Source organism: Porites lutea, chromosome 6 (assembly GCF_958299795.1).
Source record: "Porites lutea chromosome 6, jaPorLute2.1, whole genome shotgun sequence".
Taxonomy (NCBI): Eukaryota; Metazoa; Cnidaria; class Anthozoa; order Scleractinia; family Poritidae; genus Porites; species Porites lutea.
In genome coordinates, this window is record NC_133206.1 from 28318825 (window position 1) to 28387623 (window position 68799).

Here is a 68799-nt window from a genome sequence, read left to right on the forward strand (position 1 = left end):
AAAACCTGGAGATTTATCGACTGCGTCAAGGAGACCTAAAACCAGGTGTGCATCACAATGTAGTTTTTGTTTCTGTTTATTAATATTCATCGTTTCCCGTCGTTTTGACAACGTGGGCGAAACGCATCTAGATGCGACAAACTGGTAACGATAACCTTATTTTGCATTTGTCTTCTAAATATGGTTGTGAGGTCCGTGTCTCGGTCAACCAGTCGATCAAATAATTTTGACACGTATGTCTTAGAACTGTGGATTTTTACAGAATTGGCGCCAGAAAATCAATAGACCAATTCCAATGTATTAAAAGACCATTTCTTTTGTTTTATTCCCCTAGCCCCGCAGCCAAGTATGAATTTTAATATATGGAAAATAACTATTTTACAAGGCAAAAATATAATGAAAAAATGCAAGGAAAGTGTATTCCATCGGCTTTTGAATCTGTTTACCGTGAGATTTTTGTGCCTTATCGTGAGACCGTGAGATTGCCCTCAAAACCGTGAGACTTTAGAGCTCTGCAGAGATGTTAGAAGGTTTCCTTTGTGTCGCGTCAGTGTGTGCGTTTCTTTATCACTGTTGAACTCTTAGGCTACGTCCACTCGGCAGCAGACGAATTTTCGACCGGTTGAAAAATTTGCTACGCCACTTCGTTAACTCGGGACCGTTCAATATTTTCGCTCTGTTCTCACGGAACTTTGAACGGCTGGGCGTCCAATCCGGGGTGTCTCCCATATGAAAGGGGCGGCGATACTCGTCGGAAATTTTGAATTAAACCCCTAAAGGAGACCAATCTGGGCGTGGTCCAACCTTTTTTTGACCCCTAAAAGCGATCATTTTAAACTTTGATTACATGAATCGAGTAAATAAAACGAATTGAAAATATACAATTTCTTAATATTTCTTCGAGTGCACCCTAAAAGAGAACTTTACGGCTAAATATAATGGTGTTTTACCCAGAACACCCTAAGCGAGACCAAAATCTGAAATTTACACCCCTAAGCGAGACGACGAGCATCCCCGCCCCTTTCATATGGAAGTCCCCCCCCCCGGGGCGTCTAAATTTTCGTACAGTTAAGGTGGTTTCGTGGGAACGGAACACCTAAACCTTTCACAACTGAAAACTGCACACAATGTTCATTCTTATAAATAATAATAAAAATAAATACTTAATTATCCACTCCCCTTAGCGGGCTTTTCAGGGATAATGAAACAATGGTAGTCTTTACACTAGAGCATAAATAAGCTAAGAAATATTTCAAGACAAGTAAATTTTAAATACTTCAAGTAAAATAAAGCTTCACACACAACCTGCAAAACCGATTCTTTTTTACTTCAGGTTATTTTCTCACGCAACAAAATTAAGATTGATTGACATGTCTCGCCTTCCTCAAAGCTCAAGAAACCGCAAAACCGCAAGTCAGCTAAGTCGGTCATAAGGATGGTTTTCAAGTCGCTTGAAACTTTCTTGAATCGTTTCAACTTTCCGAGATGCAAAGTAAAGTTACTTGAGATCTTACTTAGGCCTTCACACACGAATTTTTGGTTAAGTAAAACTTAGCTGCTCTTAAGTCTTACTTAACAGCCTAGTGTAAAGACAGCCAATAATTCAATTAGAACATAACGTGTTTAAGAATCCCAACTGGTAGGGGGCAAACCAGTTGGCTATTTACAAGCGTGGCCGAGGATTCGAACTCGGGACTACAGGGAACAAATCCAGCTTGTGGTCAGGGCGGGACTTTAACTCGGGTCCTCAGGATTACACGTCCAGCGCTCTAACTGCTCGTCCACGCTGCCTCCACTATTCTTTGGATAGTCAAAGCACAATTCTGCCTTCTCATCCAACTAGGTGTAGCAAAGTCCCAGCAAAGACTAGATCAAGTCGCGCTAGCTTTTACCCGAGTTAAGTCACTGGCAATATTCTTACTTAGGCATTTTTAATATCTACTGGTAGCTATTGGAGAAGGGGACCGGAAAATACTTATCAATAACCTATTGATTTACAAGGGATGCCATGGAACCGAGATTTTAGTGAAGGCTGCCATGTCAAGTTGAGTGGACGAGCCTTGTGCTTTGTATTCCCCCCCCCCCCCCCCCCTCTTAGTATTAGGTACGGGTTGCTAGTTCCCCACACCTCCACTGGTTTGTATTTGTATTTTATTTACTCCATTCTATAGATAGAGTGGTTTTCGTTTGAGTGTCGTAAAACCAAAACCAAAGTAATTACTCTGGCCAATCACATAGGACACAGACAATACATTGAACCAATCAAAACTCGAAGTAATTACATGTGGCTGACGCAAAGCGCGGGAAAATGCATGCGAGCGCGTCACAATTGGCTTTGGTTTTACTTCTGATTGGATGAAAAGGTGGCGCGAATCTTTTAAGCCAATCGCATCGTGTAGAAAGTGCAAAACCAATTACTTTTCGACACTCAAATGAAAACCGCTCTAATACATCAGTTGTATAATATTAATCAGTAGAAGGTTGTTTAAACTAGGCGTACATAAGGTTAGCAAGAAAATTTAGAATGGAGACGGGCACATTATAGTAAAACTAATAATAGCCCTTTAACAAGATTGACTTAATTCTATTATAGCTTTGTTAAAACCTCCACTGGTCACCAGGGTGAGCTCAGTCAATACGTTGCTCACCAAAGTTCGTTCGTTCCCATGTCTCTCTCCTAAAAGAGTACCCTGGGAACGAGGTTGGCTAAACAGGGGCTGACGAAGGATTTTTTCAAAGAGGGGGTTGTAAGTATGAGAGTTCAAGGCAAACGTCCCAGGGCCAAAGGAATGGGGTAGGGAGAGGGGGAGGGTAATGTTTGAATATGTAGATTTTCGTCATTTTGATTTCAGAGCTATAAATTTGTCAAATTTGGGACACTATTATTAAGGACTAAGAGTACAGTGCAACAACGTTAGTTGTCTTTTTTTTTTACCCGCCTATTTATGAATCAAACAGACTAGCTTGAACGAGCCTTCTTGGATGAACCTTTACAATGGCCTGCTGCAGGAGCCCATCAAATTTGATGGGCTCCTGCCTGCTGGCATATCTCGTCTTCCTCGAATCTCTCTGAGTAGTACATGGCGATTACTGCGAGATTTCAGAATCGCTCTTCAGGCATTTTTGACCTAGAGCAGGTCTTGATTCATTTCATCAGTCAAAACGATCGCTCAGCTTCTGCGCTTGTGATCGGTATGGTGCAGGCGGTTACCAGAAGACGATGGATGTTTGGGAAAGCATCTTCATCGCCAGCACCAAGTGTTAGTGAAAGGTTGTTTGGAAGCTCCCTATCTGTTGACCGCCAGAGTGTTTTCTATCTACGACTTACCGACCTCATTTCCAAGGGATTTGGGACATGGAATGTCTTCATGCTGGGTTAATTTTTGCTGGGTATGTCCCGCTGGTTTATTGTAGTCTATTCTGTGGCCAGATATAGACCCCATCTTAGTCACTTTTGGAGAAATGTAATTTTCCTGATGCCAACTTAGTAACTTTTTGTTTATGCGTCTACCTTATAAAGTCTTTTAACCAGGTCATCCTGAAAAGAATTGACACATTGGTTAAACTTAAAAAAAAAATGAAGTAAAAATCTTCCCATTTTTAAATCCTTCCCTACCTGAATTTTCTAGTAAATCCAGCCGTGAAAATGCGACCCCATCCAGCGCCACATCCCCATTGGCCTATTACTAGGAAGGCCCCCCTCCCGGGGGTCCCACTGAGGTGGAAGTAAATATTCAAGAGTGAGATTCTGGATTTTTGGCACGATGTTCGATGTCATTTGGAACGACTTGTTCCAATTCTGTGGCTTTACTGTTCATACAATATCGGATAGCTTTTCGTTCGGCTCCGTCACATCTCAAACTGATGTTCCATAACCGATGGTCGATGACGTTATTGGTTTAAAGTACGCGGCTTAGAACTGGTATCTTTCCTTTGTTTTATACCCGAGTTAATATGTTTATATCGTTGTCACGGTGATTATCTATCTGTTTACTATTCTTATGTTAATAACATCTGTAAAACAACATCACCTCCAAAGAATCGTTGAGGCGTGAATTAGAATGAAAGATTTAAGTGTGGCGTCATTAAAATGAAAGAGTTCTCTTTTCTATTACATGCGGTATAGCCGCGGTACGCCATCAACTGAAGACCTAATTCAAGAAAACTCGGATTTCTCGTTTTAAGAGCCACTATAAAATCGATTGTTTTCAAAGTATTAAATTTAAAAGATGTTATTCACTGTCGAAAGATTTAGAGGTGGCTTGCCAAACCTTCTAGCAGAAAGCTCGAACGTTGTTAATTATATTTAAAAAAAAATACCGGCTTGACTACGCGCAACTATTGTGGCGAGAGAAATTATTTTGTTATACAAATTTTTAGGTGTAAGAAGAATAAAAAACAACCGCGCTTGTTTCAGAGAAAAATATATTTATTCAAGCAATTTAAAAAGATTTTATTTTTATCTTTTTGAATTACCATGAGGTAAAATTGTTAATCCATTGATAATAAGGTTTATGGACCCATTCTTTTCTCGTGCATGGTAAATAGTTTGTTGTCATTAGCAACGGCCCATTTGTAGAGCGTAAATTTATGATGTTGCGGCGTTCATTTAAAATCAAATCACGGTTGTGAGCCGGCAGGAAGAAACAAATTTGTCAGGTAGGGACAAGAAAATCAGATATTTGCGATTTTATCCGGTAATTATGGGTTGTGGAACATCGAGATCTGTCGAGACAGCAGTTATTACCTCAAACGAAGGTCATGATAAGCCGAGCATTCGAGAGACAGAAACGAATGAAAATGTTAGTGCTAAACCGAACTCGCTTGACAACAACAATGACGGGCCGGTAACAGAAGTTCTCGCGGAGCAGCCTTTAACAGAAGCTAGCAGCCATCATCGGGAACATGGGTTTTCCGTCGGAGATCGAGTTCACGTGTCGGGATATGTGGGAACAGTTAAGTTTATTGGTGAATTGAGCGATCTAGGCGACGGTGAATGGATCGGAATTGAGCTTGACCGAAGTCACCCTCAGGGACATGATGGCTACTTTCAAGGTGTTCAGCGTTTTGTTTGTAAGCCAAGGCATGGCTTGTTTGTTCGTCCCTCATCAGTTTTTCATCACACAGATATTAATGCTATCACTGAGACATCGAGTGTTTCGCCTCAGACGATTACTTTTATTCAAACGAGCATGCGCCGGTTTCTCGCCAGAATTCGGCTTAAGAAATTTCAACAACGTACAGGAGTGGAAAAGAAGATCGACGCGCACGTGCTGTCGACACCAGAGGTGGAGACGGAAAGCGTTGAGAGGCTTAGCCAGTATTTGACTCATCCCTGGTCAGGAGAAAGACACAAGGCGTATGCAATTTTTCGCTGGTTGAGCTTTAATGTCGCTTATGACGTCGAAGGGTTCTTTGGTAGAACTGAGAAGAAACTGTGTGATGCGAGCAGCGTTTTGAAGCATAGAACTTGCGTATGTGCAGGTTATGCAAACCTCTTTGAAGGTCTTGCTAAAGCGGTGGGACTACAGGCTTATATCATTGAAGGTTATGCCAAAGGTTATGGTTTTGAGCCCGGTCAGCAGTTTAAAAACACAAATCATGCGTGGAACGCAATTGAAGTCAATCGTGAATGGTTCATCTGCGAGCCTACATGGGGGGCTGGTTACTTGGGGAATGATTTGATATTTCATCGGAGCCCCAACGTTGCCATGTTCCTAATGGATCCAGAATACGCTATCTGTAGTCATTATCCAGCGGATGAACAATGGCAGTTCCTTGACCAGCCAATCAGCAAAGTGGAATTCGAAAAGTTGGTCGTGCCTTCTGGAAGGATTCATGAGGTGGGAGTCGAGCTGTTAAGCCACAAAGAAAGCATTTACACCGTCGAGGATGCGGATAACATAGACATGTTGTTTTACTCGCCTTCTTTGAAAATACTGCGAGGTGGTCTAAAAGATTCCTCGGGGAAAGAGCTCGAAGGACGAAAGTGGACGCAAGTAATTCCTTGTGGGGTGAACAAAGTTAAACTAAGAGCGCAGTTTCCCACCCCCGGCAAGTTCAAGTTGTGTCTGTACGTAAGGGACGCAGATTCAAATAATACGTGGCAACATGGAATAGAATATCTTATCAACGCTGGTAAAGGGGTGGAAAAACGTCGAGGGGGATTTCCTCGGATAGGAAACGAATTCTACGAAATGGGATTTTACCTTGATCATCCGTTCGAGAACGTCGTCTCGGAAGATGGAAAAGCGTGCATCTCTATAGAGAATTACAACTCGCAGATTTCAGGCGTCAGTGGCCATTTAGAACTTGAAGGAAAAGACAAGAAACTTAAGAAAGAGTTTAACGGCTTTACGTTTTGTTGGACAGAAAAGACGAACAAAGGTTATCAGGTTAAAGTTCACTGCCCTGTTCCCGGCGAATACACTTTGAACATATTCGCAAAGCACACTGAGGAGGGACGTCCTAACACTTATGTTTGTGGCTACTATATCACTGCACTCGCTGGCGTACGACCAGTTCCAGGCTTTCCTCGACTATCCGATCGCTTTGACGCTTGGGGTTTGGAGCTTATTGAGCCCAGAGAGAACATCCATGTCCAAGATGGACGCGCCTCTGTCAAAATAAAGACCCCGGATGAAATTATCCTCAGTGGCCACTTGATGAAAGGAAGTCAATATCTAGACAACAGTTTGTGCTTTACTACGACGTCAGACGGCGTCAGTACAGTTCTGGTACACGCGCCAGAAACCGGCGAATTTCAGCTCAACATTTTTGGTAGAAAACCCGACGGCAAAGATAGCGAGTACCTGAGTTCGTTAGTCATCAAAGCAGAACAAGCAGCTAGCTTGAACCCAGGCTTCCCTTACCTCAAGGATGAGTTCAAAGAGTGGGGACTGGAACTGGTCGATCACTTCGAGAACATTTTGTCCCTCGAGAGTCACGTGACCGTAACACTTTCACACCCCAGTAACATTTCTGTCCAGTTATTCCTATTTGATGCGCACAACAAGCAGATTGGGTATTCTCTTCCATCACAGACCGCTGACAACAAGACCACGATAAGTTGTGACCTGCCAAAGCCTGGAAGTTTTAAACTGAACATTTTTGGTACAAATTTATCACTCGACAGTACTAAACAAACCTATCTCGGTTCATACAAAGTTCTATACCAACCTAAATGAGATTTATTCCAATGTAGGACAAATTTGAAAGACTGCATAGATTATGTAAGACTTTCTTAGTTTTTGTCAGCGTGTGCGTTCCCTGATCACTGATAAACTCTCAATAATCTCTTTAAAACTGCGCACACTGTCCATTCCTCGGATAGTCAGTGCATAATAGCCATAGTCAGTGCATAATAGCCCATAATAGACGTTTGTATCATGGTATGAGGCAAATTCGTGCCCCCACCGTACAAATGTCTGCAACGCGACTTTTGGAGCAGGATCTTTGCTCTTGTTTGACGTATCACCTTTAAACCTGATGACGTAACCGATTTTGAGGCCCTCTTTCCAGTAGTGTCAATAGATGTTCGCTTATTGCTCTTTATCACAAGTTGGAAAAACCGTGGAAGGGTCTTTTCTGCCTTCTCAGCCAACTAGGTAATAGGAAAAACCTAGCATACACCAGATCAATTCGCGCTAGCTTTTAACTGCGTTTAGTCACTGAAAGTACATATAGTTCCTAGGGCCTTTTTTATATCTATTGACACTGAGCTTTTAGGGGAGGGTAGGAAAATACTTGGACCAATCAATTTACAAGGATATTCATACCCTGGAAACGAGATTTAAGTGAAGGCTGCCATGTGAAGTTGCCGAGCGTTGTGCTTTGTATTTTTCCCGCCCTAAGCATTAGTAACGGGTTGCTAATTCCCGTGCTTCCACTGGTTACCAGGGTTACCATTTTCCCGGTTTAGCTGAGTGTAGCTTGCAAACTTGTGCAGCTACCTTTTGGATCGGGAATAAGATAGATATCCATGAGGATGAAATTGGCAATGTCCTATCCTGTGAACAGTTAGAATAAGGTAAAAGGAGGAGCCCATATGATCTCTGAGCGAGCTCATTCTCTGTTCCTAACTAAGGGGGCCTGTTAACCAACCTCGGTTCCTTGGTTCTGTCCTACTCAGAGAACCCTGGGAACGAGATTGCCATTTCACAAGCCACAAAGCCCTGAGTAGCCTGCTTAAAAGGCGCTTTATGAGCCAAGCGAGGGGAACGCGATATTTTGCGCGATGCGCGAAACGAGTGCGAAGCGCGAACGTAAAAACCCGCGTCCGCCTCGCTTGCCTCATAAAGCGCATGTTATACAGGCAAAGGCCCGAGTGAAGGCTTCCTTAATGTTCAAGTTTGAAGTAAAATTTCACACAAAGCGATAGTTACGGAATACTATTCTTTACTATTAGATCTCTTTTCACAAAATTTGCATAACTTACATTCCTGCAGCGTTTGCAGAATCATTATATATTAACTCAAAGAGTTTTACTCTATCTCTGGCAAGTTACGAATTGACAAAACGCGCGATTTTAAAACCGATTTATGTACACCTTCTAATTTATATTGCGCAATATATTTTGTGACAGTGTATAAGCCAGTTGAGATACCATCCACAAAAAGAAATTAAAGGAGCTGTGTCACGAATATAGAAATTCAAACAGTAACATCTGCCACCAAACTGAGTGCTTCAACACATTAAACGAAGGTATAAATAACACACCAAATACAATAGGAAGCACGGATGGACGAAGCTTGAAGAAGCTTGAAACGGATTGCAATTGTGGTTTTTGAAAACTTGTCAGCCTAACAAGTTCTCAAAGTTCAGTTTTGTTGTTTGTAATGTTTGATAAAATGGTTGAGAGACATTATTTGTTTGACACGAAGTCCAGATATTGTCATTGACAATTACAGTGCTACTACTCGAACCGTAGCCTGAGAAAACAGCCGACATATCGCGACGCCACCAGCGGTTTCTCCTTGAAATGACGTCCGAGAAACGAGCGCAGAAATTCCATACTGATGACGTGTCACTACCCAGATCTGGGTAGTGCTTCTGATTGGCCGTGCCGCGTGGGAAATTTATTTCAACCAATCAGAAGCACTCCCCAGATCTTTCTGCGCTCGTTTCTCAGACGTCATTTCAAGGGGAAACCTTTGGTGGCTTCGCGAAATGTCGGCTGTTTTCTCTGGTCGAACCGGGGCACTTTGAAGAAGAGTATCCAATCACAACGTTTTTTGGAGACAAAAGATTTTCAAGTTTTTTTGCAAACGGACCAATAAAATTCAATGTTCCACAATGCAACCGTTGAAAACTTTAAAACCGTTTGAACTTACTTGACCTCTCAGGAAACAGCCCTCAAATTCAAGAATGTTATTGGTCCGTTTGCAAAGAAAAAAATTAGATTCTTTTGTTTTTCAAAAACCGTTGTGATTGGATAATAGAGAGCTTAAGCAGCGACGTTTTTGAGCGAAGCACGTCAACCGGAAGCGAGCCTTTTTCTCTTCTAATAAGCCTTGACGCTACTGTATTTGTATTGCCAAGTGGCTTAATTCTTGTAGCGACGATCTGCCCAAAAATTTGTTCAAAATCACGGCTCAAGAGTGCAAAAAGTCCATTTCCGGTTGACGTGCGTCGCTCAAAAAACGTCGCTGCTTAAGCTCCCTATTCTTCATCCTAGTGTCCCGGTTCGAGTAGTCGCACTGTAATTTCTCAAGTTCCATAGCGAATAAGAACGCGTGATTGGCATCAAAAGCAAAATGAACTAGGCAGCCGTGACACCGCCCCCTTAAAGGTGTTTACAGGCAGATTTATCTTCCGTGGTGATATTAGAGTAACGCGTTAAATCCGAATGTCTCTTTGAATTAGCTAGTAACAGATAGAATAACTACAAAGGAAGAGCTTTTTCTTGGCCTTTTTCGAGTTCTTCCCATACAAATCTAACTTATATCTTCCTTTCTTTGGGAGCTGGCAGTAGATCACGTCTCTTTCTTCGATTCTCTCTGTTCTCATGCACCCCTTGTCTTGGCTTTCCTCGTTTTCGTTCAAGAGATGGACAAAAATCTTAATAGCGTTGGGGTTTAACAACGTGATTGCGACCGACCCATCATACACGGTAATGTTCTGTCGGTGGCTTTCCAGCCGAAGGCCCCACGCTCGAAACTCATCGGAGACCCGAGGGAATCCCGGATTTTCCTCGTACCCGCACGTGGCCAAAGCGCTGAACGAGCAAAGGAAGTGACCTTTGCCTCCGGGCCCTTCTCGCCCGAAAATGTTAAGCTTATATAAACCGACCGCTGGTAAATGGACACTGATTTTGCTGACAGCTCCTTCCCTTTCAGTGAAACAGAGCTCATGAGGTAGAGGATTGTCGTTTTGATGCAATGTTGCTTGAACTAAAACGCTCCCTGGTGTCTTGAGTCTCAAACAGGCTCGTCCATTTTCCGACAAAATGTTCTCGTGTGGATCGATCAATTCCACTCCCCATTTCTTGAAAAGCTCGGAGATTTGAGGAAAACCAGGATTATCGCTCACACCCTTTAAAGCTTTTATAGTGTAGGTGCACAGAAACTCCGACTTTTCGTCAGTTGTTTTTCGTCCAAAAACATTCAGTGTGAACAGTCCGGCTTCTGGGGCGTGCACATGTATCGTGGATTTCTCTTCAAGTTTTTCCACTGAACACATTCCGGGAACGTCATCTCCTCGTAAACTTAGATGTGCGGAGAGTGTGATTTCTTCGGGGGTTTTCAGCGCGATAGAACAGCGTCCAGATTCTGCTAAAATGTTTTCTTGGTGACTCACAAGTGTTAAGCCCCAAGTTTTGAATCGATCTGATATAACAGGGAACCCAGCAGCTTGTCCGGCTCCCTTGTACGCCGTTACAAAATATGTACACAAGTATTCGTTGGGTTTCCTGTGGTCATGGTACTTGGCATAAATAGACAGTCTGTGTTCTCCTTTACTAGGCAAGTGGACTTTCAGGAGGAAACCGTTGTCGGTTTTTTCACTGCGGTATAGTCTATGATCGTTTGTTTCGCCGGAGGTCGGGCTGGATGTCTTTACCAACTTCCCTGTTAGTGAGCCAAACCGCTTTTTGTTGCATTTCAAATAAACACAGCACTTTCCATTCATAGTTTCGATGTTCTTCAAAGGTTTATGTAGTTGAAATCCCAGGGAATAAAAGTTCCGACCTACCGAGGGAAAGCCACCTCGTACCTCTCCAACACCCCCCGTGGAATAAATGCAGTATCTGACCCCATGTTCCCACTTGCGGTCGACAAGAACCAAGACATCCAAGAAAAACTCACCGGCAGAAGGAAACTGAGCAGTTAGTTTGACTTTGTCGTTTTGACGGGCGGGTTCAAAACGAACCATGTTTCTGGCCGTTGGCTTTTCTTTTCCTCCGGCGTAGCTTTTCAGCACACCTTTGAAAATCGTGCTATCGGTGGCATAAAATGTCATTTCAATTTGTTCGCTCTCGGAAGCAGTGTACATGCTTTCTTTATGACTGCAGAGGGAAACGTTCATTATACAGAGGTGTCCAGAAGGTACCGCTAATCGCTCAAAAGCTTCCTTCGTGATCGGTTGATCCAAAAACTGCCATCTTTCATCAACGGGGAACCGACTTGTGATGGCCACTGAAGGCAGGATCATAAACTGGTGTACGTTGGGATCCCTGTGGAACATCATGTCGTCTCCGATTCGTCCTGCTCCCCATGTCGGATCACAGATGAACCACTTTCCACCGCTTACTCTTATCACATTCCACGAATGATTCGGTTGTGGAATTTTCTGTCGCATATGATAGCCGTATCCTTTAGCAAACCCTCTGACTTTCTTGGTAGGGACGTTGGACGCCTTACACAGTTCCTCGAAAAGAGTTGCATAACCCTCGCTCGACGTGACGCGTTCTCGAAGCACGCTTTCGGAGTCAGTGCCACGCATTGCCGCACGCTCAAAGTACCCTTCAACGTCGAAGTACACGTTGACGGTTATCCACCTATATAAAGCGAAAGCCCTGTTTCGCAGTCCTTCAAATGGTTCCGTGAGATAATGGCTAAGTTTAGCAACTGTTTCTGTTTCGCTCTTTGGTATGCTTCTCACGTGCGCGTCAATAGCCTTATCAATATCGGTGCGAAGCTGCAGTTTTCGCCTACGAATCCCTGATAGTACACGGCGCAATCTCGCCTGAATAAAAACGACTGTTGCGGGTGAAAGAGTACGTGATGCTTGGCCCGCATCATCCCGTTTCGGGTGAGGAAATACCATAGTAGGTCTCGCGAAAACACCGCGTTTTCTCCCACAAAGAAAATACTGGATCCCTTCGTAAGATCCGTCATTCCCTTGCTCCAGTTCTTGGTCCATTTCTATTCCAATCCACTCCCCCTCACCAAGTTCAGTCGTACCTACAAACTTTACAATACCGACGTAGCCACGCATATGAACACGATCGCCAAGAGCAAATTCTTTCTGCTGCTGTATAGGCGCATTCGAAGTGTCGTCTTCTAACTTTGTAAGATGAACGTTTTCGTCGCTTTCGTCTTTTGAGATAAACTCCTTGCTGCTGGTCTCCAGCTCTCCTCCATCATCCTCTTCGATATGAACTTGTTTAACGATATCAGCTTCTTTGAGATCCGCATTAACTTGCAGCGTCTTCGAAGTCCCGCATCCCATTTCGACGCCACATGTAAACACTACCCAGTTGCCTCATTACCTTCCTCTTGTCAAGATTGTTAACGGAATTATCCCCTTCGAAAGCAGAAGTCAAGGAGTAGAATGATTCTAACGTCTTTTCTTCGCTAGGAAGTTAAAACGTTCAACGCCATTTTCTGTTATGTTAAACATGCTAAACATAGCAACTTCGGGTGGTTCAAAAGAGAAAATTGAAAAAATTTAGATATGAATTATTAATCAGTTGTTAAATAGCCTATGATTTTCTCCTCAAGTCCCAAAGCATAATAAGTTTGGTCAATACATTGACGTTTAACTCTGAGTGCTATGAAGACTTTTAACTTTGTATTTTTAACGAAAAAAGTTCATATTCGTCACAAAAATGCGTTCTGTTGCCAGGCGATATAAATTATTTTTAACCGGTCGGAGATGGTTTAGTATTACAAAAATGCACCTGGCGGCTCTAAAATGCTAATTTTGCGGAAAGTTTACTATAACGAAAAATGACAAATGGCAGTATTTATCTTTTCACAGTTCTAAACACCTTATTGTCACGGGAAATAAATAACAATATGTCTGGATTTAGCGGAGAAAAAGGGTGTCCGAATAAAACAGACCAAATTACCGACCATTCAGAAAATTTATTAAAAAATCTCCCAAGCAACAGTTTCAGAACTTGCAAACATAAATACCTAATTTCTTTATACACGTTACATATTTCATACAGGATTTGCTAGTTGTACAGCTGAGACAACCTTATTGAAGTTATTTAAATAATACTCATTAAAAACCCCCAGAAAAAAACGTCAAGACAGGAGTATAATATTACCCATCTCTGGACGAAAAATTGTATCGAAGAATTATTTTTAATTTTTAAACTTAACTGCGAAGTAACAGACGCCAACAGCGAAGCAACATACGATGGATATCAAAATCATCCTTCAAATAACTACAGCTCATGCCGTGAGTCCTGAAATTAATGTCCTGTGATAGATAATTCCATTTATCTGCTTCCTCGCGTTTGTGAGGAAAGACCTAGAACGTCTCACCAATGGATTATTTTTTTTGCGCTCTTTACACCACTGGATACGCTGTAATTTCGTTTTTTAAAATACAGTATCTTTGAAAAAGGTTTATATCAGTATTCAGTCTTAAAAAAAAAACTTAAAAGTTGCCAAAACGACTTTTGTTCCTCCCGGCGGGATGATCTATAACTCGCTCAAATCCCCGAAAGCTAACTTTCCATGGGTGACACATTCGCAACACCACACGAATGAGGCTAAGAAACCTTATTCCAGATGTAACATTTTCTTCTTTTAAATTACTAAATAGCCTTCTTTGCTTCGATTGCACTTGCAAAATAGAGCGTGTTGTGTCCCAAACCAATCCTGTGGAGTTGAACTCTTACGTAAGAGCTTTCTTTGTTTCCATAAATTTGCACAGATGCTGGCCACGTGAGTGAAAACGCAACTTGAAAAGAAATTTTACCTTAAACTAGGCATCGAGGGCCAATTATCATAAAGACAAAACAAGGAAAAATTTGACGCCATTTTGGAAAGAGGCGTATCGCTTTCGACGTAAAAAGTACTTCCAAAAGACGGCGTCTTCTCGGTACAATGCATTTTGGTGACGTATTCGAGACGAACGACTAAGAGACTCGCTCGGACCAAGTGATTCGAAACGTTTGAGAGGGAAAAAAAAATAGTACAACGTGCGCAGAGCTTGCGGTTTTGTCTGGTGAGCGCAAAAATAAGCGGCGAAGCCGAGAAAGCGCTCCATTCTCCTCACGGCCTCGTCGCTCGCTCGCACCTCTCAACCCCATTACCCCTTCCAAACAAAACCGCCAGATATGCAGGCTGAGTATGAATAAGAGAAAGTTTGTTACCTCAGCACTGTTGGTCGACCACCTCCCCAACCTCCCTCCTCTCTGCAATACTATCACAAAAATTGAAGATAACGTTTACTTTGAAGTTAAAGTTTATCAGACGCCGTGTGTAAGAAGCGAAGGAGGTGTAACGCCATATCGGTTCATGGGTGTCACGCAAAATAGAAATTAAGCGCTCTGTTAGGATCACAGTCCGCAGCAAGAGTCACGCGCAAGAGTTCCCTTCTCGGTACAGCGTCTCCCAGGACACCCCTTAGAGTTTCAATACACCGTTCGACCTGGCTGTTCCCACGCGGCATGACGTCATCATCATCGTCACCAGTACTATCATAGTCATCATCATCCTCGTCATCATCATCATGTAACAGATCCTCCAAGTCTTCTAACGTCGTCAACTTGGAACAAAATCGACAAATAATGTTTCAATATTTGGATTCGCGTCGTTCAAATAGAAATAGAAATCTAAGAAACGGTTCGGTGTCAAACGAGGAATACTTACTGCAAAGGCTTGCCGTACCTCTTCTGAAATTGGGTCAACCTGCGGCCTACAAAAGACGCCAAGTAAAATTTCCATACATATCACCAGCAACAACAAATAGTGCGACCCTCTCTACTGAAGGAGATATCTTTCCTAAGATCTTACTTCTAAAACACTTCTTTGTTAACCCTCGAGGATATTATGCAGAAAAAGAAACAAATAGATACGTATTGATACGAAACTTCAAAACATGTACTAGATCAGTATGGCATTAAGTCATCTTTTTAAAGGAACAATTCTCTTTGCTTGATCAGTCCAATCTATGTCCACGAAGGTGGTAAGTTCAACTAGAATTAAGACACATACTATGACATTAATTATTTCTTAGATCTAACTTACATGTTTTGCTTCACATTATCTGTGATTTCTTTCTTTAAATTGGACGGAAGCTCTTGAAACATGTCTAAGTCCATGACCTCAGGATGTGCAGCAATATAACGTAAACATTCTTCCTAAAAATAGAAACAGGAACAATGAACCACATCTTCAGTGTGTAAATGTACCTCCGGATTAAAAATTAAAGCGTTTAATTTAAGTAACGGTCCAGATAAAAGGTGCTACCGTAAAATTCCGAAAATAAGCCCCACGGCTTACATTTTTCAAAGGCCCTGTTTGAGGGGCTTATTTTTGGAGGGGCTTATATTCGGAGGGGCTTAACTACGGAGAGAAATTTGCGTTTCAAAATCGATTGGGCTGGCCTTATAGTTGGAAGTAAATCTACCGTTTTTGCTTTGTTTTACTTTGTATTTGAGGGCAATTTTCCAAGTACAAGCCCCCGCGGGGTTTGGGGGCTTATATTTGGAGGAGCTTATACATGGAGGGGCTTATTTTCGGTAACTTAACTATTAGGGAGCTTAAGCAGCAACGTGCAGCAACGTTTTTGAGAAACGTACGTCAACCGAAAGTGAGCTTTTTTTCTCTTTTAATATGCCTTGATGCTACGAAATTTGTATTGCTAGGTGTCTTTACTCTGATAGAGACGATCTGCTACAAAATTTGTTTACGGCCCAAGATTGCAAAAAGTCCACTTCCGGTTGACTTGCGTTATAGAGTGTTTTCACATGACGTCACAGCGGCCATATTGGTGTCCCAAAACAGTGAAATGGCGGCCATGTTGGTGTCCCAAACCAATCCGTGGGAGTTGAACTCTTTTCTTATGCAAACGCTTTCCTGTGTTCCATAAATTTGTATAGATGCAGGCCACGTAAGTGAAAACGCTCTATTGTCTGTACTATACTTCTGTTTGGTCTAAACAACAAGATTTATGAAAACGTCGCAAAACAGCATGTATATTAATCCCTAGTTTTCCAACCAACTCTCCTGTCTAATTAACACAGAATTCCTATGTCAGTAACATAGGAAACTGTAAACTTTTCTTTTCTATTGTTTGCAGCTCTTATGATTGGTCGAAATCTTTAAACACAAGGAACGCCCTTTCAAAATAGAGTTCAAAAATGTACATTCTATTTTGTAAACTGCCTTTCTGTAGGTTTATGCATTCTCTGAGCAAAAGTGGAAACATTGTATGTGGGGAAAGCTTATTGCCCAATAATAATAATAATAATAATAATAATAATAATAATAACAATAATAATAATAATAATAATAATAATAATAATAATAATAATAATAATAATAGTGCCTTCCTCCTTACCCAGATCATTACTTAAAAGTGATTTTCTACCCACTGAAGAAGGCCCTGTTTGATTGTACTTTCTTTTGTCCTGACATTGATTCAATAAACTCATGCGGCGTGCGCTTTGCCAATAACAACAACGGTTTTCAATGCTTGTCAACCAAAGTACGATAGATACCTTCAAACGGGGCACAGTAAACTGTTCCGCCAAACCCATGTAGAGCAGCACTGTGTCTTCATCGACATCACACAACAAAATCTGTTCGCAAATCTCCTTCAAAGAATCCACCTGTAACAGAATATAACACCTGAAGGTCTTTAACAAAGAACAAGAAACTGCTTTCCCTAAATTATATCACACAGCTAGGGTGTCACTGTCGTGTCAATTGAACGATCACTAGTCCTAAGTAATACCAATTTCAGCACTGAAGGCGAGCACACACTATTAACTCCGCGGTATGGCCAGTACCTCACGCATGCGCACAGCCATATCACGCTGGCAGTGGCAGCCATGGACAGCTGTTTCGTCCTTATTAGGGTTCATCTGTACGGTGGCGCTGACGCTTAAAGGAGTGTTTTTGCACTCGCCTCGCCTGGCCATGTCGCGGAGTTGATAGTGTGTGCTTCATTTCTGAAATTGGTATTACTATTGTAAGCCCCGAAATCATTTCTCTTAACTTCTTAGTCTTGTAAAACTGACCTTTAAAAACCAACCGCGTTCTATACCGGTGATAAGTAAAAACCTTCTGTGGCTAATTCAGTCGTTTGTTGATGGATACCACTTAGTTGTCGTGAAAGATGTTATTCACCCGTTTGTCTCGAGGTAATCACTTCGTTGTTGATCGCGATGTTTCGGGTTTCGACCTTTCAGGTCTTCATTGGTGTCCATTTACTGAGTGAATAACGAACCCCGAGGGGATGGGGGTACTGAACAAAGTTTTATACCAGGAGGCTCCGCTCCGAAGTCTAATCCCATACCCTTTTATATGCCATTCTGGACAGAAAAGGTACCCAAATGGCACCCCCTTCCACAAACCTTGTTTAGAACTTTGGATCCCTTTCAACCGCTGTAAATGCACTTTCTTTAAGTTCAAATATGAATAAATCACGAAACTATTAAATTTTCGCGACTTTTTCCAACTACAAAATCCTTCTGTAGCCCTTTTAGGTCATTTTACAGAAGGAAATAACAGATTTCCCTAACCTTTCGTAAACTTCAACTATTGACACGTATGGTCACGGTATATAACTAGCCTGCGAGCAAGCTCTCCTATTTGGGCGAGCAAAGCGAGCCTCGCGAGAACGCGCGAGTGAGGGGACGCTCGCTCGTGCGTTCTCGCGAGACTCGCTTTACTCGCTTCGCTGGCTTGCTCGCAGGCTATATATAACGACATCAGTGGGTCATCATACCTCATACTTGTCACTCAGTGCTAGCATTTCAGGGACATCATCCGTACTGAGAGTGCGCTTATCAAGCGTACCGCTGTACAGGTATCCAAGAAACTTGTGGAATAAACACGGGCTCGTGTCAGGGACTAATATACGTCTGAAATTTAGAATTTTAACACTGCGGGTTACATAATCAAATGACTCGTAAATGTATTGAATGGAGAAAGCGGATTTTTACTAACACGATTCAAGGAACAGCTTTCGTTTTCATGCCGACTTGTTAGCATTTAAAGCTGTGAGCGTTAAGTTGGTTACCACAGCGAGAAGAAAAAAAATAGCGACTAAACTTGTAGTGAAAATCGCCAATTGGCGAGGCGTGCGTTCGGCCGCATATGTGGCAAGCTGTCATATGGTAGTGTTTTTATTGGCTCGTAATTATGATCTTTCCGTAGGCTACAGAAAGATCATGAAACATTAGCAAAAGATATTTACGTTCCATTTTCTCTATAATTTCCTCTTCCACCCTGGCTGTGGGAGTATGCGTTCATTTGAGACGCCTGGCCAACGTTTATAATTTTAGGTTGCTAAAACGGGCGACTTTGAAAACAGAAAATGAGTTTGAAACACTGCTTGTGCGTGTAAACGTAACCTGACGATGTCCAGTAACCCAAGTACACAAGAAGACATGCACTCATAAGGCCGAAGTCTACTTTCAAAGCCAGTACGGAGCCAAATTGAAGTTGGCCCAGACGTTATATTTCTAAAACAAGTGCGCGTGTTCATAGGGATTTCCAAACAAGAGAAAAACAAAGCAAATCACTATCGAGAGAGATGTTTGGAAATCGGATCTTAATGCACGTAACATTTTTGCGAACGTTTCCTTTGAATTTCGTCAAGAACTATTGTTTATTCATCAATATTCGAAGGGGAGAGACGGCAAATGGTTGCTGGAAATATCGGTAAGTCGTAACTGTTCATCAATAAGATGGCTAAAACGGGTGCAATTCCACTATCGGTTCCAGTGCTACACCAATACATTTACTACAAAAACTCTCAAATTCTGCGTAACTCTCTAAAATTTGCATTTTTGACCATATCTGGGTTTAAGTAGGACCCCATATTTGGGCAGTGACGTCATGGTCTTGTTTTTACAACTCATGGTTCGAAATTGACCACTCCAGAAAATACCTTAACATACCATAATGCTCTTTGTTTGTCACCCCAAAACTTTGCATTGACTATTTTCCAATTCCCCATAATACACTCTGTCTGCCCCCCAAATTTTGCATAACTTATTGTCTTAAAATGCTCTTGGGAAAATGCAATACTCCCAGGAACATTTAAAAACAATGGTTTATGCAAAATTTGGGGGGCAAACAGAGTGTATTATGGGGAATTGGAAAATAGAGAATGAGTGTTTTCAGTTTCTCTTGGGGCCATATCAACTCCCAAGAGAAACAAGACAATGCTTATGCAAAATGTTGGGGTGACAAACAAAGAGTATTATGGTATGTTATGGTATTTTCTGGAGTGGTCAATTGGGTGATCCAGTGTGCAGCTGTTCGTTGTCTGTTCAAGAGGACCTAACAGGTGAGCAAGCTTTAATACGATTTCTAGTTTTAAAGGGCTATTAGTGCTCTGGTTTGCTTTATAAATTGCGTTTAAAGCAGCAGCTGATAAAGGAATAGGGTTTTACGCTCCAATTTTTGTCAGAACCAGCTTGTTCTTCACAGCTCGATTTATTACATTGAGGTAGCTTGTTCGCCTCTCGACTCAGAACCAGAGTTTTCAGTGTCCTCTTTTCCTTGGTAAATTGAAATATATGCGGTAGCTAATCAAGGAATAGGGTTATATTCTCAAAACCTTTATCAGAACCAGCGTGTTCTTCGCAGTTCGATTTACGTTGAACCAGTCCTTACCTCCCGTGAAGAATGCAACGCATTTGAGGACCTTTTGTTTTTTAGAATTTATTTCTGCCTTTCGACCAATTTATTTTTGATTTATTTTTGCCTTTCTGTCAACCAGCATGTTCTTTTGGCTGCTCGATTTACATTGAGACAGCCCTAAACTCCCGTGAGGAATGCAATGAATTTGCGGACATTCCGATTTAAAGACTATCCTTAAGAATCATTATGCCTTTAGAGAGACTCTTCGTCCCGTGCCACTCGCTCATTAGATCTTTGTATTTTATTCAAGTCTATATTATTATACCTCAGATACATTCCGCCCCTTTCTTTCCCTTTTCACATATTTTGCTTTACACCAATTTTTTCATATTACCACGCGGCTTAATCCCTGATGATCCATTGATAGGCGAAAGCTCGGAATTTAATTTTAATTTTTAATTTCAGCAGTCAAAGGCCTCACTTGAACTATATTTTACTTTCTAACATTTATAGTTTTGAATTTCCATAAAACACAAGTCGGTGATCCTAACCAACACAGCTTCAAGCCATGTTGTTATTGCTTAATAGAAGTGAAAGCCTAGAATGTGCCGAAGTTGTTAGTCGAGTGCCATCCTTTTCTACAGCGGAATCCACTGTAAACCTCTAAAATTATGTAACAAATCGCGAAGATCTGGATAGGCACATTCCACAAAAGGCAAACGAATTCGCCCCGTTGCCGCAAGGTACCCCTTGTTGTAAAATGTAAGCACAACAGAGAGTCACATCCCATAACCAGGCATATGCATCTCAGGTTTGATATAATTATTGCTTGAAACTAAATCGTCCAAGGAATTCCTCACCTTTCAATAGACTCTTTCATTCCACTGAGCAGTGCTCTTCTAAACCAGTCACAACGTGTTGCTACAATAACACGGTGCGCGGGAATCTCCGCTCGGCTGTTCTGCTTACTGAAGTGTTTACATTCTGCGCAAGTAGAACAATGAACTAGGTCTGTTGTGTCGAAGGTGAAGCTCATATCAGCATAATCTCCAGAAAGCAACAGTTGTAAGACCGACTGTGCGAGTGGGCTCTTATCGCCCGGCGGACAAGTGACTACGGACTCCACACGTGCTGTGCTTTTCTAGAAGAATAAAGGAAAAACAAAAATCACGAGAATCGGAGATATTATCTTCATATTGTTAATGGACATAATACGTAAGAGAGTTCAACGAAAACAACTGGCAATGAGTTAATTTTGAGACCACTACTCGACAACAGAGACAATACATAACTAGCTTTGAACGCTTACCACGCGACTAAGTGTTTACGAGGAAATATGAAAACGTAAAAAGCAAATTCAGTATATAATTTTTGTCTATAATTTGTTGAGTGGATGCTCTAAAAACAGTTGAGAAAATATCCGAGAATGTGCTTTTGAAAAAACGCAAAAGAAACCCGGATTAAACTCTAACCCCTGGTCAGCTCTGATCGGCCTTTGAACAACTTGGCCCAGAATGCTTTGCAGGATTTGAGCCCAGGTTATTCCACACATAGATCGGGGCCCAGTTGCTCGAAGCATGGTTAGCGTTAACCAGCGTTTAATACCTTGACAACGTATTGGTTTTGATACTGCTTAACCAATGGTTAAAGCTAACCATGCTTTGAGCAACTCAGCCCGGATGTCCACACCTGTGAGCTACAGAAAGACTCCAAAGAACCACGCTATCACTAATTAGGTTCATATGCAACACGTGCCATGTATGTGATCAGCGGCCGTGTACTATGGTGATACGATAATAAAGGTAGTAAATTTTCCAGTTCACAGTATCTAAATTCAGAAAGAGCAACCGTTTCTAAATGCCCACGACTTGATGATAAACTGGTAAAATGTCGTTCGAGAAATAATTCTCTTAATTCTGTTTCGTCCACATTTAGTGATAAGCACGCCCACTTATGCCTGGGACTTCCAATCCGTTACAAAATAACTGGTGATTCCTGAAGATGTTAAAAACAACTACTTTTGTGCATGCTTAAAAGATTACCTTCGGTGGTGACGGATTTTCAGGTTTGTCTTCATCCCCAGATTCTCTCAGGAAACCAATCTCTTTGACCAGATTAGTGAATTCAGTATCGTGTATAAGGCTGCTAGCTTCTTCCACTACTGGTTCAAGAATGACTCTATTTGCCATCACCTTTCGTAATGCAAGACTCTGTAGATTGGTTGAGAAAGTGACGCGAGATTTTTTCAGCCAATCACAAAGAGTTGCAGTGCAAAACAAAGTAATGCAAAATTCTTGAGCTAATTATCTCTATGAATGCCACACGTTCTAACATTGAACAGAAGTTATCTAACGCAAACCCGGGTTTCATACTCACCACAAAAGAAGTCCACACTTTATATGAATGTTTCCATTCTTTCCAAGAGAGCTTTTTCTCAAATACTCTTGGAAATTTTTGAAGAGTGCGAATTTGCTCTGGAATCTGCAAACAAATCATATTAACTAACTTATAAACTAGCCTAGCATATTCTTAACTTCGCATTTAAGTAGCTTTTTAGCATATTGTTAGTAAGATGTTTTTAGCTCATTCTTTATCATTCTTACTTTTTAGTTTATTAGTCTTTTACATATTTTTAATCTTTGTGAAGCGCCTCGAGGAGCTAATACATGTGTGCGCTATATAAATTCACTGTTGTTATATTTCCCAGTATTTGTTTAGCTTCACGAAAACGGCTCAAGAAGCGGGTTAAAACTGCTTCCGTCCAGTAACGCGTCGAGCAAAAAAGTCTTGCTTACCTCTAACATTATTTTGTCCATGGATTTAACTACTGCCCTGATTTTTTGGTCTTCTGATAAAGCAGCAAAATCTCCCCTAAATTAAAAAGTAGAAATACGAAGATGTTCAAGACGTATGTACGGATCCAACTTTAGAGGAGTCACATGTTCAATTTCACAAATGAAACTTTACCTTTTCTGTAACAAAAACACAAGTGTCGATGAAACTTTCTGTTGAAATCTCTTCAATGTCATCACTTCTCTTAAGTGAACAGCCTAAAAACCAAACGTTATGTATATTCATGATCAGTTCGACAATGAGGTCGTAAACGAAGCTAAATGCCAGTTTGCCATTTAAAGGTAGTCAACGATGCAGGCACACAGTTTTCTTGGGCGAAGGAAGAAAAAGGTGGCTAACGAAACCACAACGACGACGGTAGAAACATCCTGTTGTCATGGTTTTTATTTTCACGTTGTTTTCGATAACGTCATAGTCGTCGTTTTGTAAGCTCCCCATGAGGTTGGAGGATCACAGAAATTCCACACCCCAGAAACTGTAAGGGGGAATGGGTACAAAATTTCGGCGCAAGGATTTCTGGGATCATTTGGGTGGGCAAGCGATTCTTATGATTGGCTATTGGTTGCCTTGAATACCATCGACCAATCGTAAGTAACGCTTGTCCACTCAAACAATCCCAGAAATCACTGCACCCACAGCTTGTACCATTCTCCCTAGAGTTTCTGAAGTGAGTATTTCAACTGGTTTGATTTTGTGCTGCTTATCGCGAAGACAACAAGATGTCCATATTTTGGCTCTTGGAGCAGTATCACAGGGTTTTGTCCCCAAGAACTGGAAGCCTTGGAGAAGAAGTTTCCTTCCCTCTTTAATGACACTGAATTCACTTACATTTCTGAGTGTTCGACTTAAAGACGTTGCCATCTTTGGGAGGTGCGTTTTCTTCTTATGATCTTTATCCGCTTTCTTTGTGATATTTTCCAGTGCGTCGAGGGCATTACCTCCCAGCTCTGTGGATGTCAGCCACATCTTTTCAATCTTTTTATAAAGGAAAAAAAAATATGCATATATTCTACATGAAAGTGGAATCCTAAAGACAGTGAAAGATTTAAGTCATTCACAAACTTCTAGAGAAGTCAAAGTGAATTGCTTCTCTTTAAAAGCAGGTTTACATTTCTGATGCCATTTTGTTGCGATCATCAAAGTCAACGTTGTTATAGTCATCTTCATCATCGTTACAATAGACCTTATTCACGATACCCGCTCTCTTTGCACGCGCTTAAGCGCGGGACTCGTGTTTTGCGAAGTTCCTCCTATATATGTATATAAAAGCCTGGCTCAGGTTATGTTACAATCATCATCATCATCATCATCAAAATCTTCATCAAAATCGGAACTATAGAATTAATAACAACATTTACCTCAGGAATAATGTGCACAGCCAATTCCTCCTTGTCAGAACGACTGAGTCCAGACACAGAAGCTTGAAAAATAACCAAGAACGTTTCAACTAGTTCCACAAAACTCGGTAACCTGTACAACAACAAAGTATGTACGAGTCAGTAAGCATATACTTACCACATTAGGAAAGCCAAAACGCCCAAAAAAGCCTCAACACAGCTGGTAAACTAGCAGTAACCATTCCAATGACGGTAATTTCCTCTGGTACTGTTAATTGTACTCTACAAGCTGGTTCTAACTTTTGAGTTTGCGCAGTATAATCCTACGCCTTCGCGTCAATAGATAAAATACTACAATGTATAAACTATTTAAACTAAATTAAGGCACTTTCAAACGCTTCCCGACATTACTGTACAAGTGTTTTGAGGCTAAATGAGTCTACAGTAAAATCAATTTTTAGCACTGCAATTTTGAACTACGAGCACTTGCCTACCTCTTCCTACTGTGCTGAATAATTTCCTGGCGTTCTTCCCTTGACAAATCAGATTTATGCTTAGTAAAAATGTCGCAGAGTAAAGTAAACTTTAAAATTCCTAAAAAAAAAAACGAAAAAAAAAAAACAGAGACATAACTGAGAAAATAACCCAAGCATCGCTCATCACTAAAATGTACCTCTGCTCTTGTAAATTGCCGCTCTTGAATGAAACCCATTTTCAACAAGCAGACAGCAAATTTTCCTTGTACACGCTCTTATAAGTCATAGAAATGATGTTAAATGTTGAAAACCTGACACTACAAGCCATTGGCGAAAGGCTTTCCTGCTAAGCAAAGTCTTAAACAAAGAAAGTAGAAATCGCTTCGTTGTGGTTCGATCCACTGTTCTCGTAATCGTAAAGACTATATAACGCTGCCGGCCAATGAGCACACGAGACCATCTACAACAACCCTCGAACCCTCCACAATTTTTTTTTTATAGTTTTGATAAAGATCAGTTAGCGAATATCCATTGAAACTGCTACAAAGAGCGCCTTGAAATTAGGTAACTTACCAAGTTTAAAGGCGGTACGTTAAAAGGGAGCGAAAATATTGCTCCATTAAGTCCAGAAATATTACAGACGCTTGTATAGTGGGGGAGAAGAGGCACCAACTTGCCCCCTACCATTAGAATTTTACAGACATTTTGTGGATTAATATCTTCGTTAGTTTTCTTCAAATCACGTTCAAACTTGACATCTTTACTAATATTAAGGCGTTCATTTTAGCCGTGTTGACTGATTTTTGCTAGCTGGTCACAATCAAACGTTGAAAAAAAAAAAAAACACCTTGGAAAGGGCCTTTATGATGCAAAACTCACGAGCTCTCTCTCACTGTCAATCCCTCTTACCTATTACGAGTTGTTTCAGTGCAGACTTCGTTGTCCCAGCAATCAATGCGTATGCTTGAGTGTTGTTATGCCGAAGGTCAGCAGCGAGAGATTCTGTCATTTGTAAGACTTGCTCCAGAATGGCAAACATTTCACTTATCAAACTTTTAATCCCTGCAAAGAAACACAATCATGCCACATCACACTTTGTTTGGCGCTTGACAACCTCGGGAAAAACTCGGGAGACAGTTCCATCCATTTTCTACCCTTTACTTCTATTTCGTTGGCGCTACAACCTCAGGACAAACTCTTGACCCTTTGCGCCATAGTACCTTCTCCTCTAAGCCAAAAAAATAAGACCCCTCTCCACCCCCTATTCAAAGTTGCTTTGGTCTAAAAACCAATGGGCATTTTTCTCGTGTTATCCTAAACAACGTTGGATAAGGGGAGAAGGGAAATGGGCATTCATTTGATGACGTTTTCCTTTTTGGCGTGGATGACAGGGAAAAAATGCTATTTTTTGGATGTGTCTCAACAGCTTTTGTTCGAGGTTGTAGCAAAATGATGGAAAAACTGACATAAATGTACTGTGTACCCCTTCTAATATCTCTTCTGGGTTCCCCAACCCATAATGAAATAATCATTGCTTAACGCTTGTTACCTTCCCTCTAAGCCTTTGGCAATATGTCTTTGTTAAAAAAATGTATAAATTTGTTTGCAAATTTTCATCACACGTGATAACCGAATTTGCTTTTCTGGGGGGAGGGGGTGGGGGATGCAATTTTGCACATGTCCACAGAGCTCAATTCTAAATACACCTTAGTGTCAAAATTCCTTAAGGCCTCGAAATTCTTCAACAGTCTTGTAAAAGTACTCACTGTTTTTAACAGCTGTAGCTTCAAGAAACTCTACACACAGCTCTCCTAAACTTCCAACATCGTTGCTATTTAATTGAGAAATTCTCATTAGCTTCTTTGCTGTGTCCTCGGACAAGTCCCTCGGCAGACAGCAGGTATAGACATAGTGCAGAAGGGCATGCAAAACATCTGGTGAGAGATCTGTGAGGAAGGCAGGAATCTTGTCCCATTTGTAAATGTCAGTGAAAAAGCAGCAAAGGATAGTTTTGTGGGCTGGAAACTGAAAGGAAAAAAAACATTTTCTTTCAGGGCCAGTTGTTTTTTATCTGTGAGGGAGCAGGCAGCAGCTTTAATGAGCAATCGTTTTTCAAATCACCTTGGAATGTTTTTTGGCAGAATAATACTGAAAATGTGTCTGATCTGTAGTCTTCTACACAGCCATATTTTCTTATACAATTCTCCACCCCACAAGGAGGGGTGGGGTAACTTACATAGGAATATTAAAACTTGTCACAAAGGTACACAACAACAGTCACATCAAATAATAATATAGTGAAGTATATTAGAGTGAGAAACACATGCAGGAGTTATTTAAAGTCCATGTTTATACACATACTATTATGCACACCTGTGTTTTTGTTCCAAAACAGTTCAATAATTAAAAATTAAAAATAAAATCTATACTATTAAAGTGGGTTCCATTTCCTACACACTGGTAATCTGAGGATTTTCCTTTATTTAAAGTTGGGATGGGGCACAAATTAAAGCACACTTTTTTTAATGAACATAAGGGCTTGCAGCACTCCTATGCTGAAAAGAAATGTATTCTTTGGGAGTGGATACATGGCATTTTGGTTTGTGCGACATCTACCTTGCGCCATTATTTATAACATTAGCAAGAAAAGACATAGTGATTTTTAATAAAGGAAAATACCTTTTCACCATTACTAGCTGTGAATGTAATATCTGTGAAAAATCCTTCATTCAAAGCAGCAAGCAGAGTGTAAGGAAGAGAGAAGAGATTATCAGATTGTTCTTGATTCACCTATAAAACAGTTGAAAATTAAGTAAACACTAACAGTCAAGGAGATGTAGTAATTAAAATTGGTTGTTAACCATTTTTCTTTTTTTAGGGGGAATATATGCGGGCCAGGGGAAGGCATGACACACCCTCTCAAGTGCCATAATCCATTTTGAGAAATGCCATTATAGTTAATACTCCAGTTTCCAGTAACTCATCAAGCAAGTGAGGCCATTATAATGTCTCTATTCTAAGCATGTATGAGCCGCACATGTGCATGCTGTGCACTGTCTTATCATTTGCAGCTCAGCAAGGATGAACAGAGCAATGCTAATAGGTAGCTTAAGCTACATCGACGGTGACAGCTATGAAATTGTAGTGAATTTGTGGTGCTTTAAACTCTCTGACACTTATTCTATCTCATTCAATTTGTCAAATGTTGGTGAATTTTTCTAGAGTTGAACTCTAAGGGATTGTATCGATGTTCAGGAGAATTAGAAAACAGAAAGTCGTTGTCCTCAATGTCCACGTCCTCCCCAAAACATGAAATTAGGCAGTGTCACGTGGTAGTTGTGCTGTGACAGCAAAAAAATTGTACAAAAAAGCGCGATGCACATGCAAAGTTGTTGTTCTGCCAATCTACATGTAAACCTATTGCTTTTTTGCTGACTCTTCACTGCCATCCCATGACTGTTACCTAAGCTCACTAATGTTAGCTAAGATTAATATTATTTTGTTCCAAAAATTATCCATACCTCCCCCACGGAAGAGATTTTCCTTAGACACCTCGTCCCCCCCCCCCCCCCCCCACCTCTCTGGAAATTTCAGTCAAGCTTCATACAATTACTTCAATCTTTGGGCCTTTGAGAACCCCCCACCCCCCCGGAATTTCCAATCCCTTCCCTTCCCAATATTTTACACCCTATCAAAAGGCCTGAATTCTCTCTTTGCAGACAGCCCTATATATCTTTAAGATGAACACCATGTACCTCCCTATCACGGACCACTAGAGTTGGTCCCTGAAATGCTGAAGGCATTTTCTCTTACTCTCTATGGGTGAACCATTTCTAAGATGGACACCTACTGGCTATTTCCATTAAGCTGACTGTACAAATATACCCAGGGTTCGAAAAAAACTTGAATTTCAGCTAAAAGTTGTCCTTTGAGCAAGAAGCTCTCACATTTTGCCCGCCTGTGGCCACTTCTTGCTTGTCTTAGTTGATGATTTTTTTAAGGGATGAAGAAGTGCCTGGACCCATTAGGCAACTGCATTATAAAAGTTACTTGCCCAGCAAAAAATCTAGTTGACCTAGACAACTGAACGGGACTTTTTTCGAGCCCTGATACCCTGTTAAAAAGAAAGGCTTCAGCTTGCCTTTTGACAGCACAGCTTCAAATGTTTGTCATAACGGAGTACCAGCTGATTTGACTCGAATGTACACTGAAATTAAATGCAAAAATGATAAAAATCAATTAAACAATAAAACATGTTGCAGATTTGAAATAATAGAATACACTGGATAAGTAAGCAACATTCATGTCAGAGTTAAAGTGAAAAATAAACATCTCTCTAAAAGCATTAGGAACTTCAATTTGCTGTATAAAACTATGTAGATGCATATTTACTAATATGTATTATACTTAGATACAGTTGAACCTGCATGTGCAACCACCTCCCATAAGCAACCACCTACAGAGTGTTCATAAGGCATTGGACATCAGATAATTCTTTGTTTGCTATGCAGAATTTTCCGGCAAATATTCAGTAGCCTAGGGCTTACTTTTTATTCAGACATAGAGCCTTTTTCAAAATGTTCCACTGTAACGTTACACCTTTCTCCTGCTACTAAATTTTTAATGAAACCCCTGCACCTATCCAAAGCACCATATATTTTCCCAGCCACGTGAGATCCCTTTTATAATCCAGAACCTCTCGTAAACTCATGACCACCTCGACCCATAAGTGACTGCGACCACTTTTTGGCCTCACGGTTTTATTACTTTCCATTTTTTTAACCTATTGTAAGCAACCACTTAATGCATGATGTGGTCTCTGTTTGCTGTACATACTATGCCACTCAGAGTATAACACTAAGAACTTTCAGTGTCACATGCAACTATACAAATAATGTAACTTAGAAATTGCATGCAATTAATTAGCGAAAAATTATACGTCAGACTTCTTCTCAGAAGAGACCCCCTGTTTGTCTATTCTTATAAATTAATGACAACCTCCTGTAAGCGACCACTAAATCTTCGCATTTTGGGTGGTTGCTTATGGGGGGTTTGACTATATTATGCCAATCTCTAACCTTCAATCCAATCCTATCAACACTGCTGCCATAACAAATCAGCTCTTCTTCAAATCTGTCGAACTAAAAATTGCCAAAAAATTTTGAAATCCTTTCAGAGAATTCAAAGAAACATTTAACAAACAGCAGTCATTGATCCCCATCACCTGGACAAAATAATATTACAAACCATGAATGTTTCACAAGAGAAAAAAGGCAAAGTCTCTTGTTCCAAGGCAGATGACATCATCCAGACCAAGTCTCCTCCTTCCTCCAGCTGGAATTTTATACTGTCAACAACACACATGTAAGTCAGTTTGTAAAAGAAGAAGTTATCAACCTGCAAACACAGATCTATTCCTGGTTATCGCTTCTCTCAACCTGTAAGTAACTTTTCTGGTGGAGGAAGGGACGGCCTAAAGAACCTCTGCGCTCGCAGGCTAAGAAGTCATTCATTGTGGTTTAAAATGCTACCTTGGTTTAAGCTTTTTAGAGTGGGAGAGTCACGATCATGCTTTGAATGCTTGTTCTTCAAGCTTTGTCTTTGGATAGCAGCGAAAGCCATAATTATTTAATTCACCCAAGAATAAACAGCTAGGCTGCTGCGCTCTAAAGCTCTGTACAACTAAAGTGGTTATTGCCTGGAAATGAGGTTGCTAGTAATTATATAACTTTGAAGTCTACATCATTTGAATATAGTAAGTGCTAGCTGGTTATAAAATAATAATTAAGCTTCAATCACAAACAGTGAAATATTAAATTTTTGAGTGAATTAATGAATAATGATGATCATCTTCATCATCATCATCATAATAATATAGAAATGATAATAATAATAATAATAATAATAATAATAAAACCAGCTTAGCAAGGAAGTCTAATCCCTGGTTCAGATTTTTCTCTCCTCAACAATAAAATGCTCACCAATATAAGCTAAATGCATAACTTATGTAAACAAGCTCTTGACGTCTCGGCATATTTGTCTGATAGTTTCACTGATGATAATCATGAAAGAGAGACGACTCCATGCTGGATTTCATCATTAACCTATAATACTCTAAAGAGTTATATAAAGCTCTTACCCTTCCACAGACGGATATCTTTCTTCTGCTAACTTACAAGATACAATCTACAAAGAGGAAAGAATGTTATTATGTGTTGTTGGACCGTGACAATGGACTAGTTTCATTTCTCCGTCTTACTTTTTTATCAGCGCTAAAATTCGTTTCGTAGCTTACCTCCCAACAGCCTAGAAGATCGTCCTCTGAAAGTTTTCTGTTGGAAAATCTCTCCATATTGTCCGATTGTAATGTTTCGTTCGCTAAAGATTCACATGATCACATTTTCTGGCCGCATTGACAAAAACACTTCATTCGTCTGTTTTCATTCCTTTTATGCTCTGTGAACCTGGGTCGAGGAGTTGCAAAAAGCACTTACCCTACCCTACAAATTTCTTCTGTTAGCCTTTAGATGTTTTAGAGAGCACTGATTATACCCTAAAACGTCTACTGTATTATCCCTAAGCTCTAAGTTGATTACAAGTAAGCTACTGTTTCACTTCCCATGGAAAAGAAGGTGAAAGAAAAGGCTAAAATACCATACCAATGTCGGCCCTTGAGGGGAGGGTTGGGGACTCACAGGCTACCCAAGCTCAAACTGAGAGAAGCCAGAAATAGGCTTGATTCATTATTTGCTACTGACATCGGCAAATTTTCGTCATTGAAAGCAGTTTTAAGAGTCAGTATTTAACTAGAGTTCTCAAATTGCCACAAGAACAAAGAATTCTTATCTATATCACGTTTGATGTCCGATTCATCGATAATCATTATTTGGAACAGTGAGAATTTTTCAGCCTGGATCCGCCAATTCTAGTTAACTGTAGTTAACCAGTATAAATTTTACGTGATTTTAAATTCTAAATGGGGCAGGATTTCTAAATAGCGTTCGACTAATGCATGACGTGTGAATCAGCTGTCACATCTCCGAGCAAAAATTTAAGATCGACAAGCTTTGTAGCGCTTGACTCGCACTCTAACTCGTACTCAAAGTTGCAGGAGCCAAACAGCGTGTTTGACTTGTGCGAAGTTCAGTGCACAATCTAAAGTATTTACAGTGGTAAGTTATTATTGTTTATCTTTTGGATTCAAGCATGACTAAATTATGTTCCACAATTAGATAACACAAAACCAACGTCGTATCTCACGCAACCGTTTTTGTCTCGGGAGACTAAGTTCGGCAAAGCTATGGCATAAAGTTTGAACCAGGCCTATTGTTTTAAGGACAAACGTTACGTAAAACATCCTTTTCCACTTCTTCCGTTCGGATAACAATGCAATGAAAAACAAAACACAGTTCAAATACAAAAGAAACAACAATAAAAAAATACTTTATTACAACTGATTTTAAATAAGTAATTACATTGTCAGAGCAAATTCTTTATAATTCGTGTAGCACAATACACCCAAAACGGAGTTTTACGCTCGGGCAACTTGAACGTCTCATCAGTGACTCGCTGTGCATTGTTGTAAAGCTGAGTTTTCTCCTTATGGAGTGCCTCACTGAGCCCCTTGTTGTCTGTTACTATAGCAACCTGGGCCTCTAAATCACGGTACACAGAACGGTGCCCAAAATTTGGAGAACCAATCAGAGTAAGATTTGGTGAAGTCCGATTTGCTGGGTAGTGCCAGAGCCCCTTGACATGAAAGGTCCAGTCATTACGCACGTATTCTTGAAGGCAGATACGATCTGTTTGCTTATATTGATGGGTAAGTCGATAGAAATCACGTGCTAAAAGTGTGTAGGCATGTGGTATACCTCCTGAAAAGACAATTGAAGTAAAAATATCGCTGTTACAAAAATCTTATTAGTTTTTACGTGTACTTGGGAGTAGTGTTGTTAATCGGTTACTTCGTGAGTATTAACCCAATCGTCCCTGAACCATCCGTAACCTCGTTACTCGTACCGCTTGTGACGTCGTCAGTTTAAAGGGTCAAGAACAACTTTGTCGTCTAACTTGAGCAGTTGAGCAGGAGGAAGAGATTTTTCAAACCTGATGTAGATTTAGACAAGGAGCACGGAGAAAGTGGCAAAAAATGTAACGTTGACCCAAAAATTCCTAAAAAAAAAACTTTCTTCATCTTATCCTACGATCCTAAAAGCTTTCCCCAAAACTTTTCCCACCAAAATGATGCCTAGAAAATGCCCAGCGAAAAAAAAAAGAAAAGCGAAAGCAAGAAAAGCGAAAGAGAAAGCGAAATGTAAAAGTTGAACTGCTGCGTCACTTTTAAAAAACCTAAAACTCTTGAAGCTTTGCTTTCTGTGCATACCCGAACCCCGAACTTCGGAAGCTGAAATTTTGCTAATATTTTGCATCTAGAACAGAAGGCCGCGAAGTACTTGACCTAACACCAGCGTCTTGGTGAGTTTTAACCATTATAGGCAAACGAATTACTTCGCAGGCAGAAATACCCAACAGAGCTGACAGCTGTAATAAACTACTTGCACTTTGAGAAACAGGGATCAATCAAAATTACGAAAGTTTAACTCAGTAAGCCTGTCAATGTAGTCAATCTTTTAGCCTGGGAAAAAAGCCGACATTTTGCGATGCCGCCGCTAGTTTCCCCCCGAAATGACGTCTGAAAAACGAGCACGGAAATTCCATACTGATGACGTGTCACTACATACGCAGATCTAAGAAGTACTTCTTATTGGTTGAAGAAAATGTCTCTCGCGGCACGACCACTCTGCCGCATGGGAAATTTGCTTCAACCAATCAGAAGCACAATCCAGATCTGGGTAGTGACGCGTCATCAGTATGGAATTTCTGCACTCGTTTCTCAGACGTCATTTCGCGGGAAAACCAGTGGTAGCGTCGCCAAATGTCGGCTGTTTTCTCAAGATAATATTTTCGCAATTGTTGTTGTTGTTGTTTAAAACATGGGTGACATGAATATTTACCAGCGACCCCTTTGGCTTCATAAAAACCATTCACAGTTGGATGTGCCGTCAGTATTTCACATTTTGCAGAGGACTTCAACAGTATATCAATGTATTTTCTTGTTAAATTAAAATATCCAGAGGCCAAAAATAACTTGCTATCTTGAGTTGCACTGCTCAATAGTTCTGATGTAATAAACTCGTCCTGACGAATTCCAAATGGGAACATTTGCACCAAAGGCACCACCCATGTGTCGAATTGACTATTTACTATCGTTTTCAAGTTACTGTGCGTGTTGTTTCTTTGTTGCCCTTGCAAAAATGCAGACACTCTTTTCCCAGCTTCGGACTTGAACTTTTTACCACCGTCAAATCCTTTTGTTGGATGCACGGGAAAAGTTTTACTCATTACAGTCGTGTTGTCAGGTTGAAGGTGAAGAGAGAACGATTGCACAGTTGTCACAAGTCCATGGAAGTAGTCTGACAAAGGTGAACAATTCTTGATTTCAATGTATCGATCCTGACGATTTGTGAAGTAATCAGCACTTAAGTTAGCTCTATGAAGAAAAAGTTGCTGACCATCAGTATTATTCTCTGATTTTTACCTCCTGAATTAAAATAAAATGTACTAATCTCTTAAATTACAAGGACAGTTCTTTCAGTGATCTAGCAAATATGTACAAAATGTGCGCTCACGACTGTTCTAGAATCTATGCATTGAATCCTAGTTAGAAAGCAAGGAACATCTGGGAGGTACATCATGTTCTTGTAACCTGTTACATACCATTAGAACAAATGTACACCATATGCTAAAAGCAGCCCGAGAGAGATAAGGGAGGGGAGGGGAGGGGAGGGGAGGAAGAAATGGACAGGGTAAGAAAAGGGAAGGTGAGAAGAAGGGAGGGGATGATATGTCAGTGGATAAGAGAAGAGGGAAGGTGGGAAAAAGGGAGAGTGGAGGGGAGGATGGAAGAGGAAGAGAAAAAAGAGGAAGGAAATGAGAGAGGAAAAGAAAAGAGAAGGGAAGAATAGAGGGGGAATGAGGAAGAGCAGATAAAGAGGGCAGAGGAAATATGTCCACAGAGGAGGAGGATAGGATAGCCCGAGAAGACAGCCGACCTTCCGGAACACCACCACTGGTTTCCCAGGGAAATGACTTCGAGAAACTAGTACAGAAATTCCATACTGACAATGCGTCACTACCCAGATCTGGGTAATGCTTCTGATTTAATAGTTAATGCAAATTTCCCATGTGACACGACCAATCAAAAGCACTACCCAGATATGGCATCTAGTGACATGTCATCAGTATGGAATTCTTGCACTTGTTTCTCAGACGTCATTTCGCGTGGAAACTAGCAGTGCGTCAAAAAATGTTGGCTGGTTTCTCGGGGTAAAAATAGAGAAGAGATCAAAATAATTATCTATCAAAGGACTAAAAGAAACAAAGCTAATCACTGACCCACTCATGATAATGGTATCATCAGTTAAGTACACTTTCAAGTGAGTGAGAGCCACCGTTTCATTGAAGCGCTCAGGCAGAAGCAACTTCAGTAGACCTCTCAGGCTTGGTGAATGGTATAAAGAAACTTTGACCACATCACTGAAGTTTTGAACTAGAGGAAGAAGCATGGTCCTGGAGTTGTGTTCTCCACGAGATCCTCTGGTGTGCTCTAATAGGACTTCAACTCTCAGCAACTGGTCAGAGGCCTTGGATCTCTTCACTGCATCATGAATACTGTCAACCTAGCAAAAAATATATATTGCCTTTATAGTCCTTTTGCATTAAGAATCGAAAAATTCCAGTGGCGCCCATCGCCTCCTCGGCAGTATATGATCATCCGGATGAGTGCAGTCATAAATAGCTCTGTTGTTGATAGTGACTGACATTTGATTAAATACATGAAGTAGATTGAATATGATCATCCAGATAAGTGAGTAGTTCTTTTGTTAATAGTGCCTGACATTTGATGAAAATAATAGTAGATTGAAAGTGATCATCCCGATGAGTACAGTCATGAAGAGTTCGGTTTTTGACAGTGACTGACGCTTAATATTAGGAAGTCTGATGATGACTCTTACACAAGTTGTTGAAACGTCAGCAGCTGCCAGTCACAGTCTTATTCAGCACAAATTGTGGTTGTTTCACCTGAAAGTCGATTCACCCAAATCGATGAAACAAACCAATACCTTCAGCTAGTAAATACTTTGGTTTCATTAACTGACTGGGCCAAGTTGTTCAAAAGTAATTAATGCAAATCCAGGGATAGTTACCATGACAACACATATGCTCTGTCTGCAGCTAACCCAGAATTAGAGGCTACAGGTCAACAGGCCTCAAGCAACGTTTACTCGGCTCTGGAGGATTACAAGTAAAGGTTGCACACAAAGAGAATCAAAGGGGACAGAGGTTCCTTGGTTTGAGCAAAAGTTTATGTTCATGAACATAAAATTAAAACGATGATGATGTTGCCATTCCATTATACATTTTATAAATGACTGCTTTCTCTTTTACACAAATATTAAAATTCATCTTATTGAGACAGAATAGCGCTTACAAGTTGTTGCTCTTTTGCCCCAGTGCCCAGGTATAGTGAAGCCAAGATGATCCTCTGCTTGGCTTTGCTAACATTTTCCTAAACAAGAAACAATAAAACATAGTAATAAACAATACTCAAAAGCGAAAACTTTGATTTCACTGAAAGATCGTACCTTCAGAGAGGTAAAAAATTGATTAGGTTCGTGTAGAACTGAAATATCTTCCCCGTTCACACCAAACAGGGGAGCGTGTTCTCCCATCCATTTCACAATTTCCCCTGAGGTTTGTCCGACATTAGAACGGCTGTGATAACCACTGGACGATGAAAAGAACTTTGAACTAAACCAAAGACAACACTTTGAAGATCTAGCGAATAAAACAGGCCCGAAATCAAGCACAGATTGCATTTGAAAACACCAACGACCGGCAAAATCACCCAAGATGATGTAACCAACGGCTTGCCTGGGTAGCCTGTGAATGTAACCAGGCCTTCTTAGGTTGCTAAGCAAACGCTCAACAACAAGGTCGGCCATTTTGAACAGATTCCTATCTCCAGGATTTCGATATACTTTTTTGCTCTCTGCAAAGTTAATAGAAGGTAAATCTATTTTAAACATTCTTCTAGGCTTCTCATCCTTTCAACGTTGCGTTGCAAACCAGCGAAAAACGATAGACAAACCTCCTATGTTTATTTCGTGTTGTTCATTAGCTGTTTGTTGTTGAAATATATTTAGGCATAATGAAATTTAAGCAGCAAAAAGGAAGGGCTTTTGGTTGCAGATCCGTTGGATTTTTTTGCCTTGTAAATTACATTAAATGTGAAGTGCAAATGAAATACTAAATTTTAGTCTTTCATTTGCACAGCTGATTATAAAGGAGATTTTAGCTTACAGTGTAACTTAAAATGTCTTATGGAAATGCTCATTAATAAGCTCATTGTATGCTTTTCTTTCAGATACTCACAGAAAAACATTCTTTAAACATTCTTCTAGGCTTCTCATCCTTTCAACGTTGCGTTGCAAACCTGCGAAAAACGATAGACAAACCTCCTATGTTTATTTCGTGTTGTTCATTAGCTGTTTGTTGTTGAAATATATTTAGGCATAATGAAATTTAAGCAGCAAAAAGGAAGGGCTTTTGGTTGCAGATCCGTTGGATTTTTTTTGCCTTGTAAATTACATTAAATGTGAAGTGCAAATGAAATACTAAATTTTAGTCTTTCATTTGCACAGCTGATTATGAAGGAGATTTTAGCTCATAGTGTAACTTAAAATGTCTTATAGAAATGCTCATTAATAAGCTCATTGTATGCTTTTCTTTCAGATACTCACAGCCTTTAATTTATTAAATATTGATTTTTATGGACTTACTAACTAAGACACTCCATTATTTTAGATTGTTCGTACATAACTCACCAAAATGGAGATTGTGTACGTGTACACAAAGAAAAGAAGTGAATTTGGACGACAGTGTAATTTTTCTGATCGTCAAGCTGAGCTTCACGTTGACATTGCTCCAGATGACAAGCTTCTCCAGGATTATATTGAGAAAAATCCTTGCGACACTGGTATTCAATGTGTTCAAGAAATGTCTGAACATGAGGTAAGAATCTCAATGCAGTCACAGGTCCCCAGGTGAATATTATGTATTGTAGATAAAATCTATTGTTAGGTTAAACCAGGATTCAATTTTGTTTGATCCAGAGATTTCTTAGCCTGAGAAAACAGCCTACATTTGGCAACACCAGCACTGGTTTCTCCGCCAATACATGTTTTGGTGGGGAAACCAGTGGTAGCATCACCAAATGTTGGCTGTTTTCTGAGGCTAGAGTTTCCTTTATTTCCTAGCCTAGGAATTAAAGGAAAATCTGGTTTAGCCTAAGAAAAGTTTTACCTTCACCATATGCACTTTAATCATAACAGAGGCAGCTCGGGATTTATCGAATTCACCAAATCATACGCTGGTGGCTGATTGCTGCCAGCCTGGTCTCCTTTTTTAAATCTAACCCACTGGTCAAGTAATCATCTTGCAAAATAACACTTTAAACAGCGAAAAAATGTGACAGAAGACTACAAAGCCAACATTTTGCTTGAACTCCACTTGCACATCTAGGCTCAAATCTGTGTTTTTTGGAAAAAATTGTAGCCACCATAATGCTCATCTGTGTTTCTTCTTATGAGTACAAAAGCCTGATGCTCAGATTTCAATAACAACAATGGCCACACAAACAGAGGGTGGTCTGCTGTTGATCATGATAAAAGATCAGAGCTAAAAGCTTAGGCCATCTAAATCTATATCTGAATTGTCATTCCTATCTCTTAATAATTTATTATTTTCTGAGCCAAGACCCATCTCCAAAAAGTGATGGAACCTTTGGATCAGTTTCAAAAGGAGCCGCCAATGGTTTAGAGAAATGTGATCTCTCATGCTCACTGGGAAATCCCAACCTCAAGGTTCTTCTCATCAAAATGTCAAAATATGTAAAAAAGATGGCAAATGATTGGTTTATTGCCTGTCTATATGTATGTCTCTAGGACAACAAGGGAACAAAAAATAATGATGAGTGAGAGTAGGGAGAGAAAGAAAATCAGCAGTCATTTTATGAGAGATTCAGGGGTTGTCCCACAGAGGTGGCTATGGATGTTTCAGGGTTAAAAAAATGTAAATTTTACGGATAAAAAATTGCTTCCAAGATATCCTGTGACTGTGGTCTATTTCACATCAGGTGGTGTTCATAACTCATCACTTAATTTAATAATAATTGATAATAATAAATTACTGTATAACTGTAAATTGAACCACAGCAAGGCTAACAAGGTACCCTATCTGTAAATTTTACCTGAAATGCCCTGAGGGAAGTGGATTGGAGTGGTTTGTGAAAAGCTGTACATAAAATAAAAAATGTTCAAATGTTTACAGATGAAATATGGCCTGAGTAGCTCATACAGTGTAGCTATAATTTTCACTGTCACTAACCTCATGAAAAAAATGCAATCAGAAAGGAATAATCTATGTCTGCCAATAAAACACATCTCAGTTAAAACAGTAGGTGGCGCAAACTATTTAGCACAACAGATACAAGTGTTGCTCATATTGAATAACTGATCAAGAAACAAAGTGCCCTTAATATCAATAATAATGGTAAAAATGTGTACTTTTGTTTGCTTAAAACTTTTAGACATGTGAAAAAGTCATGTCAGTCCATTACTAACAGTGCAATCTTTGTACTACACAACAGGTGAATACTGAGAGATTTGAAACAGAAAGTCGAGGTATAAACCATGTAGAGGGAGGATGGCCCAAGGATGTAAATGCTGCTGAAGTAGAACAGACAATCAGATACAGAAAGAAAGTGGAAAAGGATGAAAATTACATGAACACCATACAGCAACTTTCAAGTGTAAGTGCATATAGTCCATACACGACAGTGGTTTTACACTGCCAATTGACAGCTACATATATTGATAATATTTTATAACAGTTATCAATTATTATTAATATTCATGTCAGGCAGATCAAACAAATTTTTCACTGACTTTGTTACTCTGTTGCTTTGTTGCCCTTGATTCCCTTTTTACTAAATTGTCAAATTGTTCAAAAAGTTTAGTTATAGTTAAAGTGTGTGTAAAAACAATGCGGGGCTGTCAATAAGGGCTAATAGGCGGCCAAAACCGCCAGCTAGCTGGCCACCCTGAGCCAGCTACTTTCATTTCCTTCTACCATAACTGCTAATAAAAAATAAGCACCGTCAAATAAAATTGTAAAGCATCCGTTTCCCAGTTTTGAATGACATTTAATGTTCGAACCGTGAAATGTCGTGGAACACCTGGGACATTTCAATGGCAGTTCCCAGTCTTGCTTGTATTCTGATGAAACAACATGGCGTGTGCAGTGGAAAATACCTCTTGAAAACCCCTGGAAATGCCATTTCCAAGACTCTAAATTTCAAAATGTCCCTAGATGCCTCGGCCCTCAAGAACTTGTGCCTTTGGTTTGAGTTCCAAAGCTGCCTACTACTCATTATCAGCCTGCTACTTAAAAGCTTGTTGACAGCCCTGACAATGAATATATGAATTTCTTATGTTGCAACTGCAGAATGAAGAACTACTTTGTAAATGCCAAGTAGATCATTGCAAAAGACACAACTTATGCAGTTGCTAAAGGAAAGCCTGAATTTTTTCAGGTTTTCTTTCCACAACTGAAGCTGTACAAAATTACATCTCTTTATCTGTAGCTGGGTAGGAGAGTCACCTCTTCTCGGTTCCTTCTCTTGCTATAGGTTATGGAACATTGCATCAAGCAGAACAATGCAATTGACATCTATGAGGAGTACTTTGCTGAGATTGACATTGACACGTCGGGAGAGCCACCATCTGCCAAAACCATCAATGTGTTCAGGTAACCCATTGAAAATAATAAAGCACTTTTAACTTTGAAATGTACAATGACAATGTACATGTGTTACAGCAGTATGTAATTTCCTGGATGATTAGCATGAATAGTACAGTAGACCTACTATAACTTGACTCTGGTATTTGTCTCATGTGCGTATATTATTTCATGGTGAAGTTGAAGGCAGTCTAGATGGGTTGTTAAGTTACCTGTTTCTACTATTTATATATGCTGTAACCTGCCGCTTATGAGATCTCCCCCTGCACTTAGAGGGTATAACCCCCATCCCCCCGGTGTAGGTCCATCTATACTATATGTACCTGTAAACAAAAAAATTCATCCGATTAAAAGTTCCCCTAGATATACACATAAGCCCCCTCTAGCTTGTGTTGAAATGAATTCAATTTATTATGACGTTTTAATGCCTAATTAAAAACCAGAAAATGCACAATATATTTTGATTAAGCACTGCCATTTTTTAAGCTTGTTTCAAAGTTCTTTTTCTAGTCAGATGTATAAGCCCTTCCATTAATTTTATAAGCCCTCCTAAACCCCTTATGAAATGAGGTTACAAGAGTGTTGATTTGCTTTTAGGGATCCTAATGAGATGAAACGTACAGCTACCAGTCTGTCATGGTACCCGGAAAGTTCAAGGAAGCTGGCTGTAGCTTACTCCATTTTAGAGTTTCAACAGTTTGCAGGAGAAACCTGCATGGATTCATACATCTGGGATATTGGTAAGGCAGCACTTCAGGAACTCTTTTCAAGTTTTATTATTAAAAACATGTCATTGTAGCTAAGCTTCAATTTTCTTGGTCAAGATACACGTACAGCCCAGAACCCTATGATCTAGTATTCGCACAGTACAACAATACTGAACTCTAGGAAAATTAAAGGCACCAGCCCAAAACCTCTGAACTCAAGATATCTAGGGCTCTGAGAATTTGATATTTTTTGTGTTAAAGCAAAGCTTTTCTTGCCACTCAATGGAAAAGGTGGGTTGCTAGGAGCCACCAGTAGTTTCCAGAACCCATACAAACATTAAATGTTTCTTTCAGTGTGTCATATTACCCCTTTAATATGTGATATGTGATGTAAACTTGTGTTGTACATCTACATTCCATTCTGTGTGTTCAAGTGGTACATCACCATCAAGTGGTACATCACCATTCTTCAGTTACTTACATTTATGCTAGTGCTGCTCTAATAACTCATTCCCTTTAAGTTGATGTAACTTACAGTTCTTTACATTACATGTATATTCGTTTGCCTATGATTATAAGTAACTTGAAAATCCTAAGCTATTTAGTTTGGTCACTGCAAACAATCCATTTTACCTTTAAATTATTTTGATTCTTATGTAATTACATGTATAATTTGCGATGCAACTTAGACGTTCTTGACCACTACCACCACCCTCATCATCTTCATCATGTTTGAATAAAGTTTTACCTTGGTTTCCTTACAGAAAATCCCAATAAACCTGAGCTGGCCTTGAAGCCTGTATCACCCCTGGTTTGCTTGGAGTACAATCCAAAAGATCCTCATATTCTGGTGGGAGGATGCTACAATGGACAGCTAGGTAATTGTTTCTTACATAACTTGTCTTATTTTTGACGTATCATTATACGTTTCTGGAAACTGCCCACCTACCCTTCCCCTGAGCCAACATTTTGCCCTAAGTGAGAAGTACATGTTAATGTTTGCTTAGGGGTAGGTAGGCAGTTACCCAGAAACGTATAATGATCCTTTTTGACTGCTATAAGGTATTGTACCTTGCTTTATAAACTCCAAATTTCCCCATGTTTCTTCGGAGTTGTGTTGTGTTAAGGTTTACATGTTGCATGTTATGAGGATAGTGTCGAAGAACATCCAGTTTTTTGAGTTTCTGTTTTGGTTTTCTCTCATGCAGGATTCTGGGATACGCGTAAGGGATCACCTCCAGTGGAGATGACACCCATTGAGAAGAGCCACAGGGATCCCATCTACAAGACAATATTCCTTCAGTCCAAGACAGGTGGGTACAGACTGTGGGTGTTAGAGAGCTATAAGCAACGACGACGGCGATGGCTACCGGAAAACGTCACTTAAAAAAGTGAAGTTGGGCTGCTTTAAACTTTATCGCGTTTATTCCATCTCGTTCAATTCGTCAAATATTGACAGTATCACTTTTTTCTGGAGTTGAAATAAAAGAATGTATCAAAGGTCAGGAAAAGAAGGAACGCCGTTATCTTGTCTTATCTTATCTTGTTATGTTTTCGTTTTGCCATTCTAAACCTATTGCTTTTTTGTCGTTCTCGTTGCCGTCGCCGTCGTCGTTGCTTAAGATTCCTATTATTACACGTACGCAACTGAACTACTGTTAGCCTGTTACTTAACTGTATCCACATGATTCGCAGGAGCTAAGGTTGTTTCTTTCACTGTCTAAGATTGTTCATTTTCTACCAATACCCTATTGATTTACTACCCTTTTTTGGAGTCACTTTTGGAGCCATTTGCCTAAATTGTCATGCTCTGGCTCAAAGCGTTTTCAATGAAAGGAAGCTCACTAGTTTAAGAATTTTTTTTTAAAAAAAATTATATGATAATATTCACCATCATTGTCACCATCATTATTATATTATTCTCACCATAAGTGTTCATTATCTTCAGCAGCACCATGGTTATTATTACCATCATTACCACCATTATCATTGCCTTCATAATCATCATGTGAAATGATCACAATCAAAAGATGAACATTGCTATCAGCATCTTAAACAACGTCATCACCATCATCGCTGTGTTCTCTCTGTATCTGCCGTTGTTTTAATCCAATCCTAAAATTTCTTCCCAGGTACTGAGTGTTTCTCAACCAGCACAGACGGGCAGGTTCTTTGGTGGGACATACGTAAAATGGGTGAACCAACAGAATCGCTCTCACTGTGTCCAAATCCCAAGAAAGATCCCCGTCCACAGGGAGGCGTGTCATTGGAATTTGAACCCACAATGCCTACCAAATTTATGGTGGGAACAGAGCAAGGGTCTGTGCTCTCCTGTAATCGGAAAGCTAAATCTCCATCAGAGAAGATTGTGTGCTCATTTTCACAACATTACGGGCCTGTTTATGCTGTCCAGGTAGGTGCTCAACTTTTTTGTGTACCTGAGGACCCGTTTATATGGAGAAAATTTGTCCTATGTAGAAGGGTGACTCGCCAGTGGATGGAGTGGATGGAGCGGGGGGGGGGGGGGATGGGGGCAGGTCTCAAAATTTTTTTTTTTTGGGGGGGGGGCGGGCCTCATCCCCTGGAGCCGCCACTGCTTGCCTCCCCGAGCTACCCTGGGTGAGCCAAGTTTTCATATAATTTCTTACAAAACGTGGCGAATTGTTTACATGAGAAGCATAAAGGTGGCTCGTCTAGAGGGGTGACCCGCCCAGTTAGGCACTCTTTTGTGATAGTAGGGCCACTCTCTTAGCCGGGCCAACTTTTCTTCATATAGACACTTTGGCTCGATCGCCCAGCCGGGTCAAGTCGGTCAAGACAGCACAATCAGAGCATGCGTGGGCGCTGTTGGCTCGGGCAAAGGGGTTAACTAAACGCTCACTAAAGTTGACTCGGCTGGGAGGGTGACGTTTAACTTTTCTTCATGTAAACACGCGGAAAAATAAAGACGCGTTCAAAATAAGGCCCGTCTTTCGAAGTTACTGACACCTACCCACAAATAAGACTTGTCTTAGCTGAGACAAAGAAAACCTCACATAAATGAGGTTTGTGTCTTGAATAAGACGCGAATGAACATACGCTTGCTTAAGTTTATGAATAGGGACCCGTTACCTAAATAGTCTTATCCCGAGTCGCCGTGGTTTGAGTAGAAGAATCTTCACGTGACGGGAATCGCGCTAAAGAAGCAACATAAACCAACAAAACAACAACAAAGCCGTGCCGACACGAAAAGCTATCCGTTATAGTGTCAACAGCAACGGCACAAAACTGGAGCAAGTCGGTCACACACATCGAACGTCGCGCCGGGGCGGTTGGCCGAGAGGGTTTGGCGAGCTAAATCCCAGTCCTCACTCCTGAATTTTTACTTCCATCTCAGGAGATTCCAGTTCTCGCTTTTATTTATTCACTTCAGCTACGGTCCGAATAGCTGTTCACTCCACACCAAAGTGTGGCACAGAACCTATCCGATATGTGACTCTCCATTTTCTAGATGGGCGCGGCGCGGCGCGGTGCAGCTTCACTCCGTTACAAAAGTTTCGCCAAAATCATCGTTCTCATGTGTGAACGGAAGCCGTATCTAATCCGGTATTGTTTCCGTGCATGTATTGTTTCTGGTTTGGTGTGAACATAGCTTTAATTCAATACTTATATACCCTGATACTTTCCATATACTAGGTAACACGTACATTAATGAACCCTAAGATAGACATTTGTCCTTTCCAGTTGAAAATTACCTCTTGGCTTTGACAGAAAACCACCCTTAGCAGCATTAAAAGGATTGGTAGCAACTTCGATCTGACTTGATAGTGATCTGAAATCAACTTCTTTCCTCCTCTGGTTCATTTATATTAAATCACGATATGACTGATTTGAAAATCCTCTTTGCATTGCAGCGTAATCCGTTCTTCCCGAAGAATTTCTTGACCATAGGAGACTGGACTGCTAGGGTAAGCAGAAAAAATTAGCTTTTTTTTTCTTTATGTAACATTTATATTTTTACACTTAATCATTTAGTATATTGATATTTGATCGAAAAAGGGGAATGGGAATCAAACTCTGTTGGTTATAAAAAGGGCGGTAAAACTATGCATTTTTGTGCGACCTTCTGTCTTTGCTCCTAATTTATATTTGCACGATTTTTTCCACTTTTGACTGGGACCTGTTAACACAAATCCGTCAACACGGCTAAAAGAACGCCTTGAGACAAGTAAAGATGCCAAGTTTGAATGTGATATGTAGCCTGCGAGCAAGCTCTGGGGATATCGTGAAAAGTAGACGCGCGTGGGACGCGCGTAAGGCACGCGAGAGGCACGCTCGCTCGCGCGTTCTCGCGCGGTTGGCTACGTGATATTGAGATACAGCACAGGAAATTCCCAAGTTTACAAGCGTGTAAAATTTCGTACCTTGTGGAGCAATATCTTTGCTCGCTTTTGACGTATCACATTTAAACTTGGTATGTTTTCTAATTTTAAGGCCCTCTATCCTGCAGCGTCAATGGATAGTCGCCAACTGGTCATTATCAAAACTTGAAAAAAAAAATGTGGAAGGGTCTTTTTGTCAATTTAACCACATTTTGCATCAATCTTTAAGTCTGATGCAGGCCTCTCTCGGTGGTCAACAATTTGCCAAACTTCAGTGAAAACAATAGGACTGTCAATCAGTGAAGTAGCCTGTGTACAGCCGCCCCTCCCCTAAGAAAAATCGAGGAGAGAGACTTTGCGACACAGGCATCTCTCCTCTCGATTTTGTCTGAGGGGAGGGGACGGCTGTACACAGGCTATCAATGTAGTCGTATTCTGCGGTGAAATCATTGTCGGAGATCCAGGGGCAGTGAGTTGGGTCGGAAGAAAAGGCGCGACAAAAGTTTTCAAGCATGAACTCCTGGGAACATTGTTTTACCAGACCAGTTCCAGTCGGTTGCGGCCGTCCTGGCTTCTGACTGGTGTCAGAAAGTGTTTGTGTTTTTCTGCCCAGTCAGAGAGCAGCAAACCTTGGGAGCTCTTTTGCCCATGCTTCAAACTGACTGCCCACCAGTCTCTTAGAATGCTGTGAAATTCAACGGTGTACATCGTAAGCAGGGTCCTGGGATGGGATTCGAAACTTAAAGAATCGGAATGTTTTCATTTTCTTCTGACCTCCCGTTTTACTACCGAGTAAAACCCAAAATAAAAGTGGAAGTATGAACCAATCTTCCCGGGAACGAGCACTGTTATTGGTTTATTTTGCATCGCCTCCAATGTTTTTACTGAAACGTAAGAGGTGTACGTTTGCTCAAAATTAGTATAAGGAACTCTGATTACAGTTTGACTGCCACTTCATCGTCAATTCTGCCCCTCCGACTCTGACGCTAAAGAATTTTAAAACAAGCCTGTATATGTATACTCCCCGCCTCTTCCCCCTCCCAAGGCCCAGCTCTTCAATCATAGTAATGTGTTCTCTCTGGGCCATCCGCAAAAGATGCCTATAGTGCTAATAAGATATGTGAGACAACCTGAGGCGGTAGGAGTGGGGATCTGCTAATAGAGAGCTAGTTCATGGCTGCGGGTAGAAGGGAGGGGCGAGACGGCGAGATGGGTAAGGGGAAGAAGTGTACGAAACACCGAAAAGACTAAGCACACTGTTAATAAGAGAAACTGACCTTATATAAGAAACCCACAAGAGAATAGTAGAATATAATTTCATTGGACCCAGTGATGCGTTCATTCTATAAATGTACGTATGATGATCATATGAATACAGGGAGATGTTCTGAGGGTTGATGTTGATAGATGTAAACGTTACGTGTTTTAAATTTGATATGTTTTCACTGGCCTTTGCATATATGTCTCTTTCTTTTGTAGATATGGTCAGAAGATTTAAGGGAATCGTCCATCATGTGGACTAAGTACGTTCATATTCCTTCCTTTCTAAAAGCCCTTCTTCAAGTCAGGGGCAGCTAACGACCTTTTAGCTTTTCGAACGAGCAGTTATTGCCTAGAAATTTCTAAAGGTCGAGGAAAGCTTAAAAATATATGGATAACCTTTCCATTCATCTAAGATATTCGCAGATTTTCTATTACCTTGCCTACTTTTTCCAAGGGTTTAGTTTTCGACATTTAGTTACCAAGATATTACGACGAAAAAGACACCTTATACTTTCGATATGGTCAAAGTTCCCGTAAGACATCTGATCAGATAAAAAGTTTTTACGGTAGCTCTAAATTAACCAAACTGGCTTCTAAAGCATTGAGAAAACCATTTGAAACAATTCTGACGTATTTGGAAACATTCGGTCGCTGGGTGCCCCTCTTCAAGTCAGTTATATAAAAATTGCGAAGGCTGACGTTTTTCCCGGATAAAGCGTTTGTTCTTTCTTTCTGTGGATGAAATCCTAAAGTACGTCAGTGTAACCATTCAAATGAAGGCTACTGAGCGGTTCCTTCCTTTGGTACTGTTTATTATGCTTTACAAGATGGTTCTAACTTTTGAGCCTGAGGGCGAAATCCTGTAGAGTGACCATTCAAATGTAAGCTACTGAGCAGTACCTTCCTGTGGTACTGTTTATTATGCTGTACAAGTTGGTTCTAACTTTTGAGTGTGTGGATGAAATGCTTTTCAGTAACCACTCAACTGAAAGCTAATGTGCAGTACTTTATTTTCTTGTGGTCATTCCCTTGTCGCTATTTTAAACATGAAATTTGGCATTGTTACTGAGCAATTTTGGCTTAAGTTACCCCCTTTTACCTTCAGGCAACATATGTCTTATATGACTGACGGATGTTGGAGTCCTGTGCGGCCGGCAGTGTTTTTCACCACCAAGATGGACGGTACGCTAGATGTATGGGATTACCTCTTCAAACAGAATGACCCTACACTCAGCATCCAGGTAGTTAACAATATATTCATGATATTTTTGTTCTACCTGACTGTTGACAGTCCCTTTTGTTTCCGTAAGATTATCGATTTCTTGGTTTCAAAACTAAGATGTATGCCCGTTATAGTAAGGAAAGGATATTTGCACGATGGCAAATACTACCACTTCCACAATCCATTTCGTTTTTCCTTTCATATCTAAATTTGGCCATAATTACTAGAGGAGACTGGTTATGAAAAGCGGCAAACATCAATGATAAAAACAACAGTGCTGCAGTTTATGTTGGAAGCACCCTGAAAGTGCACAATCCTTTGTTTTCTGTTGGCAAATTGTTACGGAATAAATTAATGCAACGTTTTTATTGGTCAATACAATCAAAATGATAGGAATTCTTTTGAACGTTGTGCACTTTCAGGTCCACAAAAACATATAACAAAGGAGTCTGACGGGTTTCATAACCATTCCACTCAATTAACTATTATTTGGCTAGACTGTTCACAGTCCCCTGTTTTTTCGCAAGATCGTCAGGACCGAACGCTTAACGCTACGGGCGGCTATCCTGGTTTCATATGTAGCGACATATGAAACATCACTGCAGCTCGCGTTCACGGTGCGTAGTTCAAGCAACGCGATCATTTGATTGGTCGTTAGACAAAAGATGTTAATTTGCGTTGACAACGGGTTTAATTTAAAGTTGCCGACACCGACAAGTCGTCGGAAGAAGGAGTTTTGGTATGGAGTTTGTTAAGTAATGAATGGTAGAAGGCGTGAAATTCCCCTCACGCCCCCAGAACGCGAGCTACAGTGATGCTTGGACAGTGCCTCTATTTTTTCTCTCTACCTCCCAAACCGTCCCCCGTCCCCTAAGTACTTTTGACACTCATCCAAGATGGCCGTCCGTAACGCAAAGTCTTCGATCTCAACGATCTAACGGAAAAATAAAGGACTGTGAGCAGTCTAAAATTTGGTAATCCCAGTAAGGTCCCTACATTCACAAGAAAGCAAAACACTGAAGGTTTCTGCTAGTAATGGTGCCGTGAAGTGACTTCATCATGCAAATGACCTTTAGGGGACTGTCAACAGTGCATTGCTCCACAAGAAAATTAGACTTGCTACAAGTCAACCTCTCATAAGTTGTTAAAAGTGAGCGAAGCAAGCTACAATGCATGAAGTCGCCCAACGACCGAGCGAGCGACGAAGTCTTGAGGTTAAAACGGCATAACTAAACAGGAAAAAAATTGATGACTTTTAGAAAGTCTACAAGAAGATTAACAAGCATCCTTGTCGAAGCGTTGTGGCTTGATATCAAACTCAGTGAATATTTTTCACCTTTCAAACATTCTCTGACTGGATACTCAAACATCGTAACAAACCAGTTCAATCCTCGTCTTGGCTCTCAGTCAAGCACTTGTCTTCTCAGGCCTTTATCTGCATATTCATCAGCGACTTTGTGATTTGCCCCTGTAGGTTTGTGACGAATCTCTAAATGCACTCCGTGTTCAAGAGCAAGGAAGGCTGGTGGCCTGTGGCTCGCACTCTGGCACAGTCACACTACTCGAGTTGTCTGATGGGCTTTGTAACATTCAGAGAAATGAGAAGGCTTCGGTTACCGCGGTAAGAACTGAAGCTTCCACTTAATATTATACAGCTACATGTATGTTTCACTGTTACAGCCATTGGAAAAAACGCTTAAAGGACGTTTAACCCTTTTATGACGGTCGGCGATTAGCGAAAAAAACCCATTCTTCTCCAGTTCCTCTTTGGACTGGTTTTCGGCTAATAAGCATAAGAATGGCTGAAAACGAGTTTTGCAAGAAAAAAGGCATATTTTCCGACTTATCTGACGTAATTAAACAGGGTTTTTTTGTTTTTAACGCATGCGCAAAAGCCAAAATTTATTTTTCAAAGAGTAGTATGTAAACAGCGAAATTGGCAGTGGATTTTTCCCCAAAATGTTACCTTTTTTGTGAGTGTAACTCTGTCAGGATTGGTCAGAATAATTGTCAGAATATCCAAAACGAGGTATCGCTGGAAAGATCTATCTGTGCTGACTTTGTTAAACGATGTTCTTAAACTGAGGGCAAAATGTGTCCAGGAAGGAAGATGTGCGTCGTTCCACATGGAACGAAAACGACCAAAGCAGTCGTCGAAGGGTTAAGGCGGGGATGTGGAGTCATGTTGCAAGAAAAAGTCGTCGAGACTTTAAAGGCTCTCTGTGCGCTTATACAAATATACTTTTTTATCGTACAACACAAATTTTGAAGTCGTGAAATTTGTCGTCGTGACTTAATTTGTTTTCTCAGTCCCTCTTTCGTATAAAGATGAACATTTCATCTTTGCCATTTTAAAAGTTTCGGGAACGTATCAAACACGGATAATGCGCCTATATTACCACAGTAAGAGAAGTTCGATTCCGCTTGCGTCTTGTTTCAGATGTTTGAAAGAGAAACAAAAAGAGAAAAGATTTTGGAAACAAGACATCGTGAGATGCGATTAAAGGAGAGGTCTAAGAGCTCACAAGACAAGTAAGTTTGTCGTAAATACTTTATCCTTTAGTTATCCGTAGTTATTAAGACGTTATAATGGTCTTTTTGGTATCGTCAAAGTATAAAGTAATGCTAAACAAACTTCTAGAACCACTTCAAAGACACATCCATGACAATACTTCCTGTATGCTATCACGTGCATTATTTCGTCGCTGTAAGGGGGCTAAACTTTTCCATGTTATCACCAGCCAAAAGAATCTTCTTCCTTTTAGCTAAGGGCCTTATGGTTACCCCGATCATTTCTAGAACCACTTCAAAGACACATCCATGACAATACTTCCTGTATGCTATCACGTGCATTATTTCGTCGCTGTAAGGGGGTTAAACTTTTCCATGTTATCACCAGCCAAAAGAATCTTCTTCCTTTTAGCTAAGGGCCTTATGGTTACCCCGATCATGTGAAGAAATCCTAACAATTGGACTGGCATTTGTACTAGCTCATCAAAGTTGCTTCACGGAATATCACGTAACGCTTGGATGAATTGGTTTTTAAGTGGGTTTTAGAACCAGCAAATCTGCATGAATCGTTCAACTGAACAGGGCTTTTAAGCACTCTTATACATTGCGTACGCAGTTATATAGAGATTCATGTAAAACTGCTTGAAAAAAACATTTTCCTGAAAGAGTCCGAATAAATGCGAAGAATTACCCATGAAAGGGGATTATTCTCACTGGGAGCCGTCACGCACAAACGCTCCCTGTGCCCGTGGGACGCGTGCACTTAAATTCCGGCGCATCTGTGGTTCCGCGGGGGAACTCGTTGTGCGTACATTTGTGGGTTTAGTACAAATTGGCCTGTTTCATGCTGTTTATTCCTCTCTTCGTCAAAACGGACGCCAGGCACCTAGTTTGACGCCCCACCAACCTCCCCGCAGCGATGGCACACACTGGCGCCTTAGCTCCCGCTCCTTTCCGCCACCGGGTTCGCCTCTTCCCATAACTCATCCCAACCTAGGGAAGTTTGGAAGTGGGGGCTCCCAGTGAGAATTTATTACTATTCTGTCTTTTCTTGCTGTGTTTTGTAGTTCTGTAGTGACGGGCGCATAAATTTGAAGACAAGGAAGACCACGAGGTTATGATTTATCTGAAGGTTTTATCGCGTCTTCTCAAAAAATGGCCACACTATTTTCCTTAAAATCTGTTGAAGAATGGCGACAGCGATCGCGTTTTCCCGCCAAAATTACGCGAGTTCACGCGTAGTCAAAGTCATCGTAGTCGCTTTTGTCTTACAACCTAAAGGTCTCTTATGTAAAACGGATTTTTTTTTTCTTTCGTAATTAAGAGAGGAAACTCATGAACAAGCCGAGGAGGAAGAAGGAGAAGACCTGGTCAGCAAGGCAGAAGCTGAGTTCTTCAAGATTGTTGAGGCTGAGAAAAAAGCTTTGGAAGAAGCAGAGAACAAGAAGAATGCGGCTCTAGTAGAGGTTAAACAGGCCATAGCACAGGAGGGCGTAACTCATGAGGAATATCAAGAAGCAGAGAGAGACGCGAAGAAAACCGAAGAGGTAAGAGTGCTTTTTAACTAGTTTCTAGCCTTTTTCTGTTGCAAGCACTCGTAAGGTGCGAGAAATCATCCCTTTTTTGTATTTTTGTGTTGCCGTTTGCTGCGTAACAATCGCGACCTTTAGATTCTTAGACGAGGACGACTAAGAGTACGAGATTTTCTTGAAACTAAGTAGTGCGCGTGCGTGAACCAGCGTCATTGGGGAGTTTAAGCCGCGGTGTTTTTGAGCGACGCACGTCAACCGGAAGTGAAACTTCTTCTCTTTTAATATGCCTTCACGCCATCAAATTTGTATTGCTGAGTGTCTTTACTCTTATAGAGACGATTTGCCCAATAATTTCTTCAAAATCACGGCCGAGGAGTGCAAAAAGTCAGCTTCTGGTTGACGTTCGTGGCTCTAAAACGTCGTTGCTAAAACTCCCTATTTTGGCAGGAAAACGCGATAGTCATCGTCATTCTTCTACGGGTCTTAGCGTAGTGGTGGAACAAGTTACCAACTCTTAGACGTCTTATCATCTTGCGATCGGGAGAGGGCTCAATCTCCTTCAATAAATATAACCGCGCTAACTATTCTGGTAAAAATGTACATTTAAGCTTTCCGGGATGTCTATTTTTTTTAGAAGACACCAAAAAACCTTAAGTTAAATCTCGCCGTCGTAGTCGTCCTCAAGCTCAAGTCTACAGGTCTCTAATTTCCTTGTCATCAGGATAAATCAAACTTTCTTGCATTTTTCATTTATGCCAGACCCCTGCAGAAGACAGTTCAGAGAAAACAGAGGAGCAAGTGAAGTCATAAACTGTTGTTCCTCTTTCCAATCATGGACTGTGGAAATATTTCCTCGCAGGACGATGTAAATAGTATTTTGAAACGTCCTTGCTGGAAAAAAACATTATTTCTAACTAGTCTTTGACTTAAAGTACTTATAGTTCTTGTAGTACTTGTCTAGAACGCCAATTTAACTTGGTATGTCGTGTTATATCCATGTGCTTGTAATACAGTCAAGTTGTGAGGTGTGAAATTGTACAGAAATTTTGTAAAAAAAAAAAAATAAAAGCAAATTTCTTGGTTGCTGTGCACACGACTTATACTAAGCGTGTTCTGTTGTTATCTGGATAAATGGGTTGCTGTGGCTGCGTTGCGAACTGTCAAACAGGTGAGTTTGAGATAAGCGACCAAAACAAAAGCCAAGCGCGAGGCGCGAAAAATAGCCGCGAAACGCGAAAATCGAGAATGAAGCGAACTTTCCATATCCGCGAAGGACTGAGACGGAATGTAAAGACTGTTGTCACATTGTTTGAATTAGCCACGCCTTTTTCAGGAACTCCATTAGCCTAACTAATCTGTTTAATGTTTAGCGCTCTGCAACCAATATGTGAGGAAATATCAGCCATCAAAAATTTCTCGTTTTTTCCCTTTTTTTTTTTAATTTCCGGTATCTGCCAGTGGCAGAGTGAATATTGATGGGGAAAACGTGACGTTTTGATCAAGGAGAACTTGTTTCAGCCCCAAATGAAAGTTGGCTTAGCCTGACCGATATATTGGCAAATGAATTTCCTGCCCACAGCTGTCCGATCAGCCTTGCGCTCAATTGAACGATTGACCTTGATTAAATATTGGAGGGAAATACAGTAGTTTATTTAAAACCTCAGTGTCAGGTAATTTTTTTATTCCACAAACATTTAAGAGAAATTAAAAAATTCATTGCCTTTCGGGACCATTATCTCAATTTTTGAGCCCCAATTTCCAAAATGTTCTGTAACTTCTTTTAAACAGCGCTCGGAGTCGGAAAAAGGAGAACTTATCAAATTAGCGATAGCAATTACTTCGAAAATCGTTTTGCGGGTAAGCTTTTTAATGTCGGCTGATAGGACTCATGGAAAAATGGACAGTTCAATTTTATTTTAATCAGAATGCGCTGCATCTCTTGGACGCGAAATGTCATGCGGGCATCCGGTAACCTTAAAAGGGGTGACTTCAAATTTTTTTTTTTTTCGCTTTGTGCATAGTTGTTATTTCTAACTCGTCGTTTGACAGCAGGTCTCATGGTTCTTCACCAGAAAATCATTTAAAAAAAATGACACCATACTTTACAAGCCACGATATAGTAATTTTATTATTCAAAACTCCAAAACAAACTTATCGAGTACATTTGTTCCAAAATTTTAAAGTCAAATTTGGTTGTCCACTCTTATCAACGCTGAATTATTTATCCATAGAAAGTAAATTTTGCAAGTAATTCATCTACTTGATAAAACTGACCAAAATTATACGTTTGTGAATCGCATGAAAAACTAAAAGGAAATTCTCCCGTTTTTAAGGTAACCTGAAAGAAAACAATGCCCAATTAAAATCAGAGCACACCTGCTTGAAGACAATAATATGGAATAAATATCATGTGAGCCAGTGTTAAAAAAAAGTTAGCTTTTGAATAAATTGCGCAAATTTGTTTTGTATTTCTTATCCTCAGCATCAAAACAAAACTAGGTGCTACATGTATCGCGGCGTTAACCTTACTTAAACTATGAAAACAGCCTATCAGTCGTTGCAGAGATAATTATTACACACCTAGCGACCTTTTGACTGACAGGTCGAATATAACATACTGGTCCTCATAATAACCAGTGATATGTCATAACAGATAACGATTTTTGCACGGCTTACGTAGCGTAGAAAGATGGCAGATCTAACAAATTTTACTGATCTGAAAGCCATCTCGAAAACTTTCAGAGAACTATCTTGCTCGGTGGAATTTACTAGAGGGCTCCACAACGAACAAATCTTTCTTTCAGTGGTGAATATTTTGCTATCCATTTCAGCATTTCTGGGCAACACTCTGATCCTAGTTGCCCTACACAAGGAAACTTCACTTCATTCACCGTCCAAACTCCTGTATCGCAACCTAGCGATAACTGATCTCTGTGTTGGTATCATTGCAGATCCTCTACAAGTCGCTTATTTCATTTCTGTGGTAAACGAAAGATCGGATATTTGCGATTACACATTTTTGTTAACTACATTCACAGGTTATATTTTATGTTTGGTGTCTTTGCTTACGGTGACTGCAATAAGCGTGGACAGACTGCTCGCTCTCTTGCTGGGGCTCAGATACAGACAGGACGTCACTCTAACAAGAGCGTTTGTAACTGTGATAGTCTTCTGGATTTTTTCTATTGTCGGCTCATCAGCTTCTTTTTGGAATCCTCTTATAACCACGTGGTATCAATACATAATAACAACTCTGTGTCTCGTCACCACATTTTTCTCTTACACCAAAATTTTCAGCACCCTCATTTGTAACCAAGTTCATGTTCAAGATCACGTTTCTCAAGAACAACCGAGCCAAGCGATTCCACTAAACATAGCTCGATACAGAAGGGCAGTGTACAGTGCAATGTGGGTGCAGGTAGCATTGGTTGTTTGCTATCTGCCGTTTTTTATAACCGCAGCCTTAATACCTCAAAGAGAGATGTCCCTATCGGATTTCCGTGCGTGGATATTTACAGCGACTTTAGTTTACTTTAACTCCTCCTTGAATCCACTGCTTTATTATTGGCAGATCGGAGAAGTAAGACAGGCCGTTAAAGGCACAATTAGAGAACTTTTAGGTCGATTTCAATTTCTGTGGATCTAAGACCCATTTTCTTCGTTTTGGCATCGAATGCGTCGACTTAAAACTTCATAAACTAAAATATACTAAAACGAATATTTTCTAAAACGTTCTCGAAAGTGGAGTCTTTTGAAAACGAATCGAAGGGCTTCTGAGGTTTTCGAACACGCATTTAACATGCAGTATTTATACACAGCTTAATGTCGAATCTTAGTCATTAAGAAAAGGACAACTGGCTCTGATGAAGCGTTTTTAAGATATTATTTTGTTACCTATATAATGTTGCCTCAAAGCTTACCTTTTAGTAAAAGGAACGAAATCCGTCTCGGTTCAGTGTCTTTTTTCCTCACCCTGCATGATGAAGGTAATAGTATTATATACATATTAAAGGTTGTGATGAGTTTTCAATATGTATGAAATAAAAAAGAAAACAATGCAGCAGTAATAAAGAAGATATGGGAATTTTCTGTGTAGTGAAAATTTCCGCAGAACATTAAATAAATCACGCTGAAAGTATTGTGTGTTTTATTACACATGACGGCTCTGTTTTACTTTAACGGTTCTAAACAGCTGCTTCTACATTTAATTTTAACTTTGTGCATTACACAAAATAACTGTCGGACAAGAAAAGCAAGTAAACTAATCTCAGTCTTCTTAGTTGGACACGAAGTAGAAGCTGTATCTCACTACAAACGGACGAAGATGTAAATTGGTATATCAGAGAGCTAAAATCACTAAATGTGGGCCAGATTGGACGCTACATGTTCTGAGGTCCGTTACTAATTAAAAAAATTGGATATTAATCCACTGCGTTGACAACGTAAAGGGGCAACCCGTCAAGTATTGAAAAATGAGTTATGCGTTTTGATCACTGGCTCTTCGTCAGGGTGGCCCATGTAGCTCATCAAAGATAATTAATATTGAGGCTCTGTTTCTTCTGTTAAGAATTCAAAATCACATTTTAAATGACCTAAAATGCAAGGAAAATCTACATAACAAAACAAATTTTAAGGAAACGTCATTAAAAGCACTGTGATGATAAGAAAAGTTATGATCGAAATGATGAAAATTTCTTGTTAGGTGGCATAAAGTCTGTATACTTTTTGCCTGCAGCGTTAGCTACACTGAAACCGGAGTTCATTGATAATTTTCGTGCCACGAAAAAAAAAGATCTTTCTTCCATATATCGTTTACTTATTATTGCACGAGGTTTAAGAATTACTAAGATAAAGAATTAGCTACACCTGAAAGCGGAGCTCCTGTGTTAAATACCAATGCCTCTGTTTAGGTTCACCTGACTGTGCCTGTGTTAAACCGACTCTAAGAGTAGACACTCCTCCTCCTCCGCTCCTCCTGGAACTCCACAATTTTTCAGCTTTTGAAGACTGCGGCAAGATGTGATCAAAGAGATGACGCTTTCTTATCCTTTTACTACTCTAAGCAATTTTCACTGTCATAGTAATCTAGTCAATATACGGTCATTTCAATCAGCTAGGGCTGTAATCAGTATCATGTAAGGCCAAAAACATGCTAATTACTTTACGGCATCAAATATCGATATTGCTAACAATAATATTGGCTCCGCAACAAAGATGCCCACTGTTTCACTCAACTAATTATGCGGTGTTCCGCAAGGTTCTATTCTGGGCCCTCTATTTTTAATTTAATTTGCCGATAATTAATTTGGCAGAGTGCAGAGCTATTTTAATTGACGTTCAAATATAAATTGGCTAACGTTATATCGCTCTTGTGGATGAAAGCATTCTGAAGTTAATGCCCAGAACACCAACTACACCTTTTGCCCTATATTACCAGGAATGAATTTTCCTTTGGCGGGAAAACCTGTGTCAGTATTATAAGCTTGTAATCAGTTTAACTCAGGCAACATTCATTTCAACCGTGGCGTACCTCATGAAGGCAGGAAACAAATTTCATATCATTAATTAACACGTTATAATCACATTTTTCATATAACTAGTCATCTTGAACAACAGCATAACGTTCATAACTATTTTAATTTTATGGGCTTCTAACACTAAAACGGGTCCAGTGATCGACCCCCGTTATTTTTTGTCAAATTGTGGTAAGCGTGATAAATTTATAACGTAGGGGAGTGTTCAAAATTGAATTTTCACTTAAACATTAAATAAAATTTAAATATGCTGGAAGCTGTTGCTAGTCATGGTAAAGCTGGGGGAGTGGGGGGGGGGGGGGGGCGGGGGCTTTAATACACGGCGTTGTCCGTTGATAGCTCTGACGGCTATGCAATGCTGCTGAGCCCTAATAAGAGTGAAATTGCTATCCATGGCAGCCTCTGCCCGTGTGATATAGCTGTGTGCATACATGAGGTACTGGCTAGAACGTGGGTTGGTGTACCTGTGTCATCACTTGCTCTTAAGTTTGTCTTAAAGGCTAAAGAATTGGAACGGTTAATTTATCATATGATGATTCCTTGCGAGGCGAGGGCCGAAGAACCTTGCGTATGAGAGGTTTATAACTTTTTCGAAAAGCGCATCGAGCGTGGAACGCGCTTGATCGCCTAGCGACGGCAGAAGTTCTTTAAAGAGAAAATGAAAGCGATTCGGACCATTAGCTTCAAAATGAGCGCAAAATTCGAGGTAAGAGAACATTTCGTTTGCGTACGGTCTTTATTCTTCGCAGAAGATTTTCATAGGCTAAATCGGCCTCATGTTCTTCAAATGCGATGAAATGCACCAACGCGTGAGAATGGTCCAAATTTTGGCTTTACCATCCACGCAAGCACAACAAGTTCAGCTATTTTTTTTTAACACAATTGACTGAAGACGTTTAAGAAGTCTACCACTTCTTATCAGTAATGCGGGGTCAAATTTTGTCAGTCACTAGGAGGCGAGTGTTATGAGCGACCCAAGCGAGTGAAAAAACAAAACCGCGCGACATTGAATGATTTTTTTGTGAAAGTCTAAATTGAGTTCGGCCGCTGAAAAAAATTAACCCGGTTATGTTCTGAAAAGTGTTTTGGTTTTTCAAAAACTAATACGGTTAACTTGCCAAGACCAGGAGCTGAACAGCTGGGAGTTTTTTTTCTCTTGGCTTTTTATCCCTTTATTTTTTCTGCTGACCCTATGCTAAACCCGACAAATGTCATCGATCTGCACGAAGACATAAATTGTACTCATGATGGCTTTAAACATGATTGAATATCGTTGGTTTATACTATAACAGGTAGACCAGACGTTCTCTAGTTTATTAACTTGGATAGCGGTTGTCGTTTGAATAAAAAATTAATGTATCAGGAGTTTCTCTCAATTCGAGCATGTCTGGCCGGAATTCACCATTTTATTGTGCTTGTTGGGAGGTTTTCTTTCAAAGTTGCTCGTTACGCGATAAGCCTCTGAGCGCTTCAGAACTTCCATAGCAATAAAAGTGCTTAACTATAGAAAGTGTTAACAGCTTCAATTAACTTTTTCTTTCTGTTGAATGCCTAATACTAAGATGAATATTTTTAAACACAGGCGGAACGAGAAATAAAGGTCTTAAAAGGTTGGAAGGAAAGGAAGAAAACAAAGGTTTTTACTTCTTAAATCAAGCGCAAAGTTACAAATAAAAATTGGAGAGAATGAAAAAATTAATGTACCAACGCGCACGTCCGCACGAAAGAGAACGAGATGTATATTACGTATGATTTCAATTGCTGGCATTATATAATTATTAAACATACTTTGACATTTATATTAGGGGGTTTCTCAAAAAAGGCTACAATGTTGTAAGAAAAACAAAACACGTACGGGAAATTGTCATATCAATCAAGAAACACCCTTATAATGTAATTCGGGTCGGATCGTGACTTTGCCAACCTAATTACATGCAGTGGCTCTAATTCAGTCCATTTACACGCTAAAATGCAAATGAGATATTGGAATATATTTAAAAGAACCTGTCGGAAGTTGTTGCGGATATCGAGGACGCGATCCATTTTCTGGAAATTTCGGTCCAAAACTCAATGGGTCGGTTCGGTCCAACCGGAAAAGTTTCGAAAAACTGGTCCACATTTTGAAGTGGACCACTTTTCCCGGTCGGACCGGTCGGAATTTTGGTTGAATGCGGAGTCGCGCCCAATTTTTCCCGGTCGGACCGCCGGGTCGGAATTTTGGTTGCATGAATCGCGCCCCGAGACTCTTACTAACAACCGAATTTATATTTTACCCAAACTAAAATATACCTCACAAGCATATAATCCGCATACTGAGTATAGATTACATAATGAAACGTGTATTATCCTGCGAGCAAGCTCGCGACTACCCTAAATGAAGAGCCTTCTCGCGGGCTAAACGTGTATATACTGCCCACTCTTTGGCCGCTTAATTAACACAGGCGCAGGTTATAATGCTAATAGCTTTTTAGAGAGAGACGCTTCACTCACGCAAACGAAACTACAATCTCACTCTTACAGGCGATGTTACTTCAAAGAAGCCCTAATATAACCTGATTTATCTGTTTTCGCATCAAGAGCAATAACGTAACGTTCACGATCAATTGTCGTCTAGAATTTTTTGATATTAGGGTTTAAAGGGTTAAGCAACGACGACGGCGACGTCAACGAGAACGGGAAAAAAAGCAATAGGTTTACATTGACAAAACAATAACTTGGCACGTACATCACGCTTTTTTGTACCGTCCTTCCCGTCGCTGCACGACCACGACGTGAAAATGCCTAATTTTTCGTTTTGTGGAGGACGTGAACACCGAACTTCGACATAGTCTTTTAGAATTCAATTCCAGAAATAATTGCCAACGTTTGACAAATTGTGGGAGATGGAATAAGCGCGAGAAAGTTTGAAGCAGCGCAACTTAACCTTTTAAGCTCCCTAATATATCCGACACAACTTACAGCTCACAGCAAACACCGCGTTTCATCATTTTCTCCGACCGAGGTTGCCTATCATTTACAAAAAGTTTCCGGAAAATCTGATTGGAAAGTAAATGAACACGACTTTTTGGGTCGTTCCGGCGGAAAATTTCCGGGAGTAACGGAACACCTGAAAAGGTAGTCCTATTTTTTCCGGACGGAAAGTTTCACGGAAATTCTCGTTCCATTTCTTGAAAGCCACCTTTGATATCAGTTTCAGGCTTTCGGGGCCGTTTTTTTGGTAAATGGAACTAATTTGTGCAAAATGTGAACGCGATTTCCGGACGAAATTTACCAAATCGCCTATTTGAATTTTGCTTCCCATTTTTCCAAACCGTGAACGGACCGGTTTGCCCATGTACATGCACATGGTAAACAACCTAAGTTTTCTTGTTCAATGGCCGCTTAACAAAAGCCGTTACACTACTGAAAAACATAACATAGAAAGCATAGAAACAATAGCACCGCGAAATTAAGGCGCCCAAGAATAGAAGTAGCTACAAGCAAAAAATGCAGGGTTTTCATGGGCTGAAAATACTGACTTTGAAAAACAAACAGCGGGGTGGTTAGATATAAATACCTCACTGCTAGCTGTAGTATACAGGGCTACCAGGTTTATTCTGAGTGACAAACAAGAACACTCGAGGAAGAACGTCGCATTTTATCCTTAGTCGATTAAGAAAGTTTTTTTGCTCGTGTTTTTCGTAATGTCAAGACTAATAGCGGGGATTATCATTAATTTTTTATAGCGTAGCTTATAGCCTATATAAACAAGTGTGCTTCAGGCTACTGAGCACGCTGATGACACGTCAACAGACTAATAACTCGAGTGCTTCATAATGTAATCTAAATTTGCTAACAGATAGAACAGTTTGTGGGGGCAATGAGGCGAGTGTTGTCGGCTGCGCGTGTGCGACATTCTTTGCAAACTCAGTCTTACAGTTCAAAGGTCTTCAAAAAACCTTTTTCGCTGGAGTACGAATTAGTAGTTTTCTTAGAGGATAAAACATCAGCACCTGACGCTTTCTGTAGCTATTCGTTCATCCCTTGCGCAAATTTTGAGACAAGTTTAGTGATGGTCAGTTGCTATGGTTACGAGATATGACGTCAAAAGTACAGTTGGTTAAGCCAATTTTGGGTGAAAATACATGTTTTTTCAACTTTTTTCAAAAATAAAATCATGCCATCACAAAAATTACTATTTCCCACGGTTTTAACCTGATTTCTACTTCCTGGTAAAATCCAATATGGAGACCATTGTTGGTGACGTCACGGGCCTCCAGCAGCGCCACCACCGATGAAATATACCTGCAGTCTTGTTAAGAAGATCAAAGGCTTTCCACTAAAGGTAAAAATTGTTTTCCATTCCCCCCCCCCCTTTTGCCACGGTGGTGGTATGAATTTGCGTGTACGTCCGAGGATTAAGATAAAACCTTTGTAAAACTATGCTAAAATAAAATAGTCACGTAGACATTGACACGTACTGTTTTAAGCGAGCTCTTTATAGTAATTATATTTAAGTTGACAACGACGTTGATAATGTTATAAAACAATTGGTTCATCCCTTCAGCTGTGCTTATATCAAGACATGAAGAAGCAGTTGGAAGTTTGGAGAGCACTTAACAGGCTAGAGTTGCTCTCGATCGCGCCTCGAGCAATTCTCATGTCTCTTTCCTGCTCTCAAACTCGCCGCGTGCCGTTATAGTACTCGACAATTACGCACGCTGACGCATGAACTATTGTTAAAGAAACGTGCTTGAGGGATTCTGACCATAATAATAAAAAAGCAATTTAGCAGTGGCAAAGTAAATTATTCATACACTCCAAGCAATCAAATCGTTTTGATTAGCGTAGTCTATAAAAAGCATCGATATATGTTCACTTAATATATAGCTCAGTTGCTCGTAGTTGCATTACAGCGAAGATAAGGGATGGCAGAGCTCACAAATTTTACTGAAGACAACAGCCAGAAAACGCTCAGTGAACTACGTTGCAAGGCAGAATTTACAGGAAAAGTACACAGCGAGCTTATCTTTCTTTCAGTGCTAAATACTTTTCTGTCCATCACTGCAATTCTGGAGAACACACTGATCCTAGTTGCCCTGCACAAGGACACTTCACTTCATCCGCCGTCCAAACTCCTTTTTCGCAACCTTGCGATAACTGATCTCTTCGTTGGTATCACTGCAGAGCCTTTGTACGTTGTGTACCTGATGTCTGAAGTAAAAGAAAGGTGGGATGTTTGCTTTTATGCACAAGTGTCTGGTTTAAGTGCAATCAATATTTTGTGTTCAGTGTCCTTTTTGACAATGACGGCAATAAGCGTGGACAGACTTCTCGCTTTGTCGCTGGGGCTCAGATACAGACGAGTTGTAACTTTTAAAAAAACTTGTGTAACTATAATTGGCTTGTGGATCTATTCCATCGTCGTCGCATCATCACAGTTTATGAATCCTGTTATAACCGCATGGTATCAATACACAGGTACTGCTCCGGGTCTTTTCATCACATTTTTCGCTTACACAAAAATTTTCTTTATCCTTCGTCATAACCGAATTCATGTTCAAACCCCCACTTTCCAAAGGCAACCAAACCAAGTAATTCCAATGAACATAGCTCGATACAGAAAGGCGGTGTACAGTGCACTGTGGGTGCAGGTGACATTGGTTGTTTGTTATCTGCCAGTGGTTATAGTGGTAGCTTTAACGCCGCAAAGAGGAATCCCTATATCCATGTACCTCACTAGGCAATTTATAATCACCGTGGTTTTCCTAAATTCCTCTTTAAACCCCTTGCTGTACTGTTGGAAGATCAGAGAAGTAAGGCAAGCTGTGAAAGAAACATTAAGAGGCCTTCGCTGTTCTTCGAATTAGTTAACCATTTTTTCAATGGTGATATCCTGGGTGATATATCCTGGGTGATATCCGTCTGTATTTATATAAACATAAAATTGTAGGATTCAGATATAAGCCTTAGGGTCGACATTGTGTAAAAAAAGTCAACTAATTGTTGGAATTACATGTTTATTCAAAACTTTTGCAAGAAAGATGAAGAGGATCGCATGCAATTATCTTAAAGAGTACTAAATTTTTTCTCTCTTCCCTATGTCACGGAAAAACGGAAGGTATATAGAGGTTTGCATAACAGGGTATACAAAGGGGTGTTCGTAGCTTGGATTAATGAAAACACCTTTCGTTTTGCCGTTCCGTTCCATTCCCATAAAGCTTAAAAAAATTGAGGCGTTGATCACTTCTTTTTAATTCCTCCAAAAATAGCGGGGGATGGTCTAACTTTTTGAGCTTACAATATAACACAAAATAGCTTCTGTATGACAACCTTGCTAAGTACATCTTTAATTACTTCATATGACTTTTTTGGCGTTCACTATCACCTGACCTTTTATTGGGCTAAGTGAAACCACTTTCAATTCTTTTTTTTTTTCTGGAGGCTGTCTTTCGCGTTTTATAATGTTGATCGACAGCTGGCGGAGATACTGAACATTATTTAAATTTTAGAAGAGGATAAAATGCGAAACTTGTTTACTCAGTTAATAAAAAAATTAACAAACTCCCGGGCACGGAAGTTTTGTCATTGAGCTACAAGGTTATATTCTAAATTCTGGCACGGAACAAAACTCGATTCAAAAAGGCGTTGCACAATTCATTGTTAATACAAGTAACATCGGTTGCTTGTTATCTGCCTTATTTTGTATCGGTAGCCTTTGACACCTAAACGAATGATGCCTGTATCGATTTATCTTCCAAGGAGATTTTACGGGGTTTTTTAGTTTACCTAAACAGGGGCACCCAACGTCAATTTTCGGAAAATATCTGTTCGGAAGACGATTTCAGATCTAGAATTTTCGGAAGATTTGCTGTAAAATTTATTGCTTGCCTGCCTCTCCTAGGATTTTCGAACATCTAAAAAATGGTATAGTTGCCCATTTTTAACGGATTTTTACTCTAAAAAGGTCACCTATAGAATTTTCGGGATCCTTTTTTCTGGCTAAAATTTTCGAGAAGGTCAGTTTTGATCCCTACAATTTTCGAACCGCTAGACTTTCAGCTACGAAATCCGAACAGATGAAAAATTTTTAGGGGATAAAAATATGCCTATATTTACCGTTTAAATACTAAAATGCGTTTAACAATGCTATGTTTAAGTGGGTTTTAACTATATTCTTGTTGGGTGCCCCTGCCTAAATTCGTCATTAAATCCACATTGCTTTATTAGCAAACTTTTCTGTTCCAATTCAAGTTAGATTTATCCGTCACAGACACTGTATACACTGTTTTCAAAATTGACCGACGTTTAACTTAGTTTTGTTAATTCAATGGCTACTTCAAGCGGATTTTTAAATTTGTAAACAATGCCGGCAATGGCTTATAACTGTACAACCAGCTTAGGTCAAAGTTTGCAATAATTTTGTGTGGGACTGATTAGAAGTGTTGGGGCTAAAATATGCTGGAAACTGTTGCTAGCCAAGACCAGAAGGAATGGTTAATCATAACGAGTGATAATTTTCGTATTGCAAAGTATTACCAACGTAAAAGTAAAATAAATGTAATCAACTTCAGTAGCTGCTTAGCAAGTTTGAAATTGATTTTTGCTTCATCCCTTCCCATGACACCCCACGCGTCTCAACTTACCCCCTCACCTGGCCTAAAACTTTAGGCCTTTGAAGTCTGCTTCATTGGTGCAAGCAATATAAGACAATCAGCGACTCTTAGAGGAGATCTATACCAGAGCAGTGATCATTGAGACAATTACTGCAAGCGTTCATTTCAGGGAAACACAGAGTAATCTCCATGCTCTAATGGTAAGAACCACTTTTCCAATTCACGCGACTGAGGCCCCGTCGACACCAATGCGTTTTCGTTTGAAAACGCGTACATTTCGATGCGTTTAGGCCTTGCGTCCACACTAATACACTGGGCGTTTTCATCGAAAACGCATCGATCAAAACGAATAGGCATACATATCGTATGAGTGTGAATAGTCGCATCAAAATGAAAACGATGACCGAAAATATCACAGGAGCGTGTGTTTGTAGTATACGAATAGTTTACTTGCTTCACAACGTGCAATTTTATCTTTTTCGAAAGTTTTAGCGTGGACAGCCGAAAATGCTTCAAAAGGGTAGTGTGGACGCGAATCGATCGACGCGTTTTCGATGACAACGAAAACTCATATTTTTGAAAACGTATTTATTTGTGTGGACAGGATCTGAGACACTGACCCTCCCCTCCCCCGCCCAACAATGTTAGTAGCGACCTTAAGATCTGAGGGCGGCGACGGCCGCAAAAACGTCGCTGAAAAAGTGAATTCGCGTTCTTCCAATCTTCATCGCGATTACTTCAAGTCACTAACTTTGTCAAATTTAGGTGAACCCTCCTAAAGTTGAATTGCTAAGAACCATATCCAAGTTCAGAAAGAGAGAAGAAATTTCTTCGTCGCTTGTGTACTTCCTCTGTAAAACGTGAAATTAGGCATTTTCACGTCGTAGTCGTGCAGTGACGTGATAGAAATGTACAAAAAATCGTGATGCTCGTGCAAAATTGTTGTTTTGGTTATTAAACCAAGAGAGGATAAAGGGGACAGAGAAGGCATCCCCCATACACACCCTATTCCATAGGTAATTCGTCTCGAGTTATTTTTAGAATCGGGATAAAGTTACCTCGCACGCTGCGTGGATGTTTCGTGGAGGTTTCGCATGACTAAACGGCATGCAAAACACGTCGGGTGAAAGGCAATGAAAGCGTAAAGAGATCGAGAGCATTTCTGAATATTGAAGCGAAATCAGTCGGCGCTCACCTGGGAAAAGGGAATCGCTCGACTCTTTGACAACCCGTGAAATCAGTTTAACTCGAAGTTATCGTAACCTCAGTGCTTTAATAAAATGAGAAATTTCGTCGGTCTATTGAAACCGGTCGTTTGTACAATAAAGCAAGTAGCAAGTAATATTCATGTACAAGTAATTAGTTTTACAAATTTGAATTTTATTGTAGTTTTTTTAAGTTGTTAAGCGCTGTTGATTAGTGAATGTAAATAGCGCTCTAGACGTTATTAAATTATTATTATTATTACAGGACACCAAGTGTTATTTTTGTTGAATAATAAAAGACTAATAAAAGAATAAATATCAAACCAGAAATTGCTCTCTTCAAACTGTAAATTATAAATGATCCTGAGAGAACATTCACTGTGTTAAGGATTTCCCTGCTGTACTGTTAGCTCTATACAAGAGAGGAAGGGAGATTCTTTTTTTAATTTCCGTTTCGCTGACACAGCTTTAGCAGAAATCTCTCTTTAGTCGTTTTCGTCGACAAAACGAATAGCAATATTGCTCTCCGCGTCTTCTGCCATTTTTTTCTGCCTCAATTCGTGAAGGACACGTGGCTCTGGTCGTGGGTCATCTACGCGGAACACATTCGCGCTATGTGATTGGCTGTGGTCTAATCCCCCTTGGGATCTGTGGTCTTAAAAATAACTCGAGACGAATTACCTATGGAATAGGGTGTGTATGGAAGATGCCTTCTCTGTCCCCTTTATCCTCTCTTGATTAAACCTATTGCTTTTTTGACGTTCTTGTTGCCGTCGCGTCGTCGGATCTTAAGGTCCCTATTATAGACTAACAGTTATCAGGCCTAGTTACAGTCAAGCCGGCAAAACAGTGAACACTTAAAACATTTCAGGAATGTTTATAGTGTTGCGACCAATCCTCAGAGCAAAGATCAGGACATGCCAACTAGCCATTTTCTCGAGTGATAATGACGCTCGATTCTTTAAAAATGTGCGTCTTTTAAGAATTTTTGATAAATATTATACCAGTCCCCTCGGAGGCTGTTATCCTGACCGAGGCCGACCCCTCTCGATCTGCATAATTCGTTATATGATGCTCAGCCTCATTCATTAATAATTGTAAAATTATACTCTTATTTGCATAATTCTCAGGGTATTAATGGGCCATTTGCACTAAGAGGTCATGTGACATCATTTTTATGAAAACGAAAGTAATATGATCTTGCCTTCTTAAAAGCATTAGTGGGTCATATCACTTATACAAAATAATAGTGATTTAGTTTTTCAAACCCGCACCATTTTCTTAACATGACTAAGTTCGTAGCTGGTCACGTGACCAAAATGTGATTTTTAAAACTATGAATTACATCTTTCTGAACAGAAATTTTGAACTTAAACTTCAAGGAAATTGTTGAAAAGATGATGTGGTAACGTTTACAGCACTTCTGAGCGTAACTATCAAACATCTAACAAGATACAAGCAAAAGGTAGTTATGGCCGCCATGTTGGAGGGCTGAGAGTATGCTCTCCAACATGGCGGCCAATGCAAATCATACTACTTTGTTCAAAAACCATAGTGCCGTAAAATATCTCCCTTAAATGCGTTTCCTCTCAAATTCGGGTGTAAGATAATTTTTATGCGCTCTGTCAATTTTGTCATCAACAGGATTCCAAGTCATTGTTTAAAGGAAGCATTGGTCACGTGGCCTCTTAGTGCAAGTAGCCTATTACCAGTGAAAATCTAGTTTGCATAGTCTTTTGTTTGACTTTGGAACCGTGCTGGGCGTACAGTGTAAGTTAATTTCACAGTGTGGTGGGAAGTTGAATCTGATAAACGCCAGACAAGAAACCGCCATAAAAGTTGAAAAGTTTGCAATCAAAGACCTTGTGAAAGAAAAGCTCGTTCTAGCAAAAGATCTAAAATGTCGCAGCTTTTCATCGACTTCAATATTATCCTGAAAGAAAACTACGACACTAAAGACTATACAACCTCGTCCCCAGGGCGCTTCAACCTCCAAAGTCAGGGAAAAGCGCCCTGGGGACGAGGTTGAAGACTGGTGACGTTGTTGGATTGTTGGAAATATCAGTGATAAAGAAACTTGTGTAAGACCTAGGGCTAAGCTCCCTACTGTCTAAGTAACGACGACAGCGACGTCAATGAGAACGGAGCACTTGGAAGATTGGAGAATAGAGGCTAGAGTTGCCCTCGGTCGAGCGTCGAGCGATTCTTATTTCTCTTTCGTGCTCTCCAAACGCGCCGCGTGCTTCATAGCACTCGACAAGTACGCACACTGACACAAGAAC

The 68799-nt window shown here is 40.2% G+C and overlaps 7 protein-coding genes across 12 annotated transcripts in view; 4 read left to right on the forward strand and 3 right to left on the reverse strand.

Moving 5' to 3' along the window:
- The window catches only part of LOC140941217 (uncharacterized), a 2684-nt gene extending 2650 nt beyond the window's left edge, over positions 1 to 34 (forward strand). The window contains exon 1 of the mRNA XM_073390197.1: positions 1 to 34. This exon is cut by the window's left edge and continues 2650 nt beyond it. The gene's annotated coding sequence lies outside the window, so the exon portion shown is untranslated.
- Positions 35 to 4522: 4488 nt separating this feature from the next.
- On the forward strand, positions 4523 to 7308 carry LOC140941155 (uncharacterized). The gene has a single exon (XM_073390133.1). It carries the CDS (start codon positions 4704 to 4706, stop codon positions 7185 to 7187), a length of 2484 nt encoding a protein of 827 aa, XP_073246234.1. The 5' UTR covers positions 4523 to 4703; the 3' UTR covers positions 7188 to 7308.
- Positions 7309 to 9667: 2359 nt separating this feature from the next.
- Positions 9668 to 13161, reverse strand: LOC140940383 (uncharacterized). Its single transcript, XM_073389343.1, has one exon. The coding sequence runs from the start codon at positions 12667 to 12669 to the stop codon at positions 9865 to 9867; it is 2805 nt and encodes a 934-aa protein (XP_073245444.1). The 5' UTR covers positions 12670 to 13161; the 3' UTR covers positions 9668 to 9864.
- Positions 13162 to 13292: 131 nt separating this feature from the next.
- On the reverse strand, positions 13293 to 31110 carry LOC140940384 (uncharacterized). Of its 6 annotated transcripts, XM_073389344.1 has the most exons (21): positions 30962 to 31110; positions 30806 to 30852; positions 29914 to 30013; positions 29745 to 29807; positions 28808 to 28873; positions 27346 to 27456; positions 26433 to 26691; positions 25576 to 25728; positions 24685 to 24784; positions 24212 to 24323; positions 23682 to 23828; positions 22968 to 23050; positions 22796 to 22871; positions 22377 to 22481; positions 22043 to 22210; positions 20861 to 21141; positions 18136 to 18271; positions 16904 to 17014; positions 15429 to 15541; positions 15051 to 15096; positions 13293 to 14946 (listed from the first exon to the last, which is right to left on the reverse strand). In XM_073389344.1, the coding sequence occupies exons 1-21, from the start codon at positions 31016 to 31018 to the stop codon at positions 14704 to 14706; spliced, it is 2577 nt and encodes an 858-aa protein (XP_073245445.1). In that variant the 5' UTR covers positions 31019 to 31110; the 3' UTR covers positions 13293 to 14703. The 6 variants fall into 6 exon arrangements, with proteins under 6 accessions (XP_073245445.1, XP_073245447.1, XP_073245446.1 ...); XM_073389346.1 differs by lacking the exon at positions 27346 to 27456; XM_073389345.1 differs by lacking the exon at positions 22377 to 22481.
- A 971-nt stretch (positions 31111 to 32081) lies between these two features.
- LOC140940899 (CDP-diacylglycerol--glycerol-3-phosphate 3-phosphatidyltransferase, mitochondrial-like) lies at positions 32082 to 36635 on the reverse strand. Its single transcript, XM_073389862.1, has 5 exons — positions 36372 to 36635; positions 36218 to 36295; positions 35122 to 35405; positions 33681 to 34216; positions 32082 to 32540 (listed from the first exon to the last, which is right to left on the reverse strand). The coding sequence occupies exons 1-5, from the start codon at positions 36603 to 36605 to the stop codon at positions 32146 to 32148; spliced, it is 1527 nt and encodes a 508-aa protein (XP_073245963.1). The 5' UTR covers positions 36606 to 36635; the 3' UTR covers positions 32082 to 32145.
- A 67-nt stretch (positions 36636 to 36702) lies between these two features.
- LOC140941385 (dynein intermediate chain 3, ciliary-like) lies at positions 36703 to 53271 on the forward strand. The gene is made up of 15 exons (XM_073390380.1): positions 36703 to 36796; positions 37594 to 37800; positions 39437 to 39598; positions 40478 to 40596; positions 41185 to 41327; positions 42059 to 42172; positions 42503 to 42607; positions 43427 to 43707; positions 45188 to 45241; positions 47135 to 47178; positions 48024 to 48159; positions 49615 to 49761; positions 50581 to 50672; positions 51976 to 52198; positions 52943 to 53271. Exons 2-15 carry the CDS (start codon positions 37618 to 37620, stop codon positions 52991 to 52993), a joined length of 1854 nt encoding a protein of 617 aa, XP_073246481.1. The 5' UTR covers positions 36703 to 36796; positions 37594 to 37617; the 3' UTR covers positions 52994 to 53271.
- A 1502-nt stretch (positions 53272 to 54773) lies between these two features.
- On the forward strand, positions 54774 to 55934 carry LOC140942263 (melanocyte-stimulating hormone receptor-like). Its single transcript, XM_073391221.1, has one exon. The coding sequence runs from the start codon at positions 54873 to 54875 to the stop codon at positions 55827 to 55829; it is 957 nt and encodes a 318-aa protein (XP_073247322.1). The 5' UTR covers positions 54774 to 54872; the 3' UTR covers positions 55830 to 55934.
- The last annotated feature ends 12865 nt before the right edge of the window (positions 55935 to 68799 follow it).

What these genes read in the sequence shown, in the direction of transcription:
- LOC140941155 (XM_073390133.1), top strand. Translation starts at nt 4,704, where the DNA reads ATGGGTTGTGGAACATCGAGATCTGTCGAGACAGCAGTTATTACCTCA.
- LOC140941385 (XM_073390380.1), top strand. Translation starts at nt 37,618, where the DNA reads ATGGAGATTGTGTACGTGTACACAAAGAAAAGAAGTGAATTTGGACGA. An exon ending in ATGCTACAATGGACAGCTAG is followed by an intron (nt 42,173 to 42,502) that starts GTAATTGTTTCT and finishes TCTCTCATGCAG; the next exon opens with GATTCTGGGATACGCGTAAG. An exon ending in ACGCGAAGAAAACCGAAGAG is followed by an intron (nt 52,199 to 52,942) that starts GTAAGAGTGCTT and finishes CATTTATGCCAG; the next exon opens with ACCCCTGCAGAAGACAGTTC.
- LOC140940384 (XM_073389344.1), bottom strand. Translation starts at nt 31,018, where the DNA reads ATGGAGAGATTTTCCAACAGAAAACTTTCAGAGGACGATCTTCTAGGC. An exon ending in ATCTTCTAGGCTGTTGGGAG is followed by an intron (nt 30,853 to 30,961) that starts GTAAGCTACGAA and finishes TCCTCTTTGTAG; the next exon opens with ATTGTATCTTGTAAGTTAGC. An exon ending in AGATATCCGTCTGTGGAAGG is followed by an intron (nt 30,014 to 30,805) that starts GTAAGAGCTTTA and finishes TGTTGTTGACAG; the next exon opens with TATAAAATTCCAGCTGGAGG.
- LOC140940899 (XM_073389862.1), bottom strand. Translation starts at nt 36,605, where the DNA reads ATGCAATCTGTGCTTGATTTCGGGCCTGTTTTATTCGCTAGATCTTCA. An exon ending in GGGCAAAAGAGCAACAACTT is followed by an intron (nt 35,406 to 36,217) that starts GTAAGCGCTATT and finishes ATTTTTTGCTAG; the next exon opens with GTTGACAGTATTCATGATGC. An exon ending in TGAAGCCAAAGGGGTCGCTG is followed by an intron (nt 32,541 to 33,680) that starts GTAAATATTCAT and finishes TTGTCTTTTCAG; the next exon opens with GAGGTATACCACATGCCTAC.
- LOC140942263 (XM_073391221.1), top strand. Translation starts at nt 54,873, where the DNA reads ATGGCAGATCTAACAAATTTTACTGATCTGAAAGCCATCTCGAAAACT.
- LOC140940383 (XM_073389343.1), bottom strand. Translation starts at nt 12,669, where the DNA reads ATGGGATGCGGGACTTCGAAGACGCTGCAAGTTAATGCGGATCTCAAA.